Below are 72,089 nucleotides of genomic sequence, written 5' to 3' on the forward strand. Positions count from 1 at the left end.
TTGCTCTAAAGGCTCAGGTCAACACCAGTGTGGATTTTGTTTCCCTTTGAGCAATGACACCGCCATCACCTCAGACTCATCCCAGATTGAAACAGTGGGTCACCTGCAAACCATCTCATTTTCAGCAGAGTTGTTGAGTTGTCAGGTCATTGTCTCGGGTCAGGGAGGAAGAAAGTGACTGGACCAGCATGGGAGGGAATCCACACAGACACTGACAGTGCTTGGGGATGTAATGAATTTCATGAGCTGTAGGTTGACAAACTGTCAAATTGCAGCAGGTCCATCCACTCACATTTTACAGCTGAGGATGTGACACAGTGAAACACTAAGCAGCTTGGTCAGAGTCACCTGTGAAACCTGTGGCAGACCTGTGAACATACCTTGGGAGATGCAGGTTAGTGTCACAAGGGCTAGATGGCCCCTTCTTGGAACATGATCAGACAAAAGTAATTTCTCCTGGTGCTGTGAGCAGGGTGACTAGCGGGAGCACAACTCTGTCAGTCAGGTTCACAGTGTCACACTGCAGAACACAAGTGCCTCTGGGAGCTGAGAAAGAGACGGGATGAGCAGAGGCAATTCAGGGATATTGAGGGTATAGGGGCAACAGAGGGAGAAAGATTCAGTTCGAGGCACAAAGGAATAATGGCAACAAAGGAAGAAAGCCAGAAAGGAAACCGAAGAGGAAACAAATCATATATAAAGTGAAGGAGCTTGAAACAATCAGTCAAGGAATTTTTTAAGCAACCATCTTGTGGCTACCTATGCTGTGCTTAGAGTGTCTGAGTTCCCAGTTTGACAGGCCTCAGGAGTAAAGAATGAAGAGGGCTTCTCTGAGATGAGAGGTTTTTACCTTTTCACAAACCATCAAACTAATGGGAAGGAAGAATAGCCAACCTCCTGCTAACACCACTGTACAAATCTGGGGAGCGAGAACAGCTCTGCACCACACAGTCTGAGCATGCCTCACTATACTCCACCAGGACTTCAGTACTGATCCCACACTGCCTCACCACTGACGGTTCAGACTCCAAATATGCAGCAGAGGATCCTCCACTATCCTTCATCCCCCTTTCTATGCCTAACTGAGACTAGATACAAATCTGTGCTTATGTAGTTTTATCTACATGTGCAGTTTTCTGCAGGTAGAGGTTAAGACAAGGGCTTAAGAGGCATCAGTGTCCCTTCACTTACTTCAGTAGGTTTAACATCACAATATTAAATGCCACTCCCCAGTGCAACCTGATGCACAGAGAAGGCACTGTCTTTCCCCAGACAGAAAGCTCAGTATGGAGCATTCTCTTAGCACCTTGCACTCGTGGGCAATACCTTGAATGGCAAAATTTCTGCTTTTCCCAAAGCACTGGCAAATTCTATACCACATGAGATTTTTCTGCATTGCCACATTTTTGAGCTGGAGCCTTAAATTCTATGAAAGGTCATATTTATTAAAATAAAGATCACAGTTCACTAATGATTATTCCAAATATCTGTGTGCCCCAGGCTGGTAGCAAAAACCAGATTACTGTGGTTTTAGATTAAACCCTCATTTTAAGAACAAAAGCCAGGGGAGGGAAGGGGCAGCTGTACTCAAAAAAGGAGTCTGTCTTTAGCTATGTGTCAGCTTCTCACAGCTCAGCATCTGAACTCCTGCACTATTGGAACCAAGGAGGGAGAAAATAAGCTCAAATCAATTATTTTTCCTTGATCTGAATGAACTCTTTTATATGTTTTGCCTGTTGAAAGTTTATTTCAATTCCCTTCTCTAACCCCTAAGGCAGTACAGAGAGGATGAAGTAACAATAAAATGATTCATTAGAATTTGGCTCTACTGTACAGGAAAAAAAAAAGCAGTCAACCTGAGCAAAAGTGCAGTAGGGACAAGTAAATGTATACATGCTATTTATTGTAAAAGACCATGCAACTGGACAGTGCTTAGTTTGCTTCCCCTGACCAACAGATCCTTGGTGATCAGTAAGAGCATTGGTATACAACAACATGAGTTTGAATTAAAAAAAAAAAAAGAAAAAAAAAAAGAAGAATGTATCTTAAGCCTATAAGAGCAAAATACATGGGGAGATGAGCAAACAAAAAAAAGCTGTTCTGCAAGATTTCCTGTTCCATGATGCATGGGTAATTGACCTATATTTGTGACCCCATTTTTCTTTCAGGTTTGTAGCTGTACTGCAGAGACTCCATCCCTTGATTGAAAGTCCGAAGGAGTGCGAATGGCCAATGCTGGGTACAAACTGAGCCTTGAATGAGGTACATGACCTTAAGCCTGAACCAGACCTTAAATGCTGCTCTTCAGCAAAGAAGACATAGAAAGACAAACAGCCTGCTCCCTCAGGCACCTCTTTGTGAACTGCACTCAAACTTGAGTTGCCCAGCACAGCCAGAGCCCAGGGCAGGGTGGGACGGGCTGTTGCTGGCTGTGGTGGTGAACAAGCTGTGGCACAGCAAGAGGACATTTGCGGTTCTACTCCCACCATTAACAAGGAAGAGGGGAGTGACTGACAATTATGAAGCTGCCTTTAAAAATCATGTGTTTCACAGGCTCTTTACATGGTTTGTACTGAAATAAGCTGCACCTGCTTTGTGCACTGCTAGAGCTGTAGGGTTACAAGGTACTTCTGTTACATAAAGAACAGTGGGCCAGAGCTGTGGGATCATATAGTCTATATGAGCCGCTACAGGCACGTATCTCTTAATCTTTTCCCAACAAACAGATTTTCTAGCATATTCCCTACAACACCAGGCCACAGCCAAAATTAAAGTCCATCTTCTAAACTTTTCTTTACAAATGGGATTATGACTTCCTTCTTCAAAACCAAAGTGTTCCTCAATCTCTAACATGATGCTGTTATTTCTTCAGATTTTTTTTTTAACTCAAATTAATCCTTTCATCTGCTTCTCCCTGCTCTAAACTGCCCAAGCTGGTATCTGCTTCACTATCAAGAACACAGCCACATGCTCCAGGGAAGGAAGCACAGCTTCAGTCATCCTTTTGTCAATGCAAAGGGAGTTTCCTGCACCAAGACACCACTCTGGTGCTGGCTGCCAGCACTCTTATTGTTTCAGTCAGTTTTACATAACTTGCTCTCTGCTACCACCCATTGCCTTCTCAGCTTCACTGTTCTTTGAGCTACTCTCAATTCATGCATACGTGCTTGATTTAATTTTCTTTGTACAAACTGGATTAGCTTGGGTTCTTTCAAAGTGGTACTTGGCACCACAGAAGCCGTTTCTTGCTATGAAGGTGCATGTGATACTTTTACAGGGGAACTGTGCGAATGACCTGATTTTACTACCTTGTATCTGTTGTGGTTTCCACACAGCATTGAGCAATTGAAACGAAACACCTAAAGCTGTTAAGAAATTGAAAAACAACTTACGGCTTCTTTTTAAACTTAGATAGACCCAAGTGTAAGGATCAGCTGCAGTTACTCACACAGGGCACTATTCAACTACTTTTAAAGTCCACATTTTCCAAGAGATTTCTTCAAAGATACAAGGTTTAAAACCTTACAGTACAGTAAATGTTAAATGTTAAATTACCATATTTGCAAATGCTGGCCCTTCTCTGTGGGACAGTTTGCATGTACGTAAACATCTACTTCCATAAACTGCAGCAAAACTGTTTCTACATGCAAACAAGGTAGTTTGCACGCACAGAGGCAGCCAGATGGAGTCTGTCTATCCCCATAATAACTTATCTCCCATATAAAGGTCTGTTTTGATAGAATCATCAAATAATTTGATTGAAAGTGTTCTCTGGTGGTCCAGCCTCCTGCTCAAAGCAGATGTAACTTCAAAGCTCAATCAGGTGGGTCTGGGTCTGTCCATTTGAGTTTTTAAAATTTCCAGTGATGGAGAATTCACAATCTCTCCGAGTCCTGGTCTAAGTCCTGGACCATTTTCATGGTGATTTTTTTGAGATTTTATTTCATGTATGCAGGTGGAATTTCTCTCAATGCAATTTGACTGTTCTTTCATTGGACACCTCTAGGAAGAGTCCAGGTGTCTTCCATATGGCCCATCACGGGCATGGAAGTCCACAGCTTAACCACCCACCTTTACCTCCTCTTCTACAGTGAGAATAGTCCCAGCATTTCACAGATGACATGCTCCAGCCCTATCACCATCCTCCAGACTGAGGTGAGACTGACTGGCCTGTAGCATGCTGGACCCTCTTTTCTCACTTTGTTAAAAGCTAGACATAATATCAGGAATGTCCCTTGATCACCATGACCTTTCAAATAAGCCCGACAGCAGACCTTGCAGAAACAGAGGTGAAGAAGAAACAGTACCTCAAGTCTTTCTTTCTTTACCTGCATTACTGGGTCACCTACTCTGTTCAGTAGCAGACTCATGTATTATTTTTTCATGTTTCTTTACTGTTGCCGCACTTGTGCAAATCCTTCTTGCTGCCTTCACACCCATTGCTAGCTTCAGCTACAGCCAAGCTTCGATGTCCCTTGTACCATTCCTGTATTCCTGTGCAGTTCCACAGTAATCCCTTTACCCCATCCTCATTTCAACCTTCCATACAATTTTTTGCATATGAGCTCAGCCAGGAGTTCCTCAGCCAGCCATATGCTTCTTCTGCTATGCTTATGCATTGCTTTGCACAGTGGAAGGAATTCTTTTGAAATGCAACCAGCTCTGTTAACAAAAAAGAGTATTTCTAACCAGACCTAGCTGATACAGAACTACACAGAGCAATCGTAGGTGACCCTCTAAGACACTTGCTTCTCAGAAGCACATTGCTCACAGAAATGTTCCCATCTTTTATGACAGGGCTCTGGTTGTTAATTCTAACAGACATCTGAGGTGGGTTACTCAACTACATTAGGTCCTTCAGGGAGAAGCCTAATGTGAAATACTAAACACTGTGGTTTTAATTGTACAGTGAAACAAGCATTCAAGAGAGCTTAACTTGTCAGTTATATTTAAATACCTCTAACAAGCATTTTTCATGAAAACCCCTCAAACCCCACAGAGTTTCCTGAACTCGTCTAAATGATAAGATTTTTGGTTCAAGAAGTCTCAAAGACACAATTTAGCCAGCATAATAGCTTTATTTTACAATTTGAATTATTATACACAATTCAATAAAAGCTCACAGGAGGAACAGCACAGAGACTTACCACTTTTTGGTATTTCCTTTAATTAGAGCCAAAGTGCAAGGCTTGCCATTAACTCCCAACGTAAGAGAACACACTCCTCTGCTAACAAAAGTCATGTTAACACTTAAAATATGTAATTAGTTTTTGAAAAGGCCACATCTTCAAATGTAATTAGAAATAATTTAATAAACTTTTTGTTTCTTTTGGTATGATAAATTGCCAGATATCTTACAGCTAACAGGTAATGGAACATCGTGTTTTCTAAGACACTTAAAAAAAACAAACAACACTGCCTCTGCTTTATTCCACACACTTTAAAAATGAATGCCAGAAAACAATTGTTCCCAGGTGTTCATGTGGAATTTTATTTCCTTCAGATATGCTGTTGCTCTTAAAAAAAGAAAGAAAAAAAAAGGAAAAAAAAAAAGGAAAAAGTAAAGAAAAAATACCAACCCAAACTTTTCATATATAGTACCTTGAGGCACAGGTTCCCCTATCCATAAAGGAATTTTTTACACAGGCTGTATCATATAACATTGTTGCTATTTGAAGTCTATGGCACATGGACTTTGTGGGGTGAAAAAAATTCTCCTGTGTTCAGCTGCTACAATATGGCACAAAGTTAAAAGTTAACGGCATGACCAAATATTCTGATGCTTTTTTGCTGGCTATTTTGGGGTGCACATAAATAAAAGGCACACTTTTTCTCTCCTCTCAAATCATTTATGTAATGTACAAGCCTAAGTTCCCAGCACTGCTCCAGGCCTGCTGGCCCAGTGCAAAAAAAGATTTAAGTCAGCTTCCAGTTATAGTAGCAGCTTTCTCTGCTTAACCAATGGCTTTAGTTTAGCATGCTACTTCCACTGTGGTGATCACTGATGACAGGCCAACAGTGTTCCTGAAAAAAAAATTACAAAGTCTAAAAAAAGGAAAAAAAGTTAAAATTAAATTATTTATATTCACTTACATGTCTAGTTTCCAAATGTGTTCACAATGTTCAGAAAGTGCACATTTTGAAGTCTTGTTTCAGTATTACAAATGTCCATGACCTATATATTATAGCAGCGCCATGTACAGTATCGTTAAAGAACTGTCAACGTTTCCATTACTGACCCTGTTTTGCAAGAGTATCGTGAAAATACAAGAATTTGCTCTTAGCTAGAACTTAGTGTCTGTAACGTTTTCGGTATGGTATTTTTAAATATTTGCATTTAATTCTGTACAGCAGTCAGAATCTGAAAAACAGGGTTAAGTGGTTTCACTTTTTGGCGCTCATTTTTACTTAACAAGGATTTTCAAGAATGAAAGTAAGCTTACAGCACATGAAGAGCCCTCAATAAATAAAAGCTCCACAAAGCATTACCACACTGTTAAAAACTTAAGAAAACCCATTAAAAACTTAAGAAAACCCAATAAGATTTAGTTAATGATTTGTGAATAAAATTACTTTTCGTGATTTAACAACAGATAACATTGATGAAATTATCATACATAAAAACAGCTTAGGTCTTAACATCAATGGTCTGACAAACATTTAAACAAGAATATTCTGAGTTAAGTCTAGTGCTAAATTTAGCTCCTAAATATGGCTAAATTTAGATTTAAGAGTTTAGATACTCTCAATTTGATATGCCTTTACAAAAGTTAAAGTCCAACTTTCAGAAGAGTCTGTAAAAGAGCAGTTTCAAGTAAGTCCGGAGTAATCAGGTATTGTGGCTAGAGTTACCATAAATATGTACTACATGCTGACTTGATAAAATTGTGTTAAAAGATGTGTAAGTTGAACCAGTACCTTTGATGGTTCTTGCTTTGGTTATCTTTAAAAAAAAAATCGGACTGTTAAAATAACAGTGCAAGTTCACTATAAAGCCACATGCCTCTTTCTTGATGTTCTCCTATCAACTGGTTTTTATTATGCCCACTGCCAGCAATGGACATTCGGCTTGGAAAATCCACATCCTGCTGTAAAAGGTTTGGCTGAACCAAATGAAGAAAGTAATTCTGATATCAGACTCAAATGGGAACACACTATTTCATTTAGTTCTTGTAAAGAATATTTAAATGCCTTCTCCACCTACAGTCTTTTGAAACACAAGGCACAAGAGTAGGGAGTGGACATTCCAGCAAAAAGTGATTGTCTGAAATTAATAGTCCACAGCAGTCTTCTAGTCCAGCACAATGAAAGATTTTTTGTTGTCCAATTCTATGCCACATCTTCCAGATAATCTGCAACGTCACTTAACTGAGAAATGGTAAGGTCTTGCGTGATGCTTTCGAGCTAGAAAACAAATAAAATTGCAAACTCAGAAACCACAAAAACAGTGTTATGTCACGCAGTCCTTCATATAGCAACCTATCCTTTTGGCCTCAAGCTCTTTCAGCGAGATATCATAATCCTTTAGGAGATGCTCAGACAGATCTTGAGATAGTGGGTTTAAGACTTTTGTATGCTGGGTACTAAACCAGCCTCAAATACATTTTATATGCCTAGAAAAAGATAGTGAATTGTGCTACTGAACAACTGTTGTGGGGTTGTTTTTTCCTTTAATCATTATAGTATCTAACTTGGCAGGGATACTAGGTGTAAAAATACAGAATGCAACAAATAATACAACCTTAATATGTTACCTAGTAATGTAGGATAATGGCACATTATTTTTAACCTTCTGTGAAGTAAAGTCAAGACAAGATAAGAAGACTACCAAGAACAACAATTTTAAAATAATCATACTTTATCACTGGCATTTGACTCTTCTGTTCCCACAGAAATTTCATCTATTTCTTCTCCGATACTGATATCACTTTTTTCTGAGCGGTGACTAGTACTAAAGAGAAAGAAAACCAAAATCATAGAAATAAGACTTCCTTTTCAAACACCCAGGTATGACATTCACTTTATACCTGACATTTGATTGAGATTTCATTTCCTAGCAAGTTAAATATGTAGTTACTTAAAACCCCATAACAACTAATGGCTTTCTACCTTGATGAAACCATGATAAATACTGAGAAGTACTTAGGCCTCTGTCATGCACTTTACAACACCAGTGCCTTCACATCATAAGGATGAGGTTGCTAAGTATTTATTACTGAGCACCCACAATGCTTTACTTTCCAGTTAAATATTTCAGCATATAACAAAATCATTGACTAATAGCATTAATTAAAGTGTTAAAACACTGTTAAGTGCATGGTTCAGGAAAAAAATCTCAAATCCCTTTCCCAAAAAATGAACCAAGTATTGTCTTAAAGTTAGCACTAGGTTTTTAAGGAACTCATTATCCCTATACAAAAAGTGACCTGTTCATTGGTTTTTGAACTCGTAATTAAACCTATTAAAATAGCAAATTGAAGTTTAAAGGAATGCTGAAATACTGACAGACTCCAGCAATAGTGACTGTCTGAAATATGAAATAATTCAAATATGCTAGTGGGTATGCTTATAATGCTACTGAGGTATCATCCTTCTCTTACCTGTTGAAGTCATCAGCATATTCATCATCATCTCCGTTTCCTAAATAAGTTTTAAAAGCTATTAATTAAAAAAGTTTTCTTTTTGGGAAATGCAAAAAAAAGACTCTATTCCTGCACCAAAATACATGGTTTGATGACCAGCAAAAGTGGGAGTAGATTAAATTACTTGTGCAGATTAGAAAGATATTTGTCCTTAATTAATCTCAATACTGTTAACACAAACTGTTTCAAAACTGAACATACATTTTCAGGATGCTGACTACATTGCTGAATACAAAATTTAAATACTTGGCAGCTCTATTTTGAAAGAATGTTGACTGTTCTTCTGTCACATCTTCATATTGCACCTAAAGCTAACAAGCAACTTTCAAAGATGTGGAGGGCAAATAAATATGCAACTGAAAACCAGTAATACTTATCAAGCTATCTTTTGCCACAAATATATACCCACTCTTTTTGTAGAAACCTAGACAACAAAATTCATCACTTGGTATTAGCAAATGTTTGCACAGAATGAATCAAATTTTTTTCCATGTGTAGAACACTAATCCACAAGACACCAGTTATCCCTTTTCTGTATTCCTTTAGATCACATCTTGCTCTTAACTCCAGTCAGCTTCACAATGGTGCCAAACAGAATGTCAGAAGTAAAAGCTGAAGATTTTAGTTCAATGTGTATTTCAGTTTCTCAGATTGCTCTAAGAAGGTGGGCCAGAATTTACAATTAAAAATATCAGAGCTTCCTAACATTTATCAGTTACTTACCTAATTCTAGTGATCCCAATTTTGCATTCACCAACCGCAGGTCTTTCAAAACAGAGTTTTTATTCAAATCTGTAAACAAAAGCATTTATATCAGAAATCTGACTGGTGACTCTTCAATAAGATCCCACTTAAACATACCAATCAACCATTTATAACAACCGTTTTTTATAACAACCTTATATACTTTTACAGTATAGTATGGCAATATTATATTAAATTTTCAGGTCTGAACTCATAACATTTAAAAACACGAGAAGTAAACAGGGACAATTTCCCAGTACTCAGGATCAGGTTTTACAACATGAAAGCAAATACCCCTAAAGCACTGGTGCAAATAATGTAAGATAACAATAGGAAGGAGTAAGTCAATTTCGGTTAAAAACTGAGCAGTAGAATTACATACTCATAAAAACTGCTTTATATACACACAATAAAAGGAATGTAGATAAGTATTTCACGCTCCAAAACATAAAATGTCCCAATGGTAGCATAATATATCAAAACCAATATGCAATCAGTCAGTGAAGAAAGCATTACTATAAAGCACATTACAACCAGAAGGGGGCCACATGCTCTATCACATTTCCATCTGAATGTGTAGCTCACTCATTACAGGAAATATCTTCTACAATCATCAAAAGACAAAAACACATGAAAACTTACTATCAGACTCCTTTATCAGAGGTGCACCAGTCAGGGAGCTTAACCCACTTTTTAGAGGTGGTGCATCAGAAAGGGATGCTAGACCTCCTGCTTTACTGGCTTCAGTTTTCCTAAAACAAACCAAATAAATAAGTACTCCACAGAGCTGTAAAATGTGTGCAGTTCATTTCTTTTCTATTATTAAATTGTCGTAAAACTAGAACAGCAATATTACAGCAAAAAAGAGCAAGGGGACGGGACTATTCATTCTGCTATCTTAAAAACAGTAGGCAGTTTACTGACACAAGTGTCAAGCACAACATCCACTAAGAAAGTCACTTTCTCACCCATGCAAAGACTTCCTCCTGTCTTCTCCCACAGACAGAGCTCCTGCACCTTCATCAGCATCACTATTTTTATCAAGGGACCTTTCATTATCCCCACATGTAAATGCAGCCAAAAGAAGAAAGATTCAGGTATAAATCAGAACTTTAGTTTGTTTTACAACTAAAAGATATTATGTCTGATGAAGACATTAATTCTAAGAGCAGACTCACTTACAGGAAGATAGATCTCATTATCACATGTTTAAGTTCACTTGGTTACTACCTAGTTCAAATTCTACTTGCAAGCAAAGGATGAAGAAACACAAATTAAAAGAGACCAAGACTTTCACATTTAGTATTGCCAGAACATTACTGCTGTGATTCCATTCCTATAATAATGGACAACATTTGAATCACTCATTGTATCTAGATCACCAAAACATCATGTGTAACATCACACATTAAAATGCTTCAAAATTTTGAACAACGGGTCAGAGATCTAGAGCCAATGAGTACCTGGATCATCTCTCATACTCTCCTTAGTAACTGCTTGCTCCCTTCCTCTCCAGTGCACTCATCTTACAGGAACAGGCAAGGCTCCCACGAGGAAATTACGTTGTTGCAAACCAAGTGATGCTGGTGCCTCTCCTACTTATTTACCCCTTGGGACTCGGGCACACCAGCACAAGGTGCCACAGAGAAATTTTGCCCGAAGAGTATGTTCTTTTTTCTCCTCTAGAGGAGTTGTCAGGAGGGTAGAAGTGAAAGATTCAGCAGAGACAGCTTAGTTACCATCAGATTCTAGCTCATTTGCTATTAACATATTCAGCAGACCTTATTATGGGACCTTACTAGAATACATACATCATAATAACATCATGCATTACATATTACTATCTGGTGGACTGTGACTCTACTATAGACACACAAAATTCAGAAATCGTTTTTTCCGTAGGGAATTTCCCTACTAGGAAAAAAAGATGCTTACTTTAAAAAATAATTTAAGAGTCTCTTTCTTGGATGGTCTTCTAAAAGAAATCCAGTTTACCTAGTTTCAACGTGAATTTTCTTTCTTGTCATATGAAAATTCTCAAACAATAAGAAATGTGTAAATATTATTATGCAGGAGTTTTTCCAGACTTTTCTAATTTTCCCAATTTATCATTTAAACCGCTTGCTACTTTGGTTAAAGGCTAGTTAAATGAGCCCTTGAGTAAAGAGGAGTAAATGCAATCAGATACAGTTGTAATCTTGATATTAACAATAAGAAAAAGAGAAAATAAATACCACACAATATTTTTCAGAGAAAAATCACTGCTCTTTGAGGAAAAAAAATTTGCTTCAACTAAAGCTGTATTACAAATAATTTTTCTCAAAGAGTCTGTTAATTTACTAGAAAGAGACCTAGTCTACCTGGCATGATTGCTTTGTGCTGTACCAGAAGGACCCCATTCTAAGATTAAGCATCTACTGAAGTAATAATACAAAAAAGCTTATGCTGGTCTCCCTACTATCAACATAGTTGGGGGGGAAAGCCAACATGAGGGGAGCTACTTCCAAACTGACTTACAAATGATTCTGCAATGTCGTCTTAATCTCTGCTAAAATGGAGCAATTATCTGATTATTTGAGCACAGCAAAAAGAACACCATGAAATAATCCTGCAGCAATTCTCAACAGTGATACCTAAACTAGGCTTCAAGATAACTCAACAAGATAACACAAAGATAGGTTTTTCAGTTTTATAACAAAGCTGTTGTACAGCTCCTGTTTCAAATGATATTTTTCAGTCATCAGACTCCACAGATGAACAACAAAAAATGGGCTTCAGGTGCATCTGCAAAATTGGCATACGCAGAAGAAACAACACTTCACTGAAAATTTTACTGCACACAACAGGTGTTGTAACATAAGAAGAAACCCTCAGCTGTGAGAAATTCTTCTTATTATTACAGTTTATGGAGCCAGTTTATACTGATTTTTGTCCTCCTTACAAAGCCATACAGATATTTAAAGCACTATCCCTGTCACTGTCCACTTCTTTTAGTACAGATCACCACTGTAGCTCTGTTGCAAGAAGAAACACTGATCCCTGTGCTTCATACCTGTTCATTCCACCAAAGAAATAGGCTGGGAACATTTTATAGCCTCACTGATGCACCTTGAAGTGATTCAGGTTTTTCCACTCAAGGTACATCCCAAGAGATCCCAGAGGACACTCTGTGCATTTCAAAGAATAGTCAGAGAAATGCACATTTCAGAAAAAAATGTTACAGAATAGATCTAAACACTTCCACTTACATGTGCAAATAATCAAATAACAACTAGCTCTCAAAGGTTTGCAAATATCCTGAGGACAAAACAAACCTGGTATTATGTAGAACATTCATGTTACCTACCAGCCATAAGTTCTTTCTGGTTTGGGTATAGGATCATCAAAGAAAGAGTCTCCTTCTTCATCATCTTCATCCACAACTGCATCACTTTTTTCTTTGGTATTCAAGTCTTTGTTTTCTAGTTGAGGATCTAGTTTTGCTTCATTAGGCAGAAAATGAATGCTTCTTTTGCTTGCTTCCCCTGATGAGACACTGGTATCACTCTGAGTGTTTTCAGCAGCCTTGAAAGATAAAGAATGAAAGGAATAAGTATTTATGTCTGGTAATACTCTAAGTGGTAATATAAACAGACAACATATAACTACCATCACTTTTTAAAATGTTAGCTCAAATTCCTGAGAAGTACTAATAAATTTATTAGTATCATCAAGAATCACACGGGAGAAAAAAACTTTTATCACTTTAGAAAGTGTTTAATGTTGCTGCCATAAAAAACTTCTGTTCCATCCTGTGCACTGCTATGCTATCTAGATCACTCCTACTATAAAAGCAAACAATTTTAAAAGATCTTGCTTATCAAATAAAGAAATCTACAGACATAGTACTTTTCTATCTAGCAAGGAATACTGCTATTTTATCTTCTCCTAGACTTATTAAAATTAAACCAGAAAAAAGATTTATTACATTAACTTCTTTTTTGCACACTAATAACAGCACAGTTTTGAAACAAAATCAACAGTATTGTTTAATGCAGATACCCAACAGGTATGTAGCTGTAATGTCCCAAGTGTTTCTTTATCAGTCATCAACTTTCATTCAGAAGACTGAAGTAAAATTTTCAAATTATAGGCCATGAGAGTTAAAATTACTTTGGTAGGTCTTTTTCATACCAAGGCCATTTTATCTCAGTCACAGAATCACATTCAGTTGTTGGCAGCAGCTCAGTTCTTCTAGGGCAAGAAGAAGTACTCAAACCCGTAAGTGGTAGCAACAACAGTATTTTAATTTCATATCCTAGAGGAACAGAATTGTTGTTGAAAATTAAGAGCTTAATGATAGCCTGACTAGAATAAAGGGGAAGCTACAGCTACTTCTCTGTTCTGGGCCCCGAGGCAACAAGCTGCTACTATGTCATCTGAGAACCTGCAAGCACAACAGTTGGTCTTTGCTTGAATTCATATATAAAAGTTTTGCTAAAGTGAAATACTTTCAAATTGCAGATGATTTAAGTGAATGCCATCATATCTGCAGTTTCATAGGAGTTCTCTCTTTTACCTCTCATGTATGTCATGAAGCTTTTCATTATATATAAACAATCCTACCTTATTTGGTATAGAACGTGTACTTGACCTTCCATCAGATGATTTTGATGTGGGGCACTGGCTATCACTCAGAACTGGAGCCACCTAAAAGTTTCACATAAACACTTATTAAAAAATATATTTAATTTTGTCATAATTCCATCCAACAAGAAACAAGGCTACCATCCTCACTTGCACAGTATGCAAACTGTGACATTGTCTGTGGGAAGATGACCTGGCGTAAAATAAGAGAAAACTGGGAAATTATGTTCACATTCTAACAGAAGTTACAACAGTATGGAAATTATAGGGTGAAACGCAGTTGGCATGCACGAAATACATTGCACAATGATTGCCCACACAACACAGCCTGCAACCCCAAATGCATGCTAAGAGGGATGAAACAGAGGGCGCAGCAGAGTGGATATACTGCGGTCAAGCTCTGTTGTAACCTTTGTAGGGAGGGGAACTCAATGGTACCATGTAGCTGATAAATCACATAGCAGTTGTCAACCAAGGGAGAGATGAGATGTCATCTTGCTGCTGAAGCAGCAACTGTGGCGAAATCTCTCTCCTTGGATGAACTTGGTTCATTATAATCTAATTGTAATACTAAGCCCATCTCAAAGTCACCCTCCTCCAAGGTACAACCACCCCTCACTGAGCATGCACTCCATATTTTATTGACTATAAGTTAAAGAGCGAGAGATAAAATCTTACACCAATCAGTAACAAAAGGGTGTATGACTAGAGTCACTCAAGCTCCACCTAAATGTAAAGTAATAGTATAAAAGTAAACTTAGAACAGGGAGAAGTTAGGGAAGACTCCACCATAACTTCTGGGATCAGTTGATGAGCTGAACCTGTGTTCTCCCCCACTGGGTAAGAACCATATTCTACGGGTGCTAAGTGATTATTTTGAGCTAGCTTTCGTTTATGATTAGAGCTTGTCGGTGTCATGCTTTAAATATGTTTTTGCAGTCACTTGTTAACATGAACAATCTTAAAACATTAACCTGTCACAACTTTCTAATATCGGTGTTTTTATTAATAAAGCGTGTTATTCCACAAACTGTTTAGCACGAGTCCTTCAAGGATGCTATCAGTCTCCAGCAGCAAACATATTTGACTAAGAGTGAAGAGATCCCAGAGAGTGTCTCCAAATTGTAATAAAGGATTTGACTCCAATACACCGTTGGTATTGTCTCTGAACGAGTCAGTCAAACTTCCCTCTGATCCAGCAGCACTGTTCAGTGGAGCCCCGATAATGGGACAATGACAGACTGGTGGGGAACAAGGGTATCAGCTTTCCTGGGGTGCTGACAGACTGATCAAACACCAAGGGCTTGAGGAAACACTCCTTTCATGTGACAGAAAATTGCTATGTCAAGAACTCAATGACAACTACTTCTGAATTGAAGCTTTCATTGGGGTACTGAATGCATCTTGGGTGTAAAGAACTTCGTTTTGAGTCACAATCAAATGCTATTGGTTGGATTTCATTAATTTAATTAACAATATTACAGTCATTGCCTTCATGTTCAATACTTTGATATATTTAATTTTAAATACATATGTTTTCAGAAGAGCTTTAAAGTTTTCAACAAAACCCCTTGTAAGCTTTTCAGGTCATATTAAAATTAAAAGTATGCCAAAGAAAATAGGTACCGATAGAAGTGTTATCAAATCACACTAGCAACTAGAAAATAAGTGACACAGTGTTTTGTGTCATTTATCTGAATCACAGAATTACAGAATCAACTAGGTTGTAAAAGACCTCTGAGATAAGTCCAACTTTTGACCCAACATCACCTTGTCTACTAGACCATGGCACCAAGTGCCACATCCAGTCTCTTCTTAAATACCTCCAGGGACGGTGACTCCACCACCTCCCTGGGCAGCCCATTCCAGTGTCCAATCACTCTCTCTGTAAAGAACTTCTTCCTAATGTCTAACTTAAACCTCCCCTGGAGCAGCTGAAGACTGTGCCCTCTTGTCCTACAGCTCGTTGCCTAGGAGAAGAAACTGATACCCACCTGGCTCCACTCTGTGCTACTATGTTTTGGCAGAATATTAGTAAAGAGTACTAGGGTGGCATTAAAAGTAGTAGAATTGTCATAATGTTTATCTCTTATCTCTCTGATAAGTTAAGTTGAAGGCATAATATAGTAACAACCTGAAACACTGTAATATAACAATAGCCAAGTGTTCTTAATTTCAGTTTATCATCACTGAAATGAAAATTAATAAATAAAGAGAGAAATTACATGTTAATACTACTTACTTCTCCACTGCCTGAAATCTTTTTCTGCTGACACTTCCTAACAACCTCCAACAACAGGGGACCACCCACAGTACCTTCTGCTTCTGTAATTCCCAAATCTCGAGCTAAGTTTTCTCGACCATCAAGGCCATTTAGCTGAAGGAGAATTAAAAAAAGAATCACAACATAGAAATAACTGTCAGAAAACAAAATATATTGTAATATAAAAAAAGCTTTTTGGTCTTATTTAACACAGCTTATATTTTGACTAAACACTGATTATTTAAAACTTCCTGTTGCATGTGGACTAAAGCAATAAAATCATAGAATCACTTAGGTTGGGAAAGACCCTTAAGATCATCAGGTCCACCACTAAACCATATCCCTAAGTGCCACATCTACACATCTTTTTAAATACCACTTATTGCATAATTTACTTCTGATCTATACCTGAACTTGTCACAGATCATGCAAAGTTGTTTTAAATATGCAAGAATCTGTCATTAGCATGCTATCCCTGTTGGTCCCTCACAACTGAACTATACTTTTTGTCAAGTATATCTGCACAAAGTCCTTTGTTTCACTGAAATTTCTCTTAGAGTACATTACTGACATTATTTTAATTTTCATGCAACAATACTAACTTATTATTATGACGTAGTAAAGTTAGTGGCAAAAAATGTTGCAGGAATGTTCTGTTGCATATGCTATTATATGATTCCACAAAAATTGTTAACTTGGTAATTCATAATTATCAAGCATTGATTCTTAATAAAGGGAAATACTCATATTAGCACACATTTCTGAAAAATGTGTCTTTATGACAATAAGTAACTTTTACAGACTAAACATAAAAAAAATTATTTCTTATAAAAAGAAGCAAGTGGCTTAAATAAATCTGCTACAGTTTTTCTATTTATTGCCACGCAGTCCAAACAGTCAGCATAGCATACAAATAAAACCAGTACATCTTACTGTGCTTGATTCAGGCTGAAAAACAGCCAGTGTAAAATCAAGATTGAAAAACCGCAGAAATTCCGCAACAAGACCTGCTACCAAGCGACCTAAAAAGGAAATAAGAGTAAAAATACACCAGATAGAATTCTTACTTCAAAGATTTAACATTAATATGGTTTCAGTATAACATAATTTAGACATTCAGCAAACTAGTACCACATAGTAAAGTTGTATACCAACTCGAAATTATCTAACCCAGCCACTACATCAAAATCATTTAAGTCAATAATACTTCAAGAGCATAGAGATTGCCTACAAAATTCATGTGTAAGATTTTTTTTTTAAACTATTCAGCTGTTTAAAAAACATCATTTTGACATTTCTCCTATGTGTTTATTCACTGCTGCACCTCTACAGTCAGTTTTCACTGGTTACTGTTTCTATTGGTCTAGAATGTCTCAGAGTTAGCAAAACCGTCGGTTATCATGAAATATTAATTTAAATGCATTAATCATCTTAATTAAAAATACAATTTCAGCACTATTAAGTTCAAATATTATAGATTGAATTCTATTCTGAATGAATGGTAATTATGACATCTGAAAGGAACAAAAGCATGTCATGATGACTGTACTGTTAATAAGATTCAAAGATTTAATATTTTGTTTCCTATTTTTACTATTTTGACAAGTATATGCTAAAAAAACAACTTACCATCTTTTGTACCTAAAAAAGTTTTCAAGCTTTCATTTACCAGAGGTGTTTTGTTCTGTCAAAAAGCAAAAACCAAACAGTAATTAACCTCATCTTTGTGCTAGAAAGAAATTGAAAACCACAGCAAGATAATGTTTTGTTGTACTCTGTTCCACAATGATGCCTCACACATGTAATTCACTTCTTCAAAATCTACCTTTGTATTGATTCGACTACCTACATGTAAAAGCTACATTTATTTAGGAAAATTAAATCTGTCTCAGAGCTAAAATAATTTCACCAAAATTCTTACTAGCATACTGATTTTTACTTACTTAATGATTTTTACTTACTTAATGATTAAAAAGGTAAGGTAAGCAGTTAACTTCCCAGGTTGCTCCTCTAATATAGTGTGGAGTTTGTTTAAAAAAATTCAGTCCAGCTTTTTAAAAAATAGAAATTTACAAATCTTCTAGACAGTGTGGACCATGCTAATAACTAGTACACAAACGAATACTAATCTTCTATTAATTAAAAGATCTTCAAAGATATTATGGAAATGGTTTTTTCTCCCTTGTTAGATTTGCCCTCTCCAACTTTAATTTTTAAACTGAAATAAATCAATATGCTATGCTTGGGTTTGTCAGAACTGTTTAGGGATTTTTCAAAACAAATTCTAAATGCCATTCTTGACATATCAAAATGTCCTGGGTAAGAAAAGGATTCGCTATATGTATTTATTACTATAGTTGTAAATACTAACACACACATAAGAAAGTGCTGCCTGAAAAAAAGGAAATCTACCATGCTTAATATTCAGGAATTCAGAGGAGTGGTAAGTATTAAGATACTTCCAGCATCTACAGTGTAGATTTAAAATATAATTATAAGCTTTTGGAGAAATGGTGAGCAGAAATCTACTGCAGCAAATTTCTCTTCAGTGCTATTATTCTCCAGATAGTGTGGGAGGTTGTTCTCTGGGCACTCCATAATATGCTGAAGCTTCCCATAAGAGATGGCACTGTTCTCCTATATCACTCTTCCATCATGTCTCCTTCCACAATTTTACACTAAATTTCTGGAATATGGATTCTCATATCATAGAATAACTACTTCTCCTCCTTACTAATGTCACAATACTGTCTGTTTCAGTTAAGCAATTTTCCAGAAAGAGCACAACCATCTAACCAGTAGAGGAGGAATAGAACAGTTTTCCATTCCTCTCTCTTTGAAACAGAGGATGAACATACAGTACTTTCTACTCTCCAGTTCTAGAAAATGAAAAGACACAGGAAACGGAGCAATGTTGGCAGCAGAAGAGGTCACAAGACCAGTGTCTGTATACCACAGCAGTATTGCTATGTAATCTTGATAGTATCTCATTCCCTTAATATTATTATATTGTCAAAGTATCAATACATAGTCCATCTGCTAATTTAGAATTCACCCTTAAGTATTAAAGCAAATTATCCTGAAGCAAGCCTACAACATCCTTATGGCAAATACCAAAAGCATTGGCATTTTACTGCATTGCTTTCACAATACACTTGTCAAAAACCCCCACTATAATATTTTCAATTTCAAAAGACATTATTCTGATTTGAGAAAATCTTGATCAGTCAACTAGATATCTTTTTTAAAATAAGTATTTGATAGAGAATACATTTAGTTATTCTGGTCAATTGGACAGAAGCAATATAAACCCAGCAGACACAGTTACTTAAAAGTACGATTTCAAAAGGCTATTTAAAAACATCAGGAAACACCCTGACAATCCTGTTTTGTGTTCTTTATGCATCATGCTCTTATGCAGAAATACATATTTTTATCTTCTTACATTTCACAAATAGAACGTATTAAAGCAATTATATTTAATTCTACATGAAGAACTACCAGGATGTTTTTTTCTGAATTATTTTTTAAGGTTCTCTTACCTCTACTTTCTCTTGTTCTTCTAATGCCAAAAACACAGCTGCTCGTAACTCTGCCTGCCAAGTAAAAAACAAAACAAATAGCATTTTTATAAGCACTGTTTTCCCTATGCAAATAGAATGCAAAGAGCTAGCAAGTAGCTTAACAGCTATTTGTTTCTCCTCAAGCAACTTGGCATGAACTGTAATCTACATCAGTGCAATCAAAACACATAAGATTACAGGCAGTGTGACTTGAGGCAGAGAAATAATAGTTTCCAGTCTGAGAACAAGGCAGGAGGAGGGAGCATGGAGAGGGAAGCAGAATTTGATACAAGACTTCCTAAATTACTTCTTTGTACATAAAAAGATTCCAAAGCACCTACATTATGTCCTATTATATCTTCCAAAAGTTAAACATCCAGCTCTTTCAGGCAGCTTTGAAACACCTATCCTTCATCTACAATTCATTCAGGAAACATGAACAAATAGCTTATAATAGCCCATTTAAAAAGTTAACATTAACATATACAAATTCCTACTATTTCTTGTCAGATTATGTGCAAAAACCAGAATTTCTCAAGGAAAAGAGCATCTCAGTCATTCAAACACTCCTGTAGTAACGTTTTACCTAATTCTAAATATATTACAATCAGTAATCAGAATTCTTCTACGGACTACTTTGAATATTTAAGTTTAAACCTTGCATACTTAATTTTTGTAAGCACTACAGTTTCTCTACTTCTTTTGTTGAATGCATCAAATGGATAACATACATTTGATGAAGTAGTTTGCCACCTTAATCAACTCTTAATCTGACATTTTGATTAACTCAGTCATTAGACAACATTGCAGTAATAAACTATAAAAGACAGTGTATGAAAGTTTTCTCAAGAGCAAAAAAGAAATCAGGGTTTTAAAGAAAGATCTATTTCCACAACTAAGAATAAAAACAGTATGAAGAGTGTCTGGACTTTCTCATGTATATTACAAGAGATAACTAAACACGGATTACCCTGTAACTGCTCTGTCCCACCAAAAAAAAAAAAAAAAATCCTTTCATGGGAAAAACAAACACTTCCTTTTTAAGCAAAACCCTCTTTCGACACCTTTTCAAACGTCAAAACCTCTTACACTGCATTCATTTAAATATTATTCTTACAAAATCAGTTTACATATAACTTTCCCACCAACAGCTAAAAACTTGTTTATTTAGTTCTATGCCACTATGATAAACTTAACATGCTTGTGAGGCTTTCTTTGTCACTTATGCCACAGAAACCAAATATACTAACATAAGAAGACAATAAAAATAACAAAGAATTCCCGACTGGCTACTACAGCTGTTCAAAATAAAACACACCAGCCATTACATGTGGATAGGGGTAAACCCCCTTAAGGGTCTGGATCATGGGACTCTAGAACAAAGTTGTCTGAAAGTAGTTGCCGATACATCAGTTGATACAGAATCTGACCTGTTTGAGATTTTGGAACAATATCACAACTGTCTTTTTATTTTTTCACATAACTGGGATTGTTTGCCTGCTCCACTCCTTTAGGTCCAATCCAGTGGCTTTTAATTACAAATTGAGGTGCTTTTCTTCTGATTTATTTAATGACACAGTGTCAGTTTCTCCCAGATGTTGCCATTCCCCACTAATAGCCGGTTCACCCTTATTTACTTTAGTGCCCAATTAATAACCTTAAGGTCAGGAGCTCATCACTAGAAGATAATGCCACCAGTATTTATGACATCTCCCTTTTTCTTACCTGCATTATCTAGAACATCCCCCTAAAGCCTTTCCACAGATATGCAGCCCCTCGATCGACCCTTCAATCCTGCAAGCATCACAGTATGCTTGAAGTTACACTCTCCTGCACTGTCTCCAAAAGGAAGATTTGCACCACTACGACACACTGATGTTCATCCTTTGAGGTGGGCACTGCTCAGATCACAGCAAGATATTCTCAAAATATCATCTCGATAAATTTAGACATGGAACCATACACTAGAATCTGTGCGAGATTAAGGCAAAAATTCTCAAGTTCATGCAGAAGGAAGTAGAAAGCAATATAATAAAAAAGCTGAGGACAGAGGAATAATCACCCTAATATAAGATGAATCATAATAATCAGTAGGATGGATAATGTCATATAGGCTTTTCAAGATTTGAGACCAGTCACAGAGAATTTGAACACCAGAGACTGAGATCAGGTATGGCCATAGCAATTTGCTCCCACCAGCAGATATAAAGGCTTATATAACTGCATAGATTAATCCATTTACATCATTCTTCTCACACTCCTTTTGTTTTTAGCAAGTGTGAACGGTTTGTATTTGTCTTTGCTCTGGTATCCTTCCGCACCAACCCAAACTGTGTTCCATACATTGTTACAATCTGCTCTTGCAGATTGTAACACATTGTAACACATTGTAACAGATTGTAACACGTTTTCCACATTTCCCTATTCCACACTGACTCATTCTGATAGCAGTTTTCAACATAATCCAAAGACATCGTGAAGAATTTTATTCACAGTCTAGTAGTAAAGCAGAGCAAAGCTTAATAATCAAATTCTCCACCCATATCCTTCCCAAGGCTTCAATAAAACAGGGTTATGTCAACCGAGACAGACGTTGATGAGTAAGGTAGGTGGCAGTGTCTACCATCCATCAAACCTACAGACTTCTTTCTCATCCCCTGAAGATGCCCATTCTAAGTAGTTTTATCAGGCAAGAGCTCATGTCAATGAGACAGCAATTTGATTTCACTGAACTCAGCTAAAATGAGGAGGGCTAACATTGTATATGACTGTATATGTCTGTATTCGAGAAATGTATGGGTCAGTGTTTTGAAACAAAAGAATGTTTCCCCTTTTCCTCCTGGGCATTTACAGCTCGTCAGACAACACTGCTTTTTACTGATTGCTGTTTACTATAAATCAGAAGCTTGTAGTCCATGAAAGAAAGTATCTTTTCCGCACTGAATTATAGTATCCCTCTTCAGAACCTGGACAAGTTTACCCCATTTTAAATATAGAGCCTTTTGCAGGTATCCTAAGTACTGTTCAGGAAAACAGCTCCCTCAACCTGCAGTTCCCTGGAACAAGGGAAAACAGTTCTTAGTATCTCAAGAGCTCCCCAAACACACTTTTGAGGTGACATCTCACCAATCCAATTTGGAAATATGCTCTTAATAGGAAGACAACAAGCACCCACCTTAACAAAGTTATTAGTCTGATTTACTATGCTTATAAAAGCCATCCACAGCAACTTAAATAGCAGATACCAGATGAGAAGTAAAAAGATTAGAGACCATCCAGGAATGAAAGATGACCTGTAGCCTCTAACTACCTCTTGCTTGCAGACTCCAAAACATCTCTTGCATATATAAAAATTAGCAGCACATGGGCAGCTTCCTGCACAACTTTCAGCACCTCCACTTCCTAACTCCAAAATGGCTGTTATATACCTTGGTAGATACAGAGCAGATGCACTGCTCTGGAAAGAGCAATGGCAGAACATGAAGCTGTTTAACCTCTGCTGATCACCCCAGGCTAAAACCCTGTGTGCATCAGGCTAAAAAGCCTGCACCAGTCTGATACATACCAGATATGTATTACAAATCCAAAGCTGGTGCCAAACCATAATCAGCAACTTCACTATGAATATTACTCAGTATCCACCCTGTCCCTCTCCATCTGCAATATCTGTGAGGTTCTCATCCTTGAGCACAAGGTGGTGTGCTCTCCCCACCACATGCTAAATTTTGAAATCTTGGCTAAGTGACATAAAGGACTGATTGTGCATACATAATCCTTTAGACATAAACTGGTGACCGAGTCTGGGACTAGCAGTGGAATCACATTGTACCTAGACTCCTCTCAGAGGAATTTATAAAGACCTTTCTGAACCTCACGACTCAATGGGAGCATCTCCCTGACAGTTTTGTCTGACCCTGTCCCCTACGCAGAAAATAATCAACTGTAATTTGCCATTTCATATTGTTAAACCACCGTCACATTTACCACTGAACTTTGCTAACTTAATACTTTATATCAGTGAAGTATATGTTGCTTCTCTCTTATGAGTGAAGTGCAGGACCACATCTGCGACAGAACAAGACCAGTCAAGTAGTTTGCATGACCATTTTTTGTCAGCAGCCTAAATCGGTTAAGAAAGTTAAACTTGCTGGCAATGAAATTGTAAAGACGAATGCTGGAAAAAGGAAGAATTCATAACACAAAGGAAGTAGTAAACACTTAAAATCATAAACTTTAAATATCCACAGCTACATTTATCAGGTGCATGTCACAAAAAGTTCCCGTTCTCATATTCCCAAAGCAGGATACATGCATGATATTATGAGGACCATACTGACATTTAGATGTTGAATTTCAGTTAGTTTACCTGAAATAATTATAGATGGTTATATTTTACTTAACTTATAAAACTAAAAAGAAATAGATGTTATATTAAAAAAAAATTAATGATTCTCCTTGATTACAAGAAATGAGTTGACTCTCTGGTATGAATAACTTTAAAACAAGTAACCAATCACAACATGCAGAAAGATGACAATGTAGTGTAAAGCATGTTCATCATGACAGCTTGTAATTCTAAGACACTTAAAAGCACTGGTCATTATGATAAATAGAACGAAGATACAAAAGCAAATAGGACAATTTTAACTGACCTATATGTATGCAGTTAACAGCTCATTTTAAAAAATAGTACTTTTATCTTATCTAGCATCAAATTATTTTCCAGTACCTCAGCTGTCCATGTTTTGAAGCAAATTAGTAAGAAATTAGCAGTATCAGCAGGCCAAAAGCTTTACTAGGCATATGAGATTTGTGATTCTAACCTTCCTCACATCTGTAACAACAGCAAGTTCCAGAGAAGATGCAAAATTCAGGTAATATAAACTTAATTTTTCCAAAACAAAAGAGATTAAAAGATACAAACCGAACCAAAATAAGCTAACAAAGAAACACAGTAAAAAGCATAATGGCTCCTCTTGCTCTGATGATGACAGCATCCCTAGGAGAAAGATCACATTCTCTTCAAGACACAACACCCCTATTTGTACACTATCACATAGAATCACTATAATTTTCACTAAAGTACAAATATCCAAATATTCACAGTTATATTCTGTATGTTTACAGAATTCATTAGAAAGCTGTCTTATCCATCAGACTAATTCCAATGATTAACAAACTACATATATATTTTCATATATATATACACACACATATTGCATCTTAGAGAATACAGGAAATTCTTAACTGCAAGTGGTAAATATATTTATACATCTTCCAGTTTTCACAATATTACTTCATTAAGTACTCTAGTGCTCAAACTCTAATGTAAATTCAAAAATCCCAAACATATTTTTAAAATGTCGTACAAGTAACATTTTTTTCAGGTAAATAATTTACATCAACACCAATGCTCACCAGAAATTAATCTCAAAATAAGAATAAACTAATAAACTGGAATCCATTATAAAATCATGCTTTATTAGAGAACAAAGGTATCACAATAAGTTTCTTTCTAAAAATTACTCAGTCATTATGCTATAAAACGTATTACCTGACTGCCTGATACATTCCATCCCTTGAAATAATTCCCCTTAAATTCTAGTCCTTCCAGAGCTGTAATTACCTACAGTGCTTCATACCAATGCATACCACTGGCCACATTTTTCTCTTTAATATAGCTACTTCAATAAATCCCTCCCCCCCCCAAATGGTCAGTACTCATTCTGAAGTATAAAAAAAGACTTTTGATAACATGTAAACATTCGGTTCACCACATAATAAAAAGTATTAACACGCAATACATAAACAGTATTGATCACAATTCTGTTTAATTTATTTCAATGAAAGAATGACTGCAATTTTTTTAATGGATTGTATAATCTAATTTCAATTAGAAGACGACAATTTAGAAGACTTGTTCAACCTTAATTCTTCCAGCAATGGGCTTTTTGTCAGATACTAGCAGAACAAATTCTGTAAGTCATTAATGCTATCAATCAACACAGTCATCAAACTCGCATGCCAGTTAAGGTTTCCAGCTAAGAAAAAAACCACCATGAATTCCTCCAATCAACAGCCTCAGCCATAAGCATACCAGTTATTAAATAGTAACTCCTAGTAATAAAAAAAGGCATAATCCGGTTGTATTTTTCTAAGTCCTTTGCTAGTTAGCCTTAAGGATACCTTACACTATATCGCATGCCGCACACTTTTGGCATTATAGAATAGTGAACTACAATAAATATATTTACGCAAAACTCAATGAACTGGCAAGCGTAGTACAATAATTTACACATTACACAAAGGCAGGAATTAAGAAACTACAGCTCAGGGGCTCAATGTGACCCAATTGCCTTGCAATTTTTTTCTTAATTACAGTTTTATTATCACCATACTTTCATTGTTTAACACTATGTGAGTGGTTAACAGGTGGCCCAAAAGGCCTATGTGACATTAGTTAGAAAATGTCTCCCTACTCTAATTGCAGTTAGATGAGCTAGAATCTTCATCTACTTTGGAAGTTTAAATAAGGATCCTCCATTTGAAAGGGAAGAACAACACTGTTTTTAATATTTTTGTTGAAAAGTATGACTAGTCCAAAATGCGGGAAACTTCAAAGTACACGCACAAATACGCTCTCACTCCCATTAACCATTTTAATTATTGAACTGTTCCTCAAGTATCAATGACCATCCACCTCTGAAGGCTTAAAACACAGCACTGTGGACAAACACCACTGTCCTTGATGTGAAATCTTCACTTCATCTCTCCTTTAGCATGGAAGGGAACCCATCTATTTTTAGGCTTCCTTACCTATATTGCTGTCTACTATACACACTAGTTATTGATGGAAGCTTGTAATGGAAACCATTTTCATACCCTTTTGGACACAAGTTCAGGCTACACCATAGACTTGGAAGTAGCGTACACTCCACTATGTTCTGTGTATTTTCTTAACACGGCATTATTTGTTCGTTGTAGGCAGGTAGCATCTCCAGAGAGTTTCCAGATTTAGCAAGCCTTCAAGGCACAGCTCAAGCAACCCACACTCAAGAGAAAGTGTTTAAATAGCGACCCACAGTAACTCGCTTGAAATTTTCAATAGGGGCTTTTCGTTTCGAAGCAGGGATAAACTCTATCCACCCCGTCCCGCACCACCCGGCAGCAGAATGCTCCCAGCCCTAAGTTTAGCGGCAGCAAGGGGGCTCTTGAGGCCACACGGTCCCTACGAGGGCAAACCCGCACAGGCGGGGGCGGGCTCCCCGCGCTCCCGTCCCTCTGCCCGCCCGGGGGATCCCGCATTCCCGCGGGGCACAGCCCGTGCGGCGGTCAGGCCCGGGGCCCTCGTACCAGCTCCACCACGAATGGCCAGGGAGCACCACGGGGAAAGCAAGCGCCACCGCCAGGCCGCGACGCCGAGGGAGCGCCCCAGCCGGGAACACCGGCTGGAAGCGGGAGCGAGAAGGGACGAAGCCCGGGAAGCCTCAGCCCCCCCAACACTCCGCAGGGATGCAAGCCGCCGCCGGCGCCAGCCAGCGCTCCCCGCTGGGCGGGAAGCTCTCCTTCCCCAACCTTAATCTTATTGAGCACCCCGCTGCTCTCCAGCGTCTGCACCAGCAGGTCCCGCAGCTCCGTGTCCTCCTCCGCCGCCGCGGCCGCCATCTTGCTTCTCCCTGACAACCGCCCAAACCGCGCTAGCGGCGGAACGAGCTCGGCAGATTCGCCTCCGCAGCCGCCGGCGGCACTAGCCCAGAGCGGACCCCAGGGAGTGCGGCGGACCGGGCCAGCGGCCCCCCTCAACACCAGCCCGAGGGGGGACGCAGAGAGGCCGCAGCCATCCAGCGCCTCCGCCGCCCGCAGAGCCTGGAAAGTGCGGCGGCGAACGCGCAGCGTGGCCGCGGGCGGCGGGCGGGAAGTTCGAAGGGTGGCGGCGGTAACGGCTGAACTGGGCAGTCGCCCAGCTCCGTCAGCGGCCCCTCAGACCCTCCCTCCTTCCCGCCAGGCTCGAACCCAAGGAGCCATACGAGGAGTGACTGAGCCTGCTCAGCCCGGAGGAGAGTGAAGGGAGACCTCATCACAGTCTACAACTCCCTCACGAGGGGAAGAGGAGGGGCAGACACTGATCTCTCCTCTCTGGTGACCAGTGACAGGACCTGAGGGAATGGCCTGAAATTGTGTCAGGCGAAGTTTAGGTTGGATATTAGAGAAAGGTTCTTCACTGGAACAGGCTCCTCAGGGAAGTGGTCAGAGCACCAAGCCTTCCAGAGTTCAAGACGCGTTTGGGTGATACTCTCAGGCACGTGGTGTGACTCTTGGGGTGCCCTGTGCAGGGGCGGGAGTCGGACACAATCCTTGTGGGTCTCTTCCAACTCTGAATATTCTGTGATTCTGAACGCCAAACCAAGCCACCTTCACCCACACCCGCTGGCTACAGGTGCTCTGTATTTGGGTTTAAGGGGCGAACAGCTCCCGCTCCGGGGCAAGTGCAGTCCCTGGGCTCTGTAGATACCCCGGGCGGATCTCAGCCGCTGAGCCTGCCTGATCCGCCACACGCAAGGGCACCCGGTGCCGAATAGCATCAAAAGGGGGTTCTGGAGCCCTTGTTTTGTAACAAGCATGTTCGTTGTTGCTGCTTCAAATAAAAAGTATAAAGATCTGTGAATTGTAATGCTTAATCTGCAGCTCTACGTGTTGCATTTTGTCATGTGGAACTGTGCATGATTTTTCTTGGAGTCCAACATATGATAAATAATTTCATAAGTTAGGAATGCTCTAAGGGAGCAGGTACAGCTCCTGGGTGGGGCAGGGCGCAGCTGGAGGCTGCTTTTAAAAAGCGTGCACCGACTCTTTGGGGATGCCCTAAATACTCAGCCTAGCCTGGCCAGGCAGGTGTTCATTACTCTGCCCTGCTTCTGCTGAACCCACGGGAGGTACTGCTGGAGCTTTAAGTTCGTTCCCATAGCCAGCCAAAGAATATAGCACTGCAATTTTGAAGTCATGAAGTTTGGAAACATTAGCGGTCTTTGACTTCAGTACAAAATTGTGTTAAAGTATTACAAAATTGCACTTCTTAAGACAACAATCCTTTAGGTATAATTTTTCAAAACCGTGTCAGAAACAAATAATAAATGCATAAACATAACGTATGGCATTACAGTTATATTTTTTATTTGTCCACTAGATCTCCAAATTTAATGGAAAGACAAAACACACTTGACAAAATAATTGATATAGGTAAAGGAAAGCTAGAGCAAAGTTAAAAAAGGTCAGTAGACTTAGATTACAATTTGTAAAATTCACTTCAGCATTTCAGTTACAGTGGCTTCAAGTTCTCAAATACATGTAGAATATTTTGAATCCAGTTAACAGATAACCCCTTTCAAGTGCAAAATACCAGACTAATCCTTAGGTTAATATTCATCACCTTAAGGGCAGCAAACCACAGTTCAGCTTCCTATTGCAATGTAGCCTCAAGCTGTCTCACGTTTGAAGGAAGTGCTGCCATTTTGAATGTATGTAATTCCCAAGTCAACCCCTATGGAAATCATAGAAACACATTGCTACATGGGCTCTTAACACAATTTAAATGAAATTTAACCTTTCAAAAAATCATGCATGCACTAAATCTATTGACTTAAAATTCGGACATGAGAATATATATATATTTTGAAATGTGTGTATCTATCTGCTCAGAGTATCGTAAATGTTTTCTTAACACACTTTTAGGAAAAAAGTCTAACTGGATTTGTTTGTTCTATTTGTGCAATGGAAATAATCAAAGCAAAACAACACATTGTGTCAGGGAGACAAAATTTGAAAGTCTCTATCTGGATTCTTAAACCCTAATCTAAATGTAAACTGCTGAAAGGTGGAAAAATGTATTCTTCTGAAGTGTTTAATATAAAATCTTTAAGAAAGATGAATCATGCCAACCTCATTTTGGGTTGTTTGGGCTTTTTTCAAGGCCACACATTTCAGCATATAAACATACAGAAATCTAGGATACTACTACATTTGTTGAGAATTTTTTTGAGGAAAATGTTATTTTCATGAAATTTAAAAGAAACTTTTCAAATATTCTGACATTTCCTCATTTTTTCCACCACCTTCTAGTCACAGCATCATGATTGTTAATAGCCATCAGGAGATAAGCCAATAAAGAAATAAAAGATCATAGTACACAAATGAATATTAAATGGAAAGTCTTGAGGAGACAGTTGTCCAAAACAGCTTTCCATCGTCTTTCTCATATCTCTCAAAAACATTCTCTTTAATAACACGTGCACTATTTCATGATATTGTGACATAAAAATATGGTTTCCTTGTCCTAATACCTTAAGAGCATAGAGTATTCTAGCGTAGTTTTGGATCTCTCTCTGAAACCACATTAATGGGAAACTTGTCTTTGGGCTTAGTTTTCACCAAGTGCAGTGTTAATTTGGCAACCTCAGAGAGCAAATTCCCTATTGCACCTTGAAACACAATTAACACTGGAGTCCAAGACTTTGCAAGCTAGAATGCTTGTGCAGTACAGCCCACTCTTTTCACCTCCAGTCTGCAAAGATAAAATCAGGCTGAGTGTCCTTATCTACTGACTCTTCATGGGCAGTGACAAAGACTTCAGATGGAGCTGTAAGGTCCTCAGCAGCAGGAAGAGCAGTGCTGCATACAAGGATCTGGAAAGCTTCACTATTTTTAACTCTTCAACAAAATTTCTGAAACTTTTGATACCTATTAGACACTGTCAGAGACAACAGCAGATGGATCACTCATTCCATCCAGCAAAACATTTTCATGTTTGCACAGAAAGGTGGGCAAAGAGATTATTTTTGCCTCATCCTTCTTCTTACGGTGTAAATGTGTAAACATAGTTTAAAAATTTTACCAGTGAATCAACCTGAGACTTTGAACAAAGATTTTATTACAAAGACTGTAATTAATCTGTTTAAAACAAATGTTGTTTTGCTTGTGGAAGCAGATCTGCCCACATATTTCTCAAGTGCATTAATAGAGGATGGCTGTGACATATCCCCCCTAGTCCAAAACTATACAATTTGATTAACAATCACGCTTTTTATTTATGATTCACACATTGGCAGAGAAAGATAGACCAGAATATGTTTCATAGTTTACCATAGCGCTGAGAAAACAGTAAACCAAGTCCTGCCTGGAACATTTGTGACTCATCCCTTGGGGCTCCTTCCTTAGAAACTTGCTACTGTTTTCAAACACGAGTGTTAGCTTTTCAAACTTCCCTCACTATTTTGGAGAAGTGCGCCACAGACGCCCGTGTCAGCATTTCTCTGTTCCCCTTACTGGGCTTGCAATAGTCAGTAGAGTCCTCGTTGCACTCTCGAAGACCTGCGCCGCACAAATTCTCGGTAGGAAACCACTTACAATTAAAGCCTAGAATATGCTAAAGAAGAACCGACCAAAACAGCAAAACCACGCACATCGATTCTGTCTCTCCGCAGCCCCCCGGCGCTCCTGCCTTGCCCGCCCTCACATGGACCACGAGGATGCCGCGGGAATGCCACCGCCCCCCGGGTGCTCAGGCTGGGGGTCTGGAGCAGCGGGCAATCCCCACTCAGGCCGCCTGGAGCCGCCGCTGTGGCGGAGGGCGGTGCCGCTCCCTCCGCCCTCCCGCCCGCCTCGGGGCGGGGCTGTGCGCGGCGCGGAGAGCGGCCCGGGCGGCTCAGGCGGGCAGCCCAGGGCAGGAGCAGCGGGCGGAAGGTAACGCGGGCGGGGGGGGTCTCCGAGCAGGGCCACGCAGCGGGGGCTGAGGTGTGGTGAGGTCTGAACGCGAGGCAGCGAAGGTGGGATTTGAGAGTCCCCTGCCCGCCGTGGGGCTGCGTGGCCGTGGCAGCAGCCGGGCAGGAGCAGGTTGTGTTCGGCCCGCCCGAGGTGTGTCTGTGGAAGCCAGTGAGATTCTTACTTGCGCGAAGTTAGGTGGGACTTGCAGGCCTGGAACGGGCTCAAATCATGTTAGGTTTAGTTTTCTATGCCTTAAATTCCCTGTGTAGCACATCGGAAGTCAGCCAAAGGCATGGTAGCATTTCTCAGAGCTGGGAAGACTTAATAGTTCTTTTTACACTTGGCATTAGCTTTGGCATGCACCCGTCGTTTGCGGGCATCCCGCCTCCGGTGCTCGGGTGATTTGCATTTCTTACAATTTGGGAAAACGCCTCTGTAATGATCTACAGCAAGCTCTTATGGTGTCGGGAAGTTCCATCTCGTATCAGTGCCCCGAGCAGAGCAGTGTGTCAGTGTGGGAGGGAGGCGAGGTGGTGCCGCCCTCGGGACTTCCCCAGGAAGCCAGCCACTGAAACCACTGCGGCTCGAGTTCTGCCTTGAATTGTACTTTGCAAGAGAAGTAGCGAGGAAGTAATGCTAAAAAGCTTGCTGTGGCAGTGGACGTGAGTATTGCTTCTTTAAAGTGCTTTTTGTAGTTACTGAGGCTATCACTCGTGCTTGGGATGAATGGTTAGCTCGGAGTCGACTGTGAAAGTAAAACTTGCTGGAGCTAAGAGCATTGTTATAAATTAAATTAATGCTTCTGGTATACGGTGTTGTTACTTGGCTTGTCTGACTCGTTGTAGCAGAGGCAGTGCGCGTTGCCTTGTTTGGGAAGGCACCAAAACCTTGGGTGTTCATTTTTGGGCCTTTAGACTCTAGGCTAGCTGTCCTAGGTCTTATTGTGGACATTGTTGTCAACATTTAGCAGCGTCTGTGCTATCTGATAGCCATGGGAGTCCTCTGCTAATGCCTGAGTGCTCTTCTGCAGTCTCTTCTCTATTCTGGGTCTGTGTGCTGAATTAAAGTGTAGAGCTGGAAATTTTGTGTAAATTTGGGGTTTATTAGTCAAAATAGTTGCTAAAAGCAAAAAAAGAAAATACGGGAGTAGAATATAGGTGACTATTAAATCGCTAGTGTCCCAAAGAAGCATGTGCTATTTCAGTAGTCCCCTCAATATGGTATATTAGAATTCAAACTGTGGCGAATGTGTTAAAGAAAGATTTCCTCTGGTTCACTCTAGTCTTCTATAAGTCTGGGCAGATAACTTTGATAACAGCATGGAACAATGCTAACATAGCTGAAAGTGACCTTATCCTGACCGATTTGCTAAGAGGCACACAGACGTTTTGTGCATTCCTATTCCAGGTATAGTGAACCAAGTGTCATCCCATAGCTGTTCTTACTCTTTGGAATTTTATCCATAACGAACATGATTTGGTAGCCTAGTTCCAAATAATAATTTTTTATATGTGTGCAGGTTTCATTTTGAAGTTTTAAGTTTTCTTCATTATGAAGTCTTTTTGGAACATCACGACTTTTTTTTAAACTTTCATATATGAAATCCCAGTTTCTTATTAGAGAGGAATTGGTGTAAGAGTTGTTAAATTGATTCTTTCTTGTATATGTGCAATTACTAACCTAGTGCAATTTTTAGCAAACAGAAGCAATTTTTATTAAAAACGGATGTGCTTCATACAGCTTAGCTGTTAAGATAGTTTTAATTTGGATGTGTATTTCCTCAAATGTGCATCATTTGGGTGCTTTTCCGGTGAGATTGATGCACTTTTCACCTTTCACCATCAATGTCACAGTCCAGTAAAAGGTCAGCTTGAGTAAATCATTCAGTTTGTCATGATAGTTGTGGTAGCTGCAGTATTGTCTTCCGAGCTGAAACGTTAGAGTTTATTGCTTATCAGTGGAGAAAAAGGTAAAAGTTAGAGATTGGGGCTTTCAGCTTTGCTCACTGTCTCTGTAGTCCCTATGTTCTGGCTGCAGGGTGCAGAGCAATATGCAGAATAAATCAGCACATTCCACTGTTCTGATAGCAGCATTTTTTGAAGCCCCCTTTGTTCCAGGTCGTTTTTTGATCGAGTGTAAGAGTCCTATGAGAAAGGAGGGTAGTTGGCTTGATACTTTTTTCAACTTAGTCACTGGAAAAAAAGTTTCTGCCTGCCTGCCTGCCAACTTAACTCATACCAGTTTGCAAAAGAAATGGTATAATGCTTGCTGGTTTGTTTTGCTTTCATAATTATTTCCTTAAGGTGTTTCCACACCTATGTACAATGCAGCCTTTTTTGGTGATGTGTGGCATTACTGTCTGTTAAGTGGTACTTTCTGCTTTTTATAGGTAGGGCAGAATCTTACATGAATCTCACAGAATCTTACACTCCTTACATCTCTCAGTGTTTTATCTTGGGTACATAATTTATCATGCAGAAATGTAGTCTTGCTTGGTTGGTTTTTGGTCAAAAATAATAGTAGATGAAATCATTTAACAGGTCTATAAGGGAGAATCTCACGTCATTAATTCCTGCGGTTCAAGTGATGTGAGTGGAGATCACTTAAAATGCAGAACTCTTGGGGAAATTGGATACACAGCAGTTAATTACTTATTTGTGACTTTTTTTTATACACTGTGTGAGTATAGGAATTTCTTTAATATAACATATATGTCTTGCTTCGGTGAGCTTTTGATAAAGATCAGTTCTACATTATTGAGTGCTTTGCTCTACAAGTAGCACACTCCAAATGATCAGAAAATTAAAAGTTGGCAACTAACATTTATCTTCTAATATCTTCTATTAGGCTAAGTACCTAGATAATGTATTCATTACAAATTAGAGAGGCATTAATATATGAAATAGAAGAACGTCTTAAAAAGTGTTAGTTTCTTCACAATTTAGCAAAACCTGCTGATAAATTTAGCTGGTTAGTCGTTATTCCTTGTTGCCCAAACCCCTCACGGAGTTTTGAAATCTCCACACATTTTGCAAGCTGGGAGGCTGCCTCACTGATTTCAGCTCAGCCATGACTTTTGAGGAACTGCAGGGTGGGGCTTGTGAGGGGCCTGCAAGCTGGGTCCAGAGCCATGCAATAACGGTGAGAAAATGGACTCTTGTTTATAATGAGCTGTGCATCCGAATTACACGGAGTTTTCTTAAGTTAGCTTTAATGGCTGAATCAGCAATGTCTTCACTGGTGTCAAAACAGGCTTTATTTGACTATTATATGGATGAATTAAAAAAACCTTCATAGAAAAAAGAATATGACTTGTGTAGTGAGTGGTCTTAGAAGGGTCCACCTAAATTACATGCAGTGTCTTGTAGTGCTTTATTTTAAGGTTCTTGTTTTGAGAAGGTTGGAAAGTAGGTTTGGTGAGGCTTTAATAACTGCATGTAAATATACACATGCACATCTGTTTCTAGGAGGTAGCACTGGAAATGCTGTGAAATATCTGGCAGATACAGGAGACGGTTGGGGTTTTTTGACATGTGCCAAGTGAAAGTCCTTCTACTGGTGAAGATTAAGTTGATTTTTTTTATCCCCTGATTTTTAAGGTCCATTAGTAGGCAAATTGTGCATGGTTTCATAGAGGCTATGGCAGATTTATAATAAGAACAGAAACTAATCTAGTTTTAGCAGAAATTTTTTTTAATACTTGTTTAGTAGTCAACTGGCATTTGGAGAGAATTTGGACATCATCTTTGGCTTCCTGTATGTTTCTAAGATCAACCTTTTTCAATCCAACATGAATATTCAATATTAAGTTCAAAATTTCTTTAATGAATCACTTCAGGCATTTAAGCTGACCACAAGTAGAGTCTTAAATTAAAATGCAGTTGTGTAAAAGATTTATGTATTTCCATTTATTGGAAGGTGGCTCTCTTGGCACTGTATGCAAGTAAAGGAAAAAAAAAAGAAATTATGATCTCAACCTTGATGCCATTAGTTTATGAAAATTAGCATACAAGCTGGGGAATCAGGCACAACCTTCAAAGAGATACCCTCAGGCACATGGTGTGACTCTTGGTGATCCTGTGCAGGGCTAGGAGTTGGACGTGATGATCCTTGTGGGTTCCTTCCAACTTGGCATATTCTGTGATTCTGTGTGAATCTGTGAAATCCTCATTTTACCCATGGTTGTAAATCTAGCATAGAGTTACCCTGTTGCCTGGTGTTTCTGAGATAGTAGTGTTTTTCTGCATTTTGACTTGTAAGTGCATTGGATAAGTAACAGATTTCTTCTTTTAACACCTTTTTACAGCTATCTGATTAACAAAATGAAACCTGCAAAGCTGCACTGTTGGATTCTGGGTTGGTTTTCTATGGCACTATGTTGTTGGTGTACTTCAGATAAATTCACTCAAAGGTAAGTTATGCTTTAAAAAGAAGTGTCTGACAGCTCATTCTTAAGTGCAGATCACAGTGGTTTAACTTCTAATGAGGTAAACTTTCTTATTATGTGCTATTTTTGGTGCGTTATTCTTCTGCTAAGTGACTGTTAAAATGAGGCGTCTGCATTAACTGGAGGAGCAGGGATCATGCCTAAGAAAACCTTTACATTTATTAATGTGCCAGCATGAAAAAAGAGGGAAACTTAAATTACATTTGTTGCACTTAAAACTTGTGCAATCTTGTTTTAAACAAGTCATTTAGACTTGTGGTGTAGTAATGGCAAAAATCGGAAATAATTCTGAAACCTATAACAAAAAAACTGTGATCATCCCTATGGCATGAACTGTTTCATTATATATCTTTTTTTCTTCCTTGCTCATTTCTCTGTTCCAGTAATTTAAAATTCCTTTTCATATGGCATCCCAACTGGGGCTGGATCAATGCTGCACAGCCTTTTGGTGGTTGCTGCACTTAGCAAAATCTGAGTTTTAATACCAGTGGGCCACACCCCAAATCACAGCCTTCTATGGTAAAAGCTCAAATTCCTATTGCATTATATGAGGAAATAAACTTTTTGCCTTCTTTTCAAAGCTTTGGCAAAAGAATGGTTAAGGGTGCCTAGATCAGTGCTGAACTTCATATAATAGCTGCAATGCCCCTGATTGGTAGCTTAGACACTGTGCTGCTGTTCCCTGAATCGCCAGGGCTTAGGCTGTGGCTTGGCATCTTGGCGACAGGAGCAGTTCTAGAAGCACGTTCCTGAGCTGCGCTGGATAACTCGGGTCAAAAGAAAGGGAAATACCTCTGAAGCTGGATAGGTATTGAAAATGGCTTTCCTTGGATTCCAGTTCTGAGCTTAAGTTTCTAAAACTTGCTTTGTTTAGTAAGTACAGTTTTCTGACCTATCTTTAGCCAAAATGTGTGTTCTAGGAGAACTTGTTTTGGCATGAGTAACATTGCAGAAGTTCAGCTGCTATTTCAAGGACAGATGAAAGATCTTTCCTAAGGAAGGATTTTTTTTGAGCAAGGAAACAAACTGCTCTGCAATATAGAGGAATTCTTCTATTCAAGTTTGCACAGCAACAGTAAAGACCCAGAGAGAAGTGTTAATAGTTTTCATTGTGGCTCTGCCTGGTCAGAGCTATTCTCCTAAATTAAAAAATGTAAATACATGTGAATGCTTAAGAGAAAATGTGTCCATTGCAAAGTAGAAAAACCAGACGAAAAAAATTGAGAAGTGATGGAACACGGGATGCTCCCTACTTTTTCAGGTTAAGAAGTAACCTCCCCCTTTTTTATTTTTTTTTTTTGTAGTATAACCTCTGGCAAGAACTGATGACAGACATGTGACTATTAGCTTCCAGAGAATAACAATTTATTTTGACAGTTCTGTACATAATGCTGTCAGTTTGAACAATTTACAGTTCTGTTGATTTTTTCTCATTTGCTGTTTAATCACTTTGTGTGGTTGCTTAATAGCTAAATCTATTTGCTCTAGTATCTGATGCAACAGGCTTTTTATTTACTTCTAGTTTAACCAGAATAAGTCTGCTCCAAACTGTTGGAAAATACCTCTGTAGAAGTGTCATGATATAGGCTTCCAACACTTTTTGAACTAATTTTTGAAGGGGTTTTTTTTTACCTCTGCATAGGAATAAGATAGTACTGGTGCCTCTGTGAGTTATAGATCTCTTATTCTAAGAGGTTTTGAAACAGATATGCTCTTGTAAAATACACAGTAATCCTTTGGTTCTTCCTCAGGCAACCTAACCTTAAGACTTTGTCATAGTTTGATCATTTGTTAAATGTTGAAAAATTACTTAATTTTTAGTAAGCATTTAAAAAAGGTACTGTGTGAATTAAGTATCTATAAACTGAGAAAGTCAACATTTTTGAGATTTATGGTTTGTACTTTGCCTTTTATTCTGTTTTTTTGGGGGGTTTTTTAATCTAAAAGTTGGGAGATGCAAGACCCAGTTGCATCTCCTGTAGTGTCAACTGCATTATTTGTGGTTGGTTGTAATCTTTCTTTTCTATAAGAGTAGTTACAGTTCCAAGAAGGCTGTACACTTTTTTTTCCCCAGATAATATGCTTATCAAGAAGAACTAGAAGATTCTTAATATCCTTAAAAAAGACACCTTTTTTAGAAAGTATTAATTATTGTTGTAAAAGTGTGCCAGTAAGTGCTCTCCTAAATATAAAACAGAACAATGTATTTCTTCTATATTTAGGAAATGGAAAACATATGGACATAGAGTGCCAGAAGGATAATTTGTTTAACAATGGGGGGGTATTAGCAGGTTTCTAGTTATAATGTTTCTCTGTGCTTTGTTAGTTTGAAGTTCTTTTTAAAATGCTTGAGGAAGAATAAATTTGTCTTTCTCCAGTGACAACCACCCTCATACCTGGAAAAAGCTTTATCTTGCTCATCATTGGCCAGTGACTGTATGTAAGGTGAGATTTTTTGTAGTTTATTCTCTTTTATCCTAACAAAGGTAGCCTTGGACAATAAATGTGTGAAAATAGAATTAATAAAGCCCATTAAGCCTTTAATCTTGGTTTTGCCCTTATATCTTTATAAAGGCTTTGGCTGATCTTGATGCAACTCATGCTACTTCCCCTGCCCTCCAGAGCAACTCTAAACAGGACAAGGTTGTGGTGCTTTACAGATACAGTAGTGAGTGTAGGACATACTGCACGCTAAGCTTGTTAAATAATTTGTTAGTCGTAAAGTTAATCCCAGATTTTCACCAGACCATAAGAAGACTTGCCTGCCTTGTTTGACTGAAGACAACAGACCAGTACATGAACTGTCTGCTGCACAATAAGTTTTTTACCTTTGTAGTGCAGGCTCCAGTATGTCAATTATGTCATCAAATATTGATTCGGTCAGGAAAAAGAGAGCTATAAAGCTGTTGTGGCAGGTGTCTCTGAGTTTTTCTGTATTTGAGGGGTGGGAAGCAAAAATGAACTCAACCCTCCAAAATATGTCTGTCAAAAGGACTGCTAAGAGGTCTACTACTTGTGTCCCTTCTGCTGTTAAATGCCTATTACTATCTGATAAGTAGAACACTTTTCCTGTGCTGGAAATACTCAGAGGCCTCTTCTCACACAGTGAAGTTAAAAATATGCAATACTTCTAAATGAAAGACATGATCAGATTTACTGATCACAGTAAATGACACAACGATAATGAACTTTGTGGATAATGGAGGTGCTTCAGTTTCAGACAAATGTCTCTGGAGCCAAAAAGGTGTCTTCAGCTTATTACTATATTAGTCTTATTTTTTGTGGTACTTTTTGTACTTTTTTATTTCTCATTCCTATTTCTGGAAATACATATGAAAGCAGTAGCAGCAAAAGTCACAAGCTGCCAAATATCTAAGGAAAAGTAGATGTACTTTACATTACTTAAATGTGGAGGGCAAGTATCAGCAACAAAACTCAGATGTGCATGACTGATTGAGGCCAAGGACCAAGGCCAGTGTTCTTTTTATTTTTTGCTTGCCTGTTTTTGAGGGGAAATAAGGACTGATTTGATGCAATATGTGTCTTATTTTCCATTGATTAAACATCATTTTTACTGACTTCAAGCAGAGATGTGTTCAAGAGTTTATAGTGCCTGGCACAAGTGGGTGCTCAGTCAGTAGCAGTGCAAACCCTTGCTTACATGAATGAGATGCGAACAATTAAAAAAAAAAATCAAATTAAGACACAAACCAACCAACGAATCAAACCTCTACCAACCAGTTTTCCCACTATATATTTATGCTGGCTACTCCTCTTAATTCTTGCGTGGTGCTATTGGTAAATTGACAAATAACGTTTATAACCTTCCGGTGAATTTATAATGAATAATTAAAGATATTGAGCATCAGAAAGTGTAGGCATTCTTCCACTTGGTTGATTCCTTATGATCTTCTGTAGTAAGAGGTAAACAGAACCATTCAAAGAAGTGAAGAAAAAGTGAAATTAAAATAATTGTGAGGTTTTTTCCCAGTTTTACATCACTGAGTCTTATGAAGAAACAGAATCTCAATTGTAGTCCCATAACAGCTTTTTTTGTTACATAAAAGCAGTTCCTAAATCCAGCTGTGGGCCTTTTTTTTTTTTTTTTTTAGGAATGTAGATCCTTCTGCATATTTGGTGTATTTATATATGATAACTGTTTTGTTTCATGGAGTAAATATTTTTACTGTCATAACTTATTAGTTTATGCTTCCTGTATAAAGGAATCTGATTATAGACTCTTTCCTACATAGTATGTACTTGAGAGGATAAACACATGAAAGGTTTTAACTTATCAGCTTGCGCTAGAAATGTGTTCAACAAGAAGTAAATTTGTTTTATTTCCCTCCTCCTAAATTTTTTCAGCAACCTTAGGTTCATTCGTTGGTTTATTTTACCCATGGGGGTGGGGAGAAGGGGGAAGGGGAATAATTACACACTCTTTGGGGGAGAGAAATTGAAGAGGTAAGCTCTCTCCACAGTTTCAAAAGCAAGGATTTTTCATAGCAGTTGTGATGTATCATTACAAAACAACACTTAAAATTTATCTTCATTAAACAGATGGCTTAGTTAAGAAGGGTGGTTGGAAGGGAGAGCAGGATTAAATATTTCACTTCCCAGAAGCTTACTTTTTATTTAAACTTGGTGTATCCACGTGATCCAGTAGCACTACTCTGTTGTCTGTACAAGGTTCTGTACCAAGGGACTTGTAACTGGGGCAGCTCAACAGGTAACACTTCTGTGACAGTTTGATGGGTCTTCACTTTTTTGGCATTTCAGAGGTGAAAAAAGCTTCCACGCTTCTGGCACATGCTGTTTGTGCAATGTCTTGCTGTTACAAATAGGCTAAGCTCTCTGCTGCAATATTCCCTCTCGGCATGGTGGGTGCTTTAAAGTTTTACTGGCACTTTTCTCAGTTTTATAGATCATGTATAGTTAATTTGCATTTTTTTGATTATCATACTATTTTAAAACAGGAGAAAACAATGTTCCTTTTTCAAATTAATCTAGATATATAAGGCTTTCTGGGGTCCAATATTTCTGTGAAAATACATATTTGTGCCCTTGTTTCAAGTCAGCGGTTGCCTGAGTTTGAATTAATCCTCCAGCAATCAGTCCATGATAAACAGGAAGGCTGTCAAGAAGTGTTTTTGCAGAAGCAGGCAGTGGTAGCTAGCTTTTCAGACTAGCATTTGCTTGATTTATGATATTGATTTAAAATTAACATTGGAAAAATACTAAGGCTAGAATTATCAAGAAGGATGAATGAAGCTGGCCAAAGCGTGTGAGGCATGAACTGATGTGTTTTAGGTTGCATTGACCGCTCAGTTCTGCCAACACATAGGGTAACACCAAGAGCCTGATGAAATGTGTTGGAGAAACTGCTAATGAGTGCCTGAATAGGGGAGAACTAATTCCAGAATTAAAATACTCTGAGTTTTCCATTAGCATGAAAGACCTGAGAAAGGCAGTTAAAGATTGGATAAGGAGTACAATTGAACTGTTCTTGTTGCCATCCTCAGCTGAGCAGGCCACTGGCTATTAATGTGCTGTATTTTGGGCTAGATAGCCAAACTCTTTCAGCTCCACAAAGCTTGTGTCATGACAGGAGCAATATTGTTTAGGAGTTTGCAATATGTGTTTGTTCAAAATACTTCTTTCAGGAAAAAAAGCTGTTGCTGGGTTTAATTGCTTCTGTTGTTGGTGGCAAGAGAGGAGAGGAAAGAAATGGACGCAGAACAAGACAGTCTTGCAGAGCTTGCATATTTGCTGCCACTGGCCTCTGGCATGTGGAAGGCAATTAGTGAGATTACAGGCCTGTCTTTGCTCTTCACTGCACTCTGCTCTTTCTCTGGCATCTCATAAAAGGCATTGTGGCATAATTAAGACAGGATGCAGAGCCAAAAAGGAAACCTATTATTATGGGGAAAGAAACTCTGAGGAGGTTGTTAGTTAATGGCAGAAAATGTTTACCAAAAAGAGCCATAATTACTAAGCAGAATAATCAGGGAAAATACAGTAATGGTATTTTATGATGTTTGAAGTTCAATTTTTTTGTTTTGTTTTGTTCAGGAATATGTCTCTGCTCTAAACAATAGTTAATGTGTAGGCTATTTCTCATATATTATCAACAGTTTTGATTAGGGGCTTTTTGTTTGTTTGTTTTTGTAGGAATGAATATAGTCTTTCCTCTTCTCTCTATTCTCTTGTCCCTGAAGTCAAAATATTTAAAAAATAAATTCTAGCCATTTTACTAGGAATAAACAACCTATTTAATCTCTTTGTTGTATTTTTTCTCTTAATATAAAAATAAAAATAATCCTGAATGCTTAAAGAAGGTTCTGTGCTTGTCTAATGTATTTTATTTTGGTAGTTTTTATTTTAATGGCTCTGCACTTCTTGAAAAGATCTGGTGATAAGAAAAATACAGGGAGCTGCCACCTGGAATATGATAAATGCAGATAAAGCTCCATTAATTTAGCATGGATCAGGCTATTCTCTATTACCTCAGAACTGTCCTTTGTCCTTCTATCCTGAAGTGTGTGTTCAGGATATCTCCTGGTATTCATTTGATCTGCTTCAAAATTTTCATGCCAGTTTGTCTCTGCTAAGTGGCATAATCTATGACAGCTTCAAGTAACTGGGGTGCACCAGTTTCTTGTATGTAAAAGTTAAATAGTAAGAGTTCTCATGTCTCACTAGAACCTTGGACCATCAGTGAATGAGGTTTTGTTTTTTCCCTCTAAACCAGTGGACACATACAACAAATATTCTGTATTTTTGTTTTCTACAGATGACTGCTAATGATTGTCAAGACCCTCCAAAGTACTGGACAATCCATGGACTGTGGTATGATCATAGGATGTTTTTATTTCAGCTGGGAAAAGAAAAATCAAATCTTGTACCAGGATGTTTGGTGGCTTGGGGTTTTGGTTTGGTTTTGTTTGTTTGTTTTTGTCTTAATCTGTCTGTTCTTATGATTCCTTAAAACAAAATCAAAACCCTGTGGTTTGACATAAAACTGAAATACACTTCTGTATCTCATGACTTGCTGAGCTTCTGAAATCCTCTTGCCACATGAGTATTTTATTTATACATCTCCTTATAAGATTGGTAGTATTCTCAACCAGAAAGGGAAGTATAGTTTACCCTTTTTTTTTTTCTGAGTACACAGAATTTGTTAATATCTCATGACTGCTTGTGGCTTTAATTGTCTTAACTCAGTACAAGTATTGCAAAAGTATAGGAAAAACCAATTTGTTTTAAAGGAATCAACTCACTGGAATTGGTGCCAATGGCAGCAATTCAAAAGTTTTCCTGACAAATACACATAAAAAATCAGTACAGAAGTTTGTTAAGCTATGCCTCCTGGAAAAGTGAACAGCATTTATGACTAGATTACCTGTGGGAGTCTTGGTGATACTGCAGAAGCATCAGTTGGTGCAGCAGTTGAGGAGGTCAGTGCTGTTAGTGCCACCAGTGACATCATGTGCAAGGTCCCTCCATATCATTGACACACCAATTTGACTTTTACACTGAATGAGAGGGACTGGAAGGCCAAAGAAAGAACTTTGTCATGAGAAATCTTTTGGTCGTAATTAACATCCTGAATATAGATTCTGATGGGTTACTTGCATTTTTAAGTAAATTCTCCAGCTGTAATCCTGCATATTTAAAATTCCCGCCAATGATACAAAATAGAATGCTATTAGTTACATTTAGTGAGTAAGGAGACATCTTTTTCCACTTTTTTATTTTTTGCTTCCCCAGGCCTGACAAAGGTGAAGACTGTAATAGGACATGGCATTTCAATGTCACTGAGATTAAGGTATGTATTTAAAACAAAAAGACATACCAAGCAGAGCTGACTGCAATTACTTTTGCACATCCTACATGCAAAATCTGTAGCTTATAACATTTCACTTTTAATGTTTGCTGAGAGGTATGTTTTTTTTTAAGGACTCCAGAAATTCATTAGGTGCTTCTGGTACAACTTGAAGTTGCAGTGCTTGTGATCATTAGCAGCTGTGCCTACTTGGATTTTGTGGACATGTGGTTTGACTCATTCAGCCATATCCTCTTATCCACATACACGGTGGATCTGCAGTGGCAAAAAGTACCTGTGAAAGAGGTTACAGTCAGTTGATGATCTCTCTTTACATTTTCTACGGCGCAGCCAGAACTCAGAAAATAAAAGAGTTAAGAGTACAGTGTTCTGTGTGTTTTCTCCTAGGGCATTAGTCCTTTTAGGTTCTTTTTCTGATTAAAAAAATCCATATTTCACTCACATGTTGTAAACAGGGATAAGAGATTTGAGCTCACAAATGTGAAAAGCTGCATGTTTGAACAACTTCTGCAGGGACAGTTGAAGGAAAATCTCTACTTTGAGGCAGCGTGTCAGTATAAGTGCATTCAGATATTTAGGTAGGTGTATCAATCTGTTGTTTCCCCCAACAGCATTTTCAGAATACTGGGGAAAAGGACCTTTTTCTGCACTAAATGTTTCAGTTGGGGATGTCAAAAGATGAGGCTTCAGTTATAGAAAATGTATTAATGTATGTAGCTTGTGTAAGACATAGCTGTTCAACACTGTAGGTGCATTTATTAATTCTGATTTTTTTTAGGATCTTATGTCAGACATGAGACAGTATTGGCCCGATGTGCTTCATTCGTCTCTGAATCGCACCCAGTTCTGGTGAGTATAAAAAAACAAACCTAAAAAACATTTTGGATATTATTTTATAAAAAATCCATTTGAGTAGTTCTTCAGGTGAGATGTGTGTGAGAAACAGTGTCCAGGAGGCAGTGTGTCTTGTCAGTCTCATTTAGTATGTAAATCTTTTCTCTTGTAAAATGCAGCTGTTGAAGAGAGGGCTCTGGCAGAGGTTTTGGAGAAATGAAACTTAGTGAGGAAATGTTTCCTCCCTTTGTCCCCAGGGAAGAGAAACAGGTGCTGTCAACACAATAAATCTGAATAGCAGTAGCACTCTGGGATGTCACAGCTAGCTGCAGGAAGAGCTTCCAGGTCTCTTTTCCTAGCTAGATTCACTGTGTTGCTAGCCTTGAGAGAGGTTTCCTCTTAGGCTTCCTCACAGAGGAGGAAATAGAAAAATAGAATGCACTGTATCATCCTAGCCACATCCCTACAGAATTCTCTCTTTTTACTTACTTTCCTAGCAGCCTAAAATCAGAGCTCGGGATTTATTTAGAGATAACCCTGCTTGACTCATGGGAAGGGAGAAGGAGATTTTGATCTCCTTTGACAACAGTACTCTTTTCCTTTTCTGCTGTTTTTCTCTTGGCTTCTGAATAATCAGGCACTTGGACCAGAGAGTAGTATTGGTGTATTTTAGTTCGCACAGGCTTTGGTTCGAGCGCACTGTTTTAAACTAAAATCATCAGCCATGCAAGTGAATTTGCTGAGCCATGAGCTGCACCAGCCAAGGTATAGATGTGCAATTTGTTTTTCCAGATCTACAGTGAAAGTGGTAACATCAGATAAGAAGCAGAGCAAATAGCTAGAGGCCATAGCATTTAAAGCCATCTCAACCAGAAGTGCCTGTAAGTTTTCCGTTTAATTGGATGACTGCTTTTTCCCTGTGTCACTAGGGAAAAGCTTTGAAGGGAACATGCAGTTCTTCTAGTGTTGTCTTTGCTCTACAGAAGACACTTGTCCTCAGAGTCTTAAACTAGTCCTAGAAGTGTCTTATGGCAACCTAAAGTTGCAGCTGTCAAAAGTGGTGGTCTCACTTTTTCCTCCCTCCAGTCCTCTCTTCTTACACTGTGCTGGGGAGAGAATGACTCCTGGGTGGTAGCACAGATTTATGCCACTTTAAACTGTTCCTGGAATTAGAATAAGAAAAATGTGTTGTAAATCTAGCACCTCCTGTGCCCGGACCACCTACCTGTTCATAAAACCGTGTGCATACCAGTCCTTATTTTATTATCAAAGTACATTGGTAGGCACAGCAGAAGGACTCCTTAGGTGGTATATTCTGCAAGACACGATTCTTTCTGTGTTGTCTTTTGTCCTCGAGAGTGATCCTGCCTGCGTTCTCAAAGGGAAAAGCAGCATTATAGATGACGTGTCTCCAGGCCTCCCGATTTGAGGCCAGAGTAGACCAGTTATGTTGAGCCTTTTGCAGTCGGACATGTCTATCTCGTATTGGCCTCATTAGACACCAGCATGCTTGTAACAAATGTGGACAGAGCCTTCCTGAATCTTCATTCGCGAAGCCCAGCCATGATGAACATTGGTAGGCAGCTGCTGTGAACAGGCGCAGTCAAAACTTTTTCTCTTTCAGTTCAAGGCTAGCAAATAACACTTATTTCAATACCTGGAAGTAGAATTAGAAATAGAGAAGTCGGGTTCTAACACTGTAACTAATATTTTGATTGACAGAGTAATTCTCTCCCTATCAGAAGTGCACTGTAATTGGAAGCTGTAACTGCAGATTTTCTAAATGCAAGCTTTTAAGACAACTGAAAACCAGTAAGGGCCCATTGTACATCTCTCTTCAGTTAAAATACTATATTTACTTAGAAATTAAAAAAAAAAAGAACTAAAACAACTTTGTAGTGTAAACTGTAGTATATACTGTAGTCAGCACTGGTGAGCCACACCTCGAGTACTGTGTCCAGTTCTGGGCCCCTCAGTTCAGGAAGGATATTGAGGTGCTGGAGCAGGTCCAGAGAAGAGCAACGAGGCTGGTGAAGGAACTCGGAACACAAGTCCTGTGAGGAGAGGCTGAGGGAACTGGGGTTGTTCAGCCTGGAGAAGAGGAGGCTCAGGGCTGAGACCTCATCACTCTCTACAACTACCTGAAAGGAGATTGTAGCCAGGTGGGGGTTGGTCTCTTCTCCCAGCCAACTATCAGTAAGACAAGAGGGCATGGTCTTAAGCTATGCCAGGGGAGGTTTAGGTTAGATATTAGGAAGAATTTCTTTACAGACAGGGTAATCGGGCATTGGAATGGGCTGCCCAGGGAAGTGGTGGATTCTCCGTCCCTGGAGGTTTTTAAGACAAGACTGGATGTGGCACTTAGTGCCATGGTCTAGTAACCACGGTGGTAGTGGATCAAGGGTTGGACTTGATGATCTTGGAGGTCCCTTCCAACCCAGCTGATTCTATGATTCTATGATACCTGCTACAGTAGGAATGAGAATCTGAAAGTAAAACTGACTATTCATGATTTTCATTATTGTAAACTAAAGTCATCTTAATTGGGTAAAGGCCATGAGCAGTGACAAGCAAAAAGGGTATTGAATATCTTAGCATATCATATCAGGGTTTTCCCATGACTGCTGTAATTGTGTAATATGTTTCTTCCTGACTTTGCCTCTGACTGCAGCCATGGCTTAAAAGGGGAGGTAAGGAATCTTCATGGTGATTTGAGGATGGCTGTGGGTACTTCTATAAGGGTAATGGCACATCTCTGTTCACCTTAACTTACAAACTGTGAAAATTGTCATCCAAGAGTTTGAATTGGACAGGATAAAATGCCTTAATATAGGACAAAGACTAATATGTGCTTTGTATCTCAAAAGTAATTAACTGAAACCATCCCTTATATGGTAGTTAATATTTTTTGGACCAAATAAAAATTTCTAGAGCAAGAGAATTCCTTTCAGGATGGTTTATATTTATACATATGGTATAGAAGAAGGAATCTGTGTTTAACCTGTAGGACAGCTGGGTGTCCCCAGTCTTTTAGATTTTGTGGGCAGCACTTGTAGCTGTGTTTTACACATCTTCTTTGTTTCTACCCTAATAATGAGCCAGTCTTCAAGCTGGATGGTTTCTCTAATCCTTGGACCCACCTGATATGCTCCTGACTTTGTCACATCTGCATGACTTTGTTCTTTGTGGAGCTCTGTCCTTGTTGTACAAAACAGGAAACAAAATCTCTTTGAAGTTTGTCTTCTTTTCCACACAGCTGAGTTGTACCAGTTTCATTCCTTTGTACTTCTGCAGCTCTCTGAGACTTAATTTGTAGGACTTTATCTCCGAGGTATGCAAGTGTAACATTTATTCTTAGCAGCACCATAGAGAAAATATGGTAACATAGTGGAACCCATTCTAGTGCTGTAAGCCCCACTGCTGTGTACCTGCCATAGCACCTGTGTCCTACAGGGAGGAAAAATGTTCCATGAAGTTACTGACAGTAGGCATATGTACTCTGTATGACTGCCTATCTCACAGGCACAAGCGTTGTGGAAGGATAGTGGCCTTTGTGAACACTGGTAGCTGTGTTCTGTGTCCACATGCCACCCAGCCATGAGCTGAGGCTCAAGTAGAATTAGCTTGTCTTACTGTGGTCTAGGTGCGTCTCAGTGAGTAACATTGAGACATTAATTCTTCTGATTTCTAAACAAACTATTTTATGTTATTCCCTGGTACCTGCAGCTCCTTCATTTCCTAACTGCTTCAATTTGCATTTACAAGGAAGAAGTGAGGATGGAATTTGATATGCCTGTGCTGAATGGTCAGAATTAGCAGCATCTGCATAATTATTTCTATGCTTTTTTTACATGGCTGTGCTGCAAGATAAAGTAGCACTGTGAAGAGTGATTTGAAATTTGAAAAGAAAGAATTGAAAAAAAAAAGACTCCCACCTGAAATCCATAGGCAGTCTTATTAAAGATCATGCTGTTTAGTCTTTCAGTAGACTTTAGAATTGATAAAAATATATGATTAGCTTTTACCCATTTTTTGTCCTATTTGAATTTGTTTGCCATAAAATTGTAAGAAGTTCTTTCTTTTGCACTGTGTTTCTTGCTATTAGAGGAACTGATGATGGACTAGGAGCAAGACTTGAGAGCAGGCCTATGAAAATACTGCCACAGGCCAAAGTAAAAGTTAATGCTAAAGTCTTGTTCTTAGCAGCTTGTGCAGTTTCTCTGTTCCACCCAGAGTAAGGCTTAATCCTTTGAGTTCTGAAAAATTTTTAGTGCTTTGAAAGTACATTTGACATAAAAGACTCACAGAATCACAGAATATGTCACATTGGAAGGGACCCACAAAGGTCATCAAGTCCAACCCTTAGCTCTGCATAGGACCATCCCTAAGAGTCACACCATCATTCAAACGCTTCTTGAGCTATGTCAGGCTTGGTGCTGTGACCACTTCCCTGGGGAGACTGTTTCAGCAAAGAACCTTTTTCTCATATCCAACCTAAACTTCCACTGACACCACTTCAGGCCATTTCCTCAGGTCCTGTCATTGGTCACCAGAGAGAAGAGATCAGAGTCTGACCCTCCTCTTCCTCTTAAGAGAAAGTTGTAGACTGTGATGAGGTCTCCCTTCAGTCTTCCCTTCTGCAGTGTGAACAAACGAAGTGACCTCAGTCTCGACTGAAACATAAAACATTTAGAGATATTTGTTTTCTAGGCAAATTCTTGCCATTCTGACCTCCAAATATCTCTTTGCCATACACTGGGAGATCGCTGTATCATAAGAGCATGATACATATTTACTTCATAAATATTTGGATGTTGCTATAATTGAAATGGTGGGAGTGATCTTTCTTGGTTTTGCTTTTTATATGTGTGCAGTGTCTACTTCACATGTGTAGCCTTTCAGATACTTGATTTAAATATAATGAATAGCTTGCACAGCATATATATATGCAAATAATATTTTCTAAAATTTAAGTTTTGCTTTTATCTTATAGGAAACATGAGTGGGACAAACATGGCACTTGTGCAGCCACACTTGAGGTCCTCAATTCTCAGAAAAAATACTTTGGTAAAGCCTTAGAACTCTACCAGCATGTTGATCTCAAACAGTTTCTAAAAGTTTCAAGTCTAGCCTAAAATGAAAGTCTAAATCTGATGGCAGAAGGAAGATTACTGTAAATTATTTTTAATATTGACATTCAGAAGAAGGGTTGTGTACTCTGAGAAGCATGTCTCTGGTCATATCAGAGTCTGGTAAACCAACACTGTCTTCACAGCATCATTGTAGACAGTGTGAGCCAGTAGATTTTTGAGAAGCTGTGTTGGCTATATCTCTCTACCAAAAGCTGAGGTACCTGTAAAATTCTAAATTAAGTGACGAAGCTGCCCACACTTCTGAGTCATACTGAGGCCCAAACACTTGTTTTTAAGACAGTGCTCTGCTCAGAGAAAAGCTGCAGGCAAAATTGTGCAGAACATCCTGGGAAAAGGCTGAGAGGTGACAGCAAGACAGGATGTTCTGAAGGGCAGTGTTCAGCTGCTGCAAGCAGCCCTCTGCTGTCCTTTCCAACAACCCCGATATGACACTCCCTTTGTCCTAGGGACTGATTCCTCCTCATGGTTCCAAAGTACTGGCCATTCCGGATTCAAAATCTTGATAGGGAATGTTGTGGCTTGTCCAAGCACTGTAGGTATGCATTCTGACTGCAGGTGAATGCCAGAAAGAGTCCTTTCCCAATCAGTGCTTGGTGTGGATGAGAGAATGTTTGACTTAAATTTTTTGGTCATGGATTGTCTATCTGTATTAGTAGACAGTATCTGAGAGAGGAAATTGTTTTGTATCTAAAAACATACCTTAAAAAAAAGCCCAACAAAACAACCCAACAAAAGGGAAAAATCCTGTTTATGTTCTGTCAGTATCTTGTCCAAGAAATCTCCTAATCAAAGTCTCATTTAGTTTGCATATGCACAAAGGAAATGTCTTTCTTCCCTCCTGCCTCCATTTTTGTAGGTGTGTTTTAAAAGCAGATTTCTGTAGACATGGTGCTTAAGAGCATGTCATATGTAGTGTTAAAATTAATAATGTCTGATAAGCCAATTGCCTAAGTAGCTGTGATGGTGTGACTAAAACATGTACAGATGGTACAGTGACCGTTTATTTGACTCTGCATCAGCATGTGCAACATTGCAAAAGAATAGAGACTGAAGCATGTTGAAATTAATTGCTCAGAGTTTATTATCCATTGTAAAAATTAATATAATTAATGTTATCTTTACTGAAAAGAATGAAGACTGTCAGTGTTCTCACTGTATTTCATTTATACTTAAATGAGAAAATTTAATGTTAATGATTTAAAAAATTGTTTCCTAAAAGCAAATTATTAAAAAGAGGACATCATGCAGAGTTCTGTAAGAATTAACAGAACACTGTCTATTTTATTGACCTCCTTATATCCAGTGTAAAATGACTATGTAAAGCAGCTTCTCCTTTCATCTGTTGACTAAAGTCTTCCCTGTGCTGAACCTGACCTTGGAAGGATTGAGCATTATCAGCACTTATGAATTAAATTCTGCAAGATACTGGCCATAGCCACTCCTTAGAGAAGAAGCTGGGACACAGAGACTCACCACATGTTGGGTCCTGACTCTTGTCAGCTTGGAAATGTGGACTCCTCTCAGGACTGAATCCAAAGGAAGGTGTATCCAGGCTAGAGGTTCTTGAGTGTTACCTCGTTTCTCTTATGTGAACAACTTTTCTTTTCAAAGACATATTTATTAGGAATCATTTCTGCCCTGACAATAATGTTGATCCAGATTCACCCACTGTATCCTTCTCCCAGCGTGCTCTGTGCCTCCCACCCCAGCAAGCCCACCCAGTGTTCAATTATGAGAGCGCCCAGAGCAGCCTCACGAGTCTGCCTCTGTCTCCTCCTGGTGGCAGGAACACAGAGTTGTTTCAAGGCAAGGGAAAGGAGGCAATTAAACTGCATGCCCTACCTGGCACTGAATGGAGCACTGTGCAAGTCCCTTTCCCCTAGTGATACCTGAAGGCTCAGCTATCCCAGCTCCTCAGATTCAGGCGGGTGAGAGGGTTCTTCCTGACCCTACTGAGTTAGATGGGAAATGGCCCTTTAGAAAAGGGGAACATTTCCTAGGCCTGGCAAAGAATGGAAGACAAGTTGCCCTTGTTCCCCATCACTGTAATGCCAAATTCTCCTTGAGATTATCTGATTTACCTAATGATTATGAAGGTATGTTTGCAGGAAACATGGAAAAATGTTTTATCTTTGTTTCAGTTGTCTCTTGAAAGCTGGGATAAAGCCAAGCAGTTCGTATTACAAGGTAAGAGATGATCTTTTACAAAACAAAATCACGTGCATGCACTTTTTTCAGCAGGAGTCAACTAATTTCTATAGAACAAGTGATCTTTCTAAAATTGGATTGTTTTTTAAGGTTGTGCTTTTTCTAAAAGTTTGTGTGAGCTTAGCAGGTGTGGGAGCTGTTGGAAGATGTGCTTGTGACATTAGTCTCTATAAGCTTTTTAATTTTTCAGATGACTGCCATAAAGGAAGCTCTTACAAGGTTTTATGGTGTAATGCCCAAGATCCAATGCCTTCCTCCAGAAGAGGTAAAAAACCCAAACAAACAAACACTCCCTAAACTTTCCAAAATGGAAAAAAAAAAAACAAAAAAAAATTTTAAAGCATTTTTATTAAAAGGAAAAAGGCAAAAATAGAGTACAAAAAATCTTCAGTATGGTGAAATTTAGGTCTAGGTGTTCCTTGTGTATGCATCTCTTTGCAGTTTAGATATTGCTTGATTCTTGGAGTTGAGTTTATAAAAACATTGCTTACATACTGGCACCACTGAGTTCAATTTATGTTATTGTTACCACAGTCTTAATGCAGAAATATTGTTACTGCAGGAAGTGTCCATTCTTTACCTACTACCTTTGCTCCCAGAAAGTGGGAGCACTGGGTTTTAAAGGTCTCTTTGTCTTAAAAGACTTAGACATCTCTTGTGTGAATGCTGAAACCACCATGCTAGAGGTGTTGCTGTAGCTAAGCACTTTTCACTCCCCCTGCTAAAGCTTAATAGCAAATTACTAAAGCCAACAAGAGTGAGTTACTTGAAGCAACAAAGGAATATTAGTTGAATATCACCCACCTATTGATGTTAAAGAAATACAGAGCTAATGCCAAGCCCAGTTTCTAGCTCTGTTCACTGTAGTTCTGCCATTGCTTTTAGTACAGTTGGGATACTGCCCCAATTATGTGAAAGTAATTTACAGCTTGGGTCTCCTGTGCTTAACAGCTGAAGGTAATGGGTAAGAGAAATTTAAAAGTACGTCCCAGTTATTTAAAGATAATCCTTTTCAGAGTTTCAGCCTTGTCCATGCCTGAAGTGCAGGATGGAGGCACTTTGATGTTTGAAACATATTGCACCCTTGCTGTTCTTGAGTTTCTTAAAAAAAAAAAAAAAAACAAAAAAACCCACAAAAACCCTCCAAAACAAGCAAACCCACCCAACAACACTACCCCAAACTAACAACAAAAAAACCCTCACCACGGTTGGTTTTATCTTGTACATATGTTTTGTCCTGCTTAGTTGTTTCAAAACCAGTCTTTTTCCACATAATCTTTGTTAGACCTGAGCATTTAGGGGGATTTTAATGTAATCTTTTTGCCACATGAGAGGCCGCTGTGCCTGCCTGCTTTATTCATGGACAATATTTTTCTTCCTAGCCTGTTCTTTAGTCCAAAAATTACATTTCTGCTCCTTTTGACAGCTTGCTTTTGTATTCTTTTCAGTAAAAGCTATTATAAAATTGAGTTTCTTTTCTCACTTTTGGAGAATTTTATTTCTTTCAATTCTTGTCCTGCTATGTACCCTTCAATATTCACAGAGTTCAACCAGAACTCATCATTAAGGTGAATAGCTTCTCTGCACTTCTCCCCATAAAGCTGATCTTATCCCTCATGTTTCTAGGGTGAAGAAGCACAGACAATTGGCCAGATTGAATTCTGCTTCACCAAAGAACTGCAACTGAGAAACTGCACAGCACTGAAGGGTGGATCCAACGCAATGCAGGCTCCCTTGAAGCTTGGAACTGAGGAGTTGTCTGTCTGCAATGATACTCTCCCAACCTATTATCCTTCAGAGGTCCAAGATCACAAATGAAGCCATATGAGTTTGAAAACCTTTTTAAACAGCAACAAAAAATTGTAATTATTGTAATATTACAACCCCCTGTCCATATCACAGGCATACTGTGAAGATTTCTGCTGGAAAACACAGTTCTTTTGCCATTAAAGGAGAATGGTCGACATGACGGGATCGGAATCTGATTTATAACTTTGTCTGGCTTTTTTTGCCTGCTTATGGTTTGAATCAATGTTCAAAAGAGAACTGTGACTTAATTTCTCTTGCAGTTGAGTCTGCCACTTAAGCCACTTTTGGTTTTTACGAGTGAGTCAGGGAAATTATGTAATTCTTTGTTTTGAAAGGATGATTGTCTCTCTGAGATGAGATGACAATTGCTTGAGAAGAAAGTACTGTAAACAAAAAGAACTTTGAGACCTGTCTGGAGGTCCATTCCCAGACATAATACCTGCTGCCTTGCATAAATTTGCTCTCCAGAAGTGCAGAACAGAGACACTGTCCTCTGAGGTGTTAAACCTTTCCTCACTCAGGGATCACAGCTGACCAAAGACAACTTTCATATAACTTCTTAGTGAAGTTCTCCAGGGTTGGGCTTTTCTGCCTGAAAGACCCCAGGAAGACTGTATTTGTAGCCTTACCTATTCTTTGATTATTGTTGCAAAGTAGCTCCATACAGTCTTGAGGAACAACTGATCTTAGAACTTAATGCTAGTATAGGAAAATTTTAGGCCCTAGAAATGTGTTGTTATTAATTTTTTGTTGTATTTGAACATTTAGCATTATACACAAGTGTGAATGTCTGCACTTCTATATAAAACTGAGATTGTCGTGTAGTCACTTTATTCCAAGAAAGAGCTTTTTATAGTTTAAACAATAAATGCTACAGGATTTTCAGTAAAAAGTGCAAATGTTTGCAATAGTACATCTGTACTCCATAATAATCAGTAACATGACACAAAGTTGGATGTTTCCAAAGGGGACCAAACTTCGATGACGTCCTCTACACAGTGCTGTGTTGTTCTGTGTGTCTCAAATTGTCTTTCAGAGAAAGACACTTATGGCTCAGGGAACCATCTGTTAGAAGAATATTACTGTGAAAACATGAAATGCAGTCTTAGAAAGAAATTTGCTATTTTTGGGGGGTTTAGAAACTATTCATGTTTACTTTCATTTTTTACTGTCACCATTTCTCTACCACATTTCATTTAACTCTATTACCTTCCCATTACAGAATGCTGTCAGTTTTTTAGTCCTTTGTTCTTGCAGTATAAAATATATTTTCTTTTATAATGCCAAATAATGCCTAGGGAGATAAAATGTACAGTATGAGTTCTCTGCAGTTGAAGTGTAGTGCATTAATTTAAATTGAGGAAAGCCAGTAACTTCAGGGACAGACTTTAAAAGGAAGTGACACAGATGCTAACAGCCTGCACAGTGAGAGGCTCAAAGGTAAAGCTGATTCTTGCCAAAGGGAGTCAGCAGATTCACACAACACTCAGAAATGACCAACCTCTGCAGCAGAGTAGATAGTATGGCTTCCATGCATTTTTTTTTTAGCCTTATTTTCAAATGCAAGAAATGTGAGGGAACTGATAAGTTTTAAAACTTTGAGGAGAAAAGAACATAATCCAAAATGAGGGAGGGAGACACCATGCTAAACAGCAGCCTGAAACTGAGTAAGTGACTGATGAAAAGTAAGGGTTGGCTAAAAATAACCTCACAGACTCTAAAGTTCTGTTTAAAGGGACATACCTAAAGTACTGCATTTGCCTTAAAAAACCCACACCCACATACTTTTTATTTTGCCAACATTAATTACACATAAAATATTTAAATTTGCTATGGTTAATTTATTAGTAGTAGCAGTAAAATGCTATATATGACTATCATTGCTTGGTTTTTGACAATCTCACCACCCTAACTTCTAGGAAGATGTAAATGTCTTTTAAAAGCTACTGATTGATTTTTTTATACAGGGATGTGCCGAGACACTATAATGTTTCATGTGATGTATTTAAGGAATGCTTCAAGGGCTATGTCTGTATGTGGGCAACCAGGAGAGCAGATGAATGAATCCTAATACCACTTCAGACCAAAGATCATGTCCAGCCCTTTACGTTCTCTCTAGCAATGGCTCACAGCCAGTTACAAGCCTTAAATACAAGAAGTAAACAAAGTTATGTTGGGAGCCTTAAAAATCACTTCAGTTCTGAAAAGTGTCATTCACTTCCTTAAATAATGTTGTCAGACTTGAAAATTCAACACAGCCTGGGGGTGATGGGGCCTATATTCTTTTCTGCATCATTAAATAAATTGACTAAATTTCAGCAGAAAGGTTGTTCGTGCAGTCTTGGTGGTTTAAAACACTAGTCAACTCCACAATAGGACTTAGCTTGTTTATACCCTTTGTCCATCTGCTCTCTCATGCAAAATATTAAGCATCCCTTGGCATGTAGATTAGAGGATTCCAAGGACAGCTCCTCTTGCTGGAGCTTGGGCAGGTTCTTTTCTCTGTTCTCTCTGTCCTCATGGCCTCACTGAGCCTTTCTCAGCTGCACAGGAGCTTCAGCCAAGTTAAGGTGGGGGGGAAACAACTGGAAAATTCAGCTTCTACTGAGTTTCATTAGGTAGCTACCCACATGCATGTATATTGTGCTTAAGGGCACATCTGTCTCTCCCTACCAGCAGCCACCTCATCTGCCACTGCCAGCTGCAACAGGAGATGGGAGAAGCATGGGGGACTTCTCCCCATCACTCCTGCTCTGAGGGCAGCAACTGGTTGCTGTTGCCAAGCTGATAGACAAAGCTACCTCTGCAGGCTGAAATAGAGGTGGCACAGGCCTCCAGCTGTGTCCCTGTTCTGCACTCTCAGTGGCTGGAGAGTGCTGGGCTATGCTGCTGGCCCCAGCTGCTGCCCATCGGAAGGAAGAAAGTGGTGGCAGGATTGCAGTGCCCACTCAGCACGTCAGTACACTGCAAATCAAGTTCCACAAATGGGGACAGGCCAGGTATCTACAGCATCATGTGCTTTTCTTTTACAGTGGGGAAGGAACAGGTTCTTGAATTTGGGCACCTCTATTCTGGTGTGGTGGTGCTTCAGTCAGCCATGTTCTGGATCTGGCTCTAAGCACCATTAAGCCAAGGCTGTAGAAGGTTAATGATGCTGCTAGCAGTGTTATTGATGCCTGGTGATGGTACCGATGATGCAAAGGAAAATTGTCAGGACTTTGCAAGTCACTGTCCTAGGAATGGAGCAATCGATGATGAGGAATGTTGTACTTATTCTAAATTCAGATTGTCTTGCTGCCAAGGCAGCTTCCTTCACAAGGGTCACTGCATGCCTCCCATCCTTGTAAGTATTCCCTGCTCCACAAAGTTGCTCTAGATCACCCAGAGTTGATACAAATAATTTGTTTTAGAAGGGATTTAAATTTCTTGTGCTTTGAAGAGTAAGAGCTTTAGTATACAGGCTAAGTGAGAGCTGACGTGGGAGATGGGCAGAGTATTTTATGTTTGTGTGCTGTGATTTTCAGTATTCCTTACCCCAAAGTACCCTGGAGCATCAAAGACTGGACAAGGATTAGATGGACCTCAAGGGCAGCCAAGCCCAGCCATGCTCACAGATTGGTGGTACAAAATCTATCAATATACTCAGCATGAAAATCACAGCACTGACATTCATACACAATGCTCAGTCTGAAAGACTGGTATTTCAGTAATCTTCTATTAAAAAAAAGGCAAAAATTACCCCATTTGATAAGAATTTTAAGGTGGTGTCATAAAATTCTTAAGCAAGCTGAAGCATACCAGGGTGCTAGCTATAAGAAATACTTTTCTGAGTACAGCCTCATCTACCAGAGAAGAGGCTGTTCACTTAAGTTTTTTCTATAACTCACACAATTGTTTGCGTTAGAGACCCATCTGCACATAAATCACAGGAGATGAGCCAAAACAAAATTAGCAAGAGCTAAGAGCACAGCAGTTACCTTGTAATTACAATCTCTATAAACAAGCATGATGCATCCCAGCGGTTACCCGACATTAGATCACTTACTTCTGCTTAGTATTGTTGAGTAAGGCTTCCTGCTGTCAGCCTTGAAGAGGCTTTTGTCTTTCCAAAGTACTCAGCTGAGGGTGGAGAAGCTGCACATACTTGTAGCAGAGATTGGAAGAGCTGTCATGTCACCTGACTGCTGTCATTTTAGCCCATCAGCCTCCACAGATCCAACTCCCTTACCGAGATTTCACAGGTTATGATCATGTTTAGATGACTTGCACTATCAGTTTCCAGTCCCAGCTGTTGTGGGCTTGTGTTGAAAAGAACATTGTGAAGGGGCTGTCCTACCTCATAAACCATGATTTGCAGATATTTGCCAAATGCCTGGGGTATGCATTTGTCAAGGATTTATTAGCTAGGAGGCTGGCTGACTGATGCGTGAAGTGAGAACCACTTTGTTGTCTTCCAGGCTCTCAGGTGTTATAGGCTTAGAATATTGTTATCCTACTGAGGCAGTTGTTTTATACATAAGTCAGCTTGCCCTGACTTATTTTTTATCCTTCAGCCCCTGGATATCTTCAGAGATTTCAGTCTTGCAGTTTCTGTGGGATTCAGTGAGCAGCTTGTCATTTCTGAAGCCTACTGCATGATAATCACTGTAACAAAATAGCTCTGGGATGCAAACTATCCTCTCATCTATAATACCTCATGCTGTTTTCTCTTTGATTCCCTTCATTATCCTCAGTGACTTGAGGGATGAATGGACCGGCTCTTTGATTTCAAAGGTTAACCAAACTATTTACGCATAGATATTGTACCCCTCTATGATTTTGAGGGATTCTGACTGCAATGATCACTGGAGGTCTGGAGGAAAGTAGGCGTATTGAGGGACAGCTTTTAATCTTTTATGCCTTCGGCACCTTTTTTTTGGCCTATCTGGCTGATTAACAGGCTTGCTGTCACACTCACGCCTGTCCAAGAACAATGTCTCAAACTTATTAAATCAGTCATTAAATGAGTCTGGGGCCTCCACAATTACTTAAACAGAAATATGGCACGGATAGGTTGGTCTGTCTGGCAGACGGGAGAACAGGGAAATCGGGGTATGTTTTCTTAGCTCTGCAACTATCCTGCAAGTGAAATTCAACTTGAAATCTGATGACAATTTTAAGTCCCACACAAATTAAGACTTCCATGCACTTGTTGTCTGCAGAGGGGCATTTCATCCTTCCTAGCCCTGGACAAGTAATTAAAGTCTAAATGCTTAAAAATATCATGGCTTTTGGAGATAATTAGAACATTTGGTCCCTATGGTGGAAATAAAACCCTGGTTTAAGCAGCTGAGCTCCATGTGCTTACATGGTGGGAACTACGTGGCACTGCAGAGAGATGGCTAATGCAATAGCTGGACTGTTTTAAATCCATCTTTTTTCCAGGTTGGTTAGGGGGGATGTCTGGCTGCTCTGGTGCAACCCTCCCTAAGCCTTTTGAGATAAACCAGGTATGGCATTCCTGGCAGGAGCCCAACAGCACTGGTTAGTGTAAACATGCGCTGCTGAGTCATATGGCACAGTCACGCTCTTCCAGTCACCCTGGAGAGGTTTCTGGTCCTACAGAAGGCCTCTGGAGAAAATGCTGAAGCAGGTTTTGTAGCAGAAATGAGGGGGACTTTATGATTTCCATGCCTAAATTCCCTCAAATCTCACAAGAAGCATACGTGCTTTTTCACATCCATCTCTTAAAATTTGATAAGCAGTGTTCTGCACGTTTTCCCCTTCTCCAGATGAATCCTGCTGGAAGCCACTAGTGGTCAGTGGCGGCAATTTTAATTACTGGCAGCTTATTTTACAAGACACCAAGAGCCAGACAGAGCTAATTCCATAATCCTGAAATATAAATAATATATTACCTAATAGAGATTCTGAAGTCCCTTCAGGCTTGCAAATCAGCGAGTTAATAATTTTTTGGTTTAGATGTACTGAACACTGTAATAACCTGATGTCATTTTGAACACAGCAATTAAGTATTCAGTTTACAAGACAAATGGAGACTCATTACAGTCAATCAGGGAGAATTACACAAACTTAAATTGCTGGTATTTATCACAGTTTCTCAAAAGTATATTTTATTAGCTATTTTGAAAGAAAAAGCTGCTGCTCGGTTATTCTGTAAAAGTACTGCCTTCTTTATAAAGAACTTCTAATGAGATCATTTTCCAATCCTAATGTTTTATGGTAATCGGATGGGATATGTCATCATAGGTCACCGTGAAATTAGAGGAAGCATGACAAATATATCTTATACTGGCAATTTCTTAGCAATTTATGTTAGGTTTTTACCTTTGTGATGACTAGAATGAGAGAAAACATTATTCTAGATAATAGCAATAGGAATTGATTCAGAAGCCAGTGACTTCCACTACACTGGACAGAACAAAAACTCCCACAAACAAACAAACAAACAAACAAACAAAAAGGAAGAAATAGTAAGATTTTATATGCTTCGTTTGTCATGTTTGCTTAATTTGGAAAATGCTAGGAATTTTCCAGTACTTTGGAGCTCAGTAACATAAGTAATACAAAGAGCACTCTGTTAAGTACACAACACACAGATTCAATTATTTATGATTGAAATTTTTAATGATTTTCATTCCACCCATCTCTGTAAGCTTTGTACTATATTTATCTTTTTTACAAGATTGACTAAGCTGTAATAAAGCTGCTAAAAGCCAATTACCAATTGGGGTAATTCTAATAGTTTGTAGCAGAGGAATTAGAATAAAATTATTTCCGTTTAGCCAAGGATTTCAGATGAAATAGCAAGTAGCACCGAGACTAGATTTAGAGAAAGAAACCAGGCTGAGGCTGCTTTTCAGAAACTTACTTAACAATTTTTCTCCCTTAATTTCTTTACAGCACAGGAGCCCACTGGTATTGGCTCCACCTAGGAGGTCCTACTGCTTTAAGGTAAATTTTTAAGATCAGTTGAACAAATCACAGTTGGACTCTGTTAATCAATAACCTTTGCATCATGAATGACTTACAGTTAAGGACCTGTTTTAACTCTCTGCTTTTGGTAGCAGCATTTTTCTCTTCTAGGTTATTTGGCATTAATCATGTCTAGACTGAGATTTTGTGTTTCATAGTCACTCTTTTTGAAGATAAAATTTACATGAACATTTCCTGAAATGTTACAGTCAACTTCAGTTTCATTAAGAGAAATTGGTATTACAAGACAACTGGAATTTGTATTCAAGTAACGGAGCAGAAAAGTTTGCAGAGAAAACCACCTTAATGAATTGGTTTTGCCGTAGAAAAGTAGTTACGTTTCCACAGGAAGAAGGGAGAAGTTTTGTCTTCATTTTCTTTATTCCACGCAGAGAAATATATATAAAGACTCTGAGATAGTGAGCATGCTGTGATGCAGCCTGACTGCACCAGAGAGTTTATTACCAAATTTTATTCTGGACTTTATATATTTACTGGAATTAGCTACCGTGTGACTTGGTCTCAGAAGTGTTTCAGGGTAGTTTATAGAATAGAGAAAACTGTACAGTTGGTGTCATTTATATGAGACAATAAGCAGTTCCAGATTCAATTAGTTGTGATCTTTTGGGGAAACAGTTTTGAGAAAAAGTGGGATTTGGTCAGAAGAGAAGGACATCAGTCCAGTTGATATGCTAGCCTTGTCCAGGTTGGCCAAACAGCCAATTTGTTCCAGGATCCATCCAGAACAATTCTGAATCTCAGTTATTTACTACATTTTAATTTCTGTCTTGGGAGAATAACTTCCCAAGCCAACCATTTTCTACAAGTGTGAATTTTATTTCCCAGTGAGCCTTTCCTAGACTTCAGCAACCACCAGAAAGCATCCCTGATGCAGCCAAGATATTTGCAGTTCCAAGAGTATCACAGTGCAGATCTGTGCTTTATTCTGTATCTGGATCAAAACATCAGCATTTCAGACAATTCAGATCTGAAATTCTGGGTCTACTTGTACTTGTGATCTGAACTTCTGCCTTGTTTACATTAGCCTTCCTATTTTGCATTTTACAGAAGAGGGAAAGAAACCGAAAGACTAAGTGACTTGCTGCAGATTACACAGAGAAGTAAATCAGCCATGACCAGAACCTCATTTAGTGCTGCACATATTAGCTTAAATTAGATTTGCAGCATTATTTGCTCTGTTTTGTTGCACAGTATTGTAAGGGATTTGGCAGAAGATTTGTTTAATAAAATGACTGCAGGAGAAATAGAGTCTGAAAATAATGTGCCATGTATCTGAGTTCAAAATGTACTAATTTATAACACTAAGGTAAGACAGCATGCATTTTGAAACACTTCTTATAAGAATTTCAATTCTCCCAGACAACATGCATTGTCCATGTGGAGATGAATAATTGCTGTCCTTGAAAGCCTGTGCACTAGAGCTGGTGGAAAGCTGTGCTGTCAGTTGTCCCAAAGGATGTGTTTCTATGAAGTACTCACCAATTAAGAACACTAACTCCTCACAAAACTTTCCTAAACTTCACAAACAGTGCTGCCCTGTGGGAGACACTGCTGCAAATTTCCCTTCTGCTTGATTTGGGTTATTCAGAATTGAAAAATTCTCCTCCTCAGCAAGCAAAATAAGCTGTTTCATCAGGCTTTTCCAAAAACTGAGATCCTTCCTGCAGCCTCTGGATGCAGATCCTGATGCACATGTGGGCCATTTTCCCTAGAGTTTTGCAAGAGGGTTGAGGTTTCTTTTGAAATAAATTCTGCACTTTGGGAGCTACTGTGAGGCAGAGGAATGCTTTGAGACTGGGAAGAAGCAGGCTTCCTGGTGGATGTTTTCCTCCTGATTCTAGGTCTCTGAGTGTCAGAGGTTTGAAAACAGGTAGCAGATTCCCAGGGATTTATCCACTCTATTACGTCCAGAGAGAAAGAAGTAAATGAACTGTAGAAATTTTTAATAGGTATTTGCTTATGTAGTGAAATAGGCATGACCAGAACGAATAGGGTGGGCAAAACCAAAAGTAGTTACTTGACTCCACCGGTGATCTATGGTGGACCTTGTATGTTTTTATCAGGAACAGATTTCTCTGGCTGGAAGCAAGCAAAGCAGGAGACAAAGGAAGAAAATTGTCTCTGTTAAAACTCTTTGGAGGATGCTGTCTGAGAGGTCTAGTAATTAGATATACATGTAAGTTGGGGCAGCTATTTGCCTGGGTTTTTTTTTTAGCTATGTGACTTAGCTACTGGGTCATGTTATATTGCAAGATAATACAGTCACAGAAATAGTTTAAATTGCTTTACGTAGGAAATTTCTAGTCAACCATGTCACAGTGATGTCTTGAGGTAAATTGCAGCAAAGCTTGTAAGAACGTTTTCCAAATTATGCAGGATGTCATAAACAACCTTTTTCTGGTTTTAGTGATATTGAGAAATCATAATTACTCAAGTAAGCCTTTACCTCTCCAGTGATAACAGACAGGTGATTAAGACACTGTTTGAAAATAATACTATATCTCATACGCCACTCAACAAGGATAATTTTTTTTCCTTTCAGCAGGCTATTGTGAAGCTTTATTATTGCTTATAATGAGGTTCGTGATATTACAGTGGAAATTGTACCAGTAATTACTCAAGTCAGAATATCCTGACATGAGAAAATAACATTTTTCAAACCCCAATTAACTGAGCTGAGTGAAGATTCAGAGCTACGTGCAGGTTAGTATTGGTGATCTATAGAAATGATAAATGTATAATTATTTCTCAAACATTCAAGCCAGCAGTTACTTAAGCTATTTAAGCAGTAGAAACATGTTTAGGAATACTTTTAGTAGAAGTAGTAAAAGAAAGTATTTAAAACAGTAGGTTTTAAATGTGAGGTAGGAACCTAGGGATTTGAAAACCAGCAAAATTCTAAGATAAAACTACTATTTGCAAACAATTTAAAAGTTGAGATTATACAAATTCACTATTGAAGTAGCTACAGCAAATATAAATTTTTCCACATCAGACAACACACAGGTCAACCATCATTATGGTATTAAAATCAGAGAATAATCAGAGATACTTAATAACCTCATGTGTTATTAAAGACATGTGTTTATTGAACAAGGTGCCTAAGAACACGTATCCACAATTGAGCATTGTTACAGAAACCACTGCAAAATAACATGCACATATAACCAGCTGTAGCTCAAATATTGAAGTAGCAATCATAAAGGAGGAAATGGGAGGAGAACAAATAGAAAGATGGGAATACGCAGCACAAAAGAGGTTCCAGACTTCTGGTGGCTGTGGGTAATATCGAACTCCTTTAAATTCTCATTTTTTGCCTAATTTTGATGAACGTATATCCCAAGCAACCATCCCCAATCAAAAATCAATGGACCAAAAAACCAAAAACAACCAAAAAACCCAAACCCCCAAAAACTCCAAACCATTAAGTGGAATACTTTTTAATGAGCTCTGGAGAAATGAGATAAAATCAATTTCTGAAAAACTGGTTTTGCCCTTATTTGGAAAAGGAAAAGGGCTGGATTTCACTCTTCAGTGTATCAATGTAATTAATTAATCTAAGCAGAACAAAATGTGTCCAGGAAATTTATAATTGGATCTATGCCATCTGTGAAGTAATTCTGGTCCCTCTGATACTGTCTTCTCCTACAGGTTTACAGGCTAGAAGTTCTTTGTATACAGGACTGGTTTCCTAGAGAGTTTTGACTTCTATTTTTCCACTCTTAAATGTGGGGAGTGAAACCAGCTCAGGCTGTTCAGGTAACCCCTGAGGTCACTTCATGGGTCCATCACATGCAGGACGTTACCAGAAGGGCTAATGATTATCTTGGCAAAAGTATGTCTTGAAGCATCTCAACAAGGACAAAGGGTTTCTTATTTTTTCAATGATTGGCACAGAATATCAGGTACAATAGCAAGGGAGTAAGACTGTGAATTTCTCATTGCATTACTAGAGTTTCTTTTTCAGGACAGAATTTAATTATCAAGAAAGATCATTAAGACAATATGAATCTGTACCTAAATGGATTTCTAGAAGTAATGGTTCATACATCAAAACAGTCCCTCCAGCACATACATGAGTCTCCATTTCTATTTTGAAAACTTCTAAAATGTAAAAAGACTTTTTATCAAATCTGATAGTTTTTGTAATGATATGAACTATTTATACTAATATATTGTGACATTTGAGGGAATCTGAACAAGATATAGATTTGTCTATGTATAAAAAAATCATTAAAAGTTTTCTGATTACAGAGTGTTAGGGACTGTATGAAGTTAAGCAAGTCATTAAAACTAACTGCATTTTCCTTGCTGTGTTTCTATCTGACACCGAAAATGTATATCATGTGATAAAAGAACTTCTGACCCTCAGTTTCAAGTCCTGTCTGTAGAGTCTTCAGGTAAGTAATTAAATTCAAAAACTTTTGAGGATCCCCAAACACAGTTTTCTTTTGTTATATCTTTATGCTATTAGAAAAGATCTAGGAAAGGTTGTGCATGTGTAAAACCAGTTCCAATCCTAAATTCATTGACACTGATTTCAGATGGGATCAAGATGACTTACATAGCAATTTCACTTGATTGGCACTGAACAGTGGATTGAAGAGTCCTTCTTGATGGAAATTCCTGCTTACCTTCTGGCCCTTAAGCTCATTTTGTAATCTTTTAGTTGCTATATACTCTGATTCTATGATGTTACTTGAATTTAAAGCTCATTTTCAAAGCCTAGATAGATAGGATCTAATCCTACTTTTACTATGATGTAATACTGCGTAATACTATTCTCTGAGATTACTTAGGAAACTTAAACAGATGCTTAAACTGGGATAACTTTGGTAAATCGTCTGAGTATGTCTGAAACACAGTAACACCTTTGATGCAGAGAAGTGGAAAAATACTTCAGTTAATGCCAAATGAAAGCATGGGATCCCAATGACTTCAAAAAGCAAAAATACCCTTATAAAGATGGATATGAGGAAATTATGTGAAAAAAAGCAACACAAATACTAGGAAATCTCCTAGAGGTGACACTTGGCTTTAGTTAAAGGGCTAAATACTCACTTGGAATGTAAGGATTCTTTATGTAGCTCCCGTTTTTGCCCCCATCACCCATGAGAGTCCCTCACCTGGCCTGGTTTGGATTGCATCAGCTGTTTGTAGTGCTGCTTCCCTTTGCACAAGATCAACAGTCTTTGCTACAGGACTCGGTCCTGGGACTCCTATGCATCTGCTGAATGTCTGAGACACTACATACAGTCATGAATTGCCACTTCTCTACATCTCAGTGAAATTTCAGATGTTTTGTAAAGGGCTAGGCAGCTTTTTCAGGAAGACTGAGATGTTTCTCCATCCAGAGAATAACGAAACACGTGGTGAAACACGTGGTGAGGAGAGTGGGAAGTGTGGGTTAAAGTGTCTCCAGGGCAAAAAGAGGGCAGCAGATCTTCAGCGCTGAAAAGGAAATGTAAATCCTGCAATGCATTTCTGTCTGTTTGCTTACTAGAAAACATTTTCATATAAAAGAATATGCTATGGAGTAAAAAAGTACTGGGAGGCATTCACAGGATGATCCAGGTTAGCTGAAGAGCTGAACACTTAGAGTTAATTCCCAACTTGAGTCTCAGAAAATCAGCTGAAGGCAATCATTCTGTGTAGGAGTTAATTGAACCCTGAAGAGTCAGATAGGCATAATGAAGCTAGAGAGTGGGGAAATACTAGACCTCTGAGAGAATAAACATGAGTATGGATATGTTAAATGAAGCTGGGAAATGCTTGCATTTTGTTTTACTGCTTATTGAGGACAGATGAAAACACTGTGAGGTACTTTTACCACATATTTGAATTGACAGACTGTGCAATCCAGCTAAACTTGAACCTTTTGGTTTTATTCTTTCTGCTATGACCTTAGTTTTATAAAAGTTTGCTAAAGCTTGAAAAGCAAATTGCAAGTCTAGGGGGTAATAGCAGCTCAAAGCCTGCAAGTACCCCTATGCCTGTTTGAAAGGCTCTAACGAGGCCAAGGGAGCTTTGTTTTGAAATCTAGGAGCATGACTGCTCTTGAAGAATTTTGCTCTTTGTAAGGAAAATTGTCTCACTTGCACAAAGCAAAGACCTCTGTTTTGCCTCCGGTCACCATCGCCCTGCATTCTCTGGTTAAGTACTGCTATGGAAGTGCTACAACTCCAGTCTGGTTTTTGTCTCTTCTTGTTGAGCCTTTGGTGAGCTGGTGGTGGGTTCATTTGGTCACCTGTGCATGAGGCCTTGAAATTTCTTTGGAAGTTGTTTTAAAAGTAACTTATGATAAGAAATTCTGCTATTCTTGCAGAACAACTGCATTTCTTTTCTAATACAAGTAAACTTTTATTGATCAGTACTCATATACCAACTTTGTCAAGTTTTTGCTTTTCATGCCTTGCTTCACAAATCGTGCATTAAATTTCTTTGAGAAATACAATAGCAAGTTAGGGACATATAATGATTCTTGAAGCAGAACACAGATCATAATTTATAATAGGACATCAAACATAATCAAAATATAAAATTCTACTGCAGGCTTAATTTTATTTAGCGTCAAGACATTAATTTTGGAACAAATGTTTTACTATACTTGTTCCAGAGCTTTTCGAAGTCTCTAGATGTAAAGATAGCAAATGGATGACAAAAGAAAACCCAGGAAATTCATATCTTAAAACATCAGGTTGTTTTACTAGCTAGGATTTATTCTATTGTACCCTTTCTTTCAGTAATTATTGCTAGCAACAAAAAATTCACTGTAAGTTAACTACAATTCAATTCAATACACATCTGAATCAAAATAACAATCAGCTAGTGCACATCTGACTGACAGCCCCAGGGGTCAGATAGGAGACTACATGGCTGACTACATGGCACGCTGTGTTTCCTCCCTTACAAACACTCTCTCACTTGCTCAGGGGGAGGATGTGCGTCTTATCTGCAACAACAGGTCAGGGGAAGTAACTGCTGCAGCCTTGCCAGAAAACCGTTCCTTGAAAGTGCTCCCAGCACTAACACTAGGAGTACTGTTCTTTCCCTCTAGAGCCTAGGATCAGGTGGCTCTCCTGAAGGTGGCCCTCATTACATGAAAGAGGAGCTATAAATTAGTGCAGGCTGGATACGTAGGAACCCTCTCTGCCTTTCTGGCTGTGATCTCTTCTGCAGTTTGTGCTGCTTCAGTTTGGGGAGGTACTGCAGTATTCTGGGGAAGCAACATTGCCTGGGTGGTGGGTAGGGAAGTGCCTCATCCCTGTAGGCTTCTTGGGCTGTGGTACCGCTGCACCTTGACCTGAGAAGGTGGAAAATGGCTTTAAGTAACATTATTTCCTTACTGCTCCTCAGGAGGGGGAAGAAGGGCATTTAGAGGTAGGAAGGTACGTGTTACTAGCCTGACTTACTCATCTTTAAAAAGTGGCAAACATTGTGGAAAATGTATGCCCCGTATAAGCAAGCTTGCTGTTTCTGTCTGGGCCCTCCTGCTGTGCCTTGTGGGGTGGGAGCCTGGCTGTGTGGCATAACAGGCATAACCTGTTAGCACCCCTTCCCAGCCTTGTGTGTTTCTGTCCCACCAGTAGGTAGGAATTCTGGTTTGGGCATGTACCTTTTCTAGGCAATATTGCTGTGGGAAGCACTTGCTTGAGCTCTAATGTCTATTTGGGAAGGAGTCACTATGCTACAGCTGTTGCCTCTCTGCTAGTGGGTACTGGAAGTAGTAAATAGTTTGGCCCCTTGTGCAGCATAATTTTAACTTGCCCATCAACTGCTTTTTTGGGGCTTTTTTCTTTTTTCCCCAAAGAACTATGAAATGTGAATTATGTGGAGGTGGTATACAGCTGTACTGTGTAGCCCAGCTTTCTGTTCATCTCACAGCATGACAGAATTTTAGCTGTGGTCCATGGCTTTCTGCCCTCAGCTCTCCCCTCAGTCCTTGCCTTTGCTAATAGCAACTGTGGTGATGAGGGGGAATTCTTCCTGGACTTACAGAGCTGATAGATGCAGGCTGGCCTTCAAAAAAGTCTTTAATCATTGCTCATTATGCACTTCATTTCTTGAGCTCAGATATGCAAGTCTGTATCTCAGTCATATCGTGCATTTGTCTGCAAAAATAAGCAGCTACTGTGCTATTCATTTGGAAAATGTAATGGAAATACAGCATGTCACACACTAAAAAAACTCCAAATCTACAAAAATTGTTAGTTCTGTCTGTTTAAAATTCAAAACACAGGAGAAATTAATTTAGTTTGGGATTTGGGTTTTTTCTTCTTACCAGAAGAGGATGCACATAACACTTGCAGTGTTAAGTAGCTCTATTTTGCTTTCTCATATTCTGGCTGAGGATCTTTAAAAAGACAAATGCAAACTGATTGAAGGAGAAAAAGTCATAATGCATTTTTGTGTTTGGACTAGAAATTCTTGATTTCCTATTTATTTTGTGTGCATGCTTTCTGCAGTCTTTTTTGATTTCAATGTTTGTTCTATTGGAGAGGTAATAATTCCCTTTGAAACTAAGGACACTTGATGTTGCAAAGCTCCTGTAATAATAGAGGATTGGTACAGTTTACATTGAGTAGACTTTGCTAGTTTCCAGACTGGAGGTTTGATCCCTTGAAGTGGAATTTATGAAGCTGAAGTATGTCACTATGACTTCAGTTAGTGCTGCATTCACTCCTGTACTTAGTGAATGAGATTAGGATTTACTGAGTGAAAACCAAGCAGCATGCACAAACCTTGAAAGTAAATTGTAAACAAAACACTCTGAAGTTCTGGTCCTTTCCTCTGTTCAACGGTGAGGCTTCCACTCTGTCAAAGCCAGAAGGGTTCTCTGTGAATCTTTTCAATGGATGTGTTTTGTTTCTCCAGCGTTTCTTCAAATATTATTGCAATTGCTGAAAAGCTCATGTTTGTTGTGTACAGGTTTGAGTGCCTTTTGTCTGAGTAGACATATTAGAAGAAAAGTGGACAGTTAGTGAATATAATGTGCTCTATTTAAATGTAATTTAGAAAGTTTATTTTCTTGGCACTTTTTTTCCCCTAAGGTTGACTGAAAAACAGATCTTCTTTTAGGAACACTATAATTCAGTTATTTGATGTATTTAAGCAGAGTGCATCTTTAGCAGGATCTAGCTTAAAGTCACAAGCGAACTAGTGCCTTGATCCTCAGTCACCCAAAGTGTCTGTGTCACAGTTATTGGGTAAGTTACTGTGAGGTTTTCTATTACTTGATGTGTAATCTTATGTCACATTAATATTGCTCTTATTGATTTATGCTTAAAGTATTGCTTACAGTCCTCTCTATACTTCTAGGCAATCTTACTTTCTCTGCTATCATAGTGTTTCACAGTCTACATTATAGAAAGAAAATTAAGGAAGTAAGTTCTAATTTTTAAAAAATTTCCTGAATATTCTGTAACCAGAAAAATGTTGTTCTAGATGTAAAATAATAACTTCATTACGTAATTAGAATGATGATTTTCTTGTACTTCTAAATGTAACTACTGACAGAAACACTGACCTGTGCAAAAGTAGTCTGTTTCATCAGTGAAAGTTAATGAAGACAAATTTATTTCTTAGGGACAATTCCCTCTGTGCATGCTGAAATATGACAGATGCTCTTACCGTGTTTCATTGCAGCCACATCCAGCCTAGTCACATACAGCATTGTTATTTTATTATTATGTTGATGTTTCTGCCAAAAATTGACCCTTTCTACATGGTCCAATTGACGTATCAAAGCTGTTGTTGCTCCTCTTAGTAAGGAGGTGTTTAAGCAGTTGGAAGGGATAGGCTGCAGCTACCACCTCTCTCCATTTTGCCCCAGGGGCCTTGCCATGTGCTCCACTGCCATAATATTGAGGGGACAGGGATGAGTTTTTCCTTGGTTCCTGGGGAGGGAAGGAGGGTATTTTGGGGTGGTGGTATCTCTGGATGCAGTGAGTGTGGCAGAGTAAATGAAGGCTCAGACGTTCTCCCTCACCACTTGAATTGCTTTATTGCCTTCAATTCATTTTTCTGGCCCTGAATTAAGGGCAATGTGACTGTCCTTTTATTTCTTCCCATCCACTCATTTTGGATGCAGTAAATGTTCAAGCTGTGCTGCAGCTGCTGAGAAGCCTTGATCCAGCCTGACTGGAGCTGTTGTGTTCAGCTCTCCAACCTCTGACAGAAGTGGCTGCATGCAGCAGGCAAACAAAAGCCTCTTTGTTCAGCCAAGGTGCTGCTGCTGCAATAGAAACAGAGCAGAGATGGGAGTGTGTCCTTGGTATCTCCACCGCAGTACACTGTAAGCTACTCCTTGAAGAGCTATTGAGTGTATTTTCGGGAAAACAGTATCTTCTGTGCTTGTGAGATGAAAAAACAAAGTCACAAAATTTACTGTAGCCTTGTGTTGCAGGAAAGCTTTTGCTAGAGCTAATATTTATTGAACATCTTTAACTGGTGTTTAGCAGTGTGTAATGGGGAATTATCATTTTACCACCTTAATGAGGAATATCCCAGAAGGTTGCGCAGGGACTTGACTGAATGCTTTTGAGGGTCAGCAATTTTGCCACAAGAAGTCCCTTCATTTTTTGTTAGGTACAGGATGTAGCACGTAAGGCTACCCTGTGTTTGGCAACTCTGCTCTGTGAGTGCTTAATGTCTTGCATGGCAAGCTTTGGATATTGGGCTAACTGTCAGAAAATCAGCTCAGGCTTTCTAGCTGTGCAGGCTTGCAGTGCAAACATGATGAAAGTATCCAAATGGTTTGTGGAAAAACCAGTCACCACCTAGTTTAGTGTAGGCGGCACTTAAGTGGATTGTAGCACTTGAATGATGCCATGTGTTGTCACTTGGTGCTGCTTTCAGTCTTGTGCACTGGCTCACTAGCCCCAAGGCACACTGGTTATGAAGCCAGTCCCAACATTGTACCTCAACTAAACTGATGGCTCAGTGTAGGAACACAGTGGGGCCCCTACTGTGCTAGCCAATTAGCCCTACTGAGGACATCAGCTAAGCCCTGTCTGTACCGAAGAAAGTCTACTGCAGATATCTGAACTAGGTTTTCTGTTTTCCAAGTTAATTCCTCCAGTATTTAGCTATTCAGTAATATTAAGAACTGATTAATGTAGGATATGCCAAGTTCCTGCAGCCTTAATGCATATAACTAACAAATGAGAAAAGTGTTTATTTTTCTACAACTCCTAATAGCC

The 72,089-nt window shown here is 38.8% G+C and overlaps 2 protein-coding genes across 3 annotated transcripts; one reads left to right on the forward strand and one right to left on the reverse strand.

Annotated features, from left to right (window-relative positions):
- Nucleotides 1-5,058: 5,058 nt before the first annotated feature.
- On the reverse strand, nt 5,059-27,718 carry FGFR1OP (FGFR1 oncogene partner). The gene is made up of 12 exons (XM_017813763.1): nt 27,414-27,718; nt 19,818-19,871; nt 17,905-17,959; nt 17,209-17,297; nt 16,255-16,389; nt 13,992-14,075; nt 12,733-12,950; nt 10,029-10,138; nt 9,366-9,434; nt 8,601-8,640; nt 7,858-7,951; nt 5,059-7,404 (listed from the first exon to the last, which is right to left on the reverse strand). Exons 1-12 carry the CDS (start codon nt 27,501-27,503, stop codon nt 7,330-7,332), a joined length of 1,113 nt encoding a protein of 370 aa, XP_017669252.1. The 5' UTR covers nt 27,504-27,718; the 3' UTR covers nt 5,059-7,329.
- Nucleotides 27,719-31,492: 3,774 nt separating this feature from the next.
- Nucleotides 31,493-56,017, forward strand: RNASET2 (ribonuclease T2). 2 transcript variants are annotated; one of them, XM_017813768.1, is made up of 10 exons: nt 31,493-31,574; nt 35,902-36,006; nt 38,421-38,487; nt 42,836-42,891; nt 43,813-43,870; nt 44,667-44,737; nt 49,716-49,826; nt 52,014-52,062; nt 52,274-52,348; nt 53,710-56,017. In XM_017813768.1, exons 2-10 carry the CDS (start codon nt 35,918-35,920, stop codon nt 53,899-53,901), a joined length of 768 nt encoding a protein of 255 aa, XP_017669257.1. In that variant the 5' UTR covers nt 31,493-31,574; nt 35,902-35,917; the 3' UTR covers nt 53,902-56,017. The 2 variants fall into 2 exon arrangements, with proteins under 2 accessions (XP_017669257.1, XP_017669256.1); XM_017813767.1 differs by lacking the exon at nt 31,493-31,574 and adding an exon at nt 32,165-32,257.
- The last annotated feature ends 16,072 nt before the right edge of the window (nt 56,018-72,089 follow it).

This window comes from Lepidothrix coronata, unplaced genomic scaffold, assembly GCF_001604755.1.
Source record: "Lepidothrix coronata isolate B3197 unplaced genomic scaffold, Lepidothrix_coronata-1.0 Scaffold42, whole genome shotgun sequence".
In the NCBI taxonomy this organism is placed as follows: Eukaryota; Metazoa; Chordata; class Aves; order Passeriformes; family Pipridae; genus Lepidothrix; species Lepidothrix coronata.

Excerpts from the sequence above, each read along its gene's own strand:
- RNASET2 (XM_017813767.1), top strand. The coding sequence starts at position 32,229 with ATGCTAAAAAGCTTGCTGTGGCAGTGGAC. Across the intron at positions 42,892-43,812 it reads TGGACAATCCATGGACTGTG|GCCTGACAAAGGTGAAGACT; the intron begins GTATGATCATAG and ends TTGCTTCCCCAG. Across the intron at positions 49,827-52,013 it reads TACCAGCATGTTGATCTCAA|CAGTTGTCTCTTGAAAGCTG; the intron begins ACAGTTTCTAAA and ends TTATCTTTGTTT.
- FGFR1OP (XM_017813763.1), bottom strand. The coding sequence starts at position 27,503 with ATGGCGGCCGCGGCGGCGGAGGAGGACACGGAGCTGCGGGACCTGCTG. Across the intron at positions 10,139-12,732 it reads CCAGAAAGAACTTATGGCTG|GAAAACTGAAGCCAGTAAAG; the intron begins GTAGGTAACATG and ends GGTTTGTTTTAG. Across the intron at positions 7,405-7,857 it reads AGTCAAATGCCAGTGATAAA|CTCGAAAGCATCACGCAAGA; the intron begins GTATGATTATTT and ends TTTGTTTTCTAG.